Below are 71,591 nucleotides of genomic sequence, written 5' to 3' on the forward strand. Positions count from 1 at the left end.
CCGCTTCAGGCTATGCTGCAAACAGTGTTTCCTGGTTGCTATGGTCACCCGCTTCAGGCTATGCTGCAAACAGTGTTTCCTGGTTGCTATGGTCACCCGCTTCAGGCTATGCTGCAAACAGTGTTTCCTGGTTGCTATGGTCACCCGCTTCAGGCTATGCTGCAAACAGTGTTTCCTGGTTGCTATGGTTTTCTATGTTCTTTTAGCTTTGTTTTAAATCTGTTCTTCTGTTCTTTTATAATGCTCTTTACTGTTTTAATCTCTTATTTTTTCCATGTTCTGATATCTGCTCATTTGTAAAGCAGTTTGAATTACCAACATGCATGAATTGTGCTATGTAAATAAACTTGCCATTAGTCATGTCTAGTTTCCATTCATCATGTCTAGTTTCCAAGTGCTTGTCCCCATCAGATGTTCTGTGATCCAACATCCGTTGCCATAGTAACATAGTTGCCATAGAATGACTTTGCCGGCATCTCAAAACCAGCTCGTATTCCCACAAAACGCCAACATAGCAAATTGCGGCTTTCTCTGTGTGGGAATGGGATGTAGATCAGGACTGTAAATCCAGTGGGGAAAGTCCAGACTACAGTGAACGCACTGAATGAGAGTTTCACAGGGCCAGGATAACTCAACCCTCTTGCCACTCAATGGCCATTGCACTGCTGTGAAGTTACAGCTATTGACAGATGAAGTGACTCATGTTTTTACTTTTTGTTGACAAAGAATATTGTTTTTGTTGTCCTTTAACTCTGACTATCTATGGTAATTCATGTTGTATGAGTAACTGACTATCTATGGTAACTCATGTTGTATGATTAACTGTGACTATCTATGGTAATTCATTGTTGTATGAGTAACTCTGACTATCTATGGTAACTCATGTTGTATGATTTGTATGTGGTTTAGACAAAAGATACTGGCATTGCCAGGCAGTACCTGGGAACAAAGATACGGTTTAAATCTGTGCCTTAATGTGGACGATTTAAGCAATTTAATATTTTCATGTAAAACATTCCAAAATAGACCTAAACACATATGGCTAAAATAAACCTTGAAGTGTTTAAGTGCAAGCGTTGACCTCATGGACACATACATTCATACATGTACATTTGTCTCAGGATTTGCTGTTTTCAAATATCAAATAAATTCTATTTTCAAATATCAAATAAATGCTATTTTCAAATGTCAAATAAATGCTGTTTAATATGTCAAAAAAAGGCCGTTTAATATGTGAAATAAATGCTGTTTCATATGTCAAAAAAATGCCATTTCATATGTCAAATAAATGTCTAATATCAAAAGAATACTCAGTAGTTGTCTTTGTTATCTCCGAAATGTAATGTGCGTCCTGAACATACTCAGTGTTAAGAGTAGAAATATCAGCTGAAGCGGGATCCATACCAATGTAAATGCCACATCCCTTCTATTGTTCACGAATGTATTTCTCTGTGAGCAACTCTAATTATCTGTGCCATCACCCTCTGTTACGCATACGTTAAGGGCTTAGTGATATTTCACCAATATTGGTATTATGCAAAGTACCAATTATACCTCAGTGATATTATACCAAGAACCAAATAAATCCCTTCAGGACGAAACAAGACTGAACTTACTGTTATTATACGAATATAAGAACATTTAGCACAAGGCCAACTGAGGGCAGATGGAAGCAATAGTACAAATTAGATGCAATTACTTTACATTTACATTTAGTCATTTAGCATTTTATCCAAAGCGACTTACATATGTGTGACTTACAATGTATACACATTTTACATTTACACTGATGGCACACTGCACATCAGGAGCATTTAGGGGTTCAGTGTCTTGCTCAAGGACGCTTCGACAGGGAATTGAACTAGCAACCTTCTGTTTACTAAACGACTTCTCTACCTCCTGTACCACTGTCGCCCCAGAGAAAGTGACAGTCAGTGAAAAGGGGGGATTTGACTGACTTACAGCTTCCATGTCAAACTCGTACATAGTGCAAAATGAAGAAATGGTTGTCAATGATGTACAATAAATAAGATAATTTATCACACAAGACAACATGATACATGTTCTTTATTTATGTTGTGTAACTGAAGTGACAAGCATCTTCATCACTGAAAGAGTATGCTGTTCTTGGCTGTCTTCTCTGTTCTTCTTCCTGATGAAACGCCAACTGTTGTTTCCTTGGTTCAAGTTAGCAGTAAGGGAGTAAAGCACTTGGGAAGGCGGCTAAGCAAAAGAATCAGTTTACTCTGACGCGTAGCCAAGAAATCTCGGACGTTACAATCACGGGTCACGAGAAAGCCTTCTTCTTCTTCAATGTTCTTACAGAAATATGTAGGTTATATAGGGTAGAATGAACATATAATGGTATTAAGCATAAGGAAGGGGGGGTGGGGGTATCTGGGGGCCAAGGTAGGAGGTGGGGGCATGAGAAGGTATGAATGCTAGGGGTGGGGGGGTTAGCTTGACCAAGGAATAGGATGCGTCCCTGCTGCCCCATCATCACAGTCACAGGAGGGCGTCCCTGCTGCTGCCCACCATCACGGAGTCACAGGAGGGCGTCCCTGCTGCTGCCCACCATCACGGAGTCACAGGGAGGGCGTCCCTGCTGCTGCCCACCATCACGGAGTCACAGGAGGGCGTCCCTGCTGCTGCCCACCATCACGGAGTCACAGGAGGGCGTCCCTGCTGCTGCCCACCATCACGGAGTCACAGGAGGGCGTCCCTGCTGCTGCCCACCATCACGGAGTCACAGGAGGGCGTCCCTGCTGCTGCCCACCATCACGGAGTCACAGGAGGGCGTCCCTGCTGCTGCCCACCATCACGGAGTCACAGGAGGGCGTGCTGCCCACCATCACGGAGTCACAGGAGGGCGTCCCTGCTGCTGCCCACCATCACAGTCACAGGAGGGCGTCCCTGCTGCTGCCCACCATCACGGAGTCACAGGAGGGCGTGCTGCCCACCATCACGGAGTCACAGGAGGGCGTCCCTGCTGCTGCCCACCATCACAGTCACAGGAGGGCGTCCCTGCTGCTGCCCACCATCACGGAGTCACAGGAGGGCGTCCCTGCTGCTGCCCACCATCACAGAGTCACAGGAGGGCGTCCCTGCTGCTGCCCACCATCACGGAGTCACAGGAGGGCGTCCCTGCTGCTGCCCACCATCACGGAGTCACAGGAGGGCGTCCCTGCTGCTGCCCACCATCACAGTCACAGGAGGGCGTGCCGCACATCTACCAGGAGACAGAACAAATCTTCCAGGACAAACTGGACAAAGAACAAGATAGAGGTGGGGCAGCCTATTCACCAATAGCCATTCCAAATAATGTAAGGGTCTCTAACTAAAGTGACTTAAAGTAACACTATGCAATAATTTGACACTTTTTGAGGTATGGTTTTATAGGCAGATAGTTATGGTACATAATTCATTTTGAGCATATGGTTATGTGAAGGACAGATAAACACCTGTGTCTTTCCCACTAGCCATCCAGGATATGCACTATGTAGTTCTGTGTTCCCGGGCTGGAACACCCTGCAGAAATGGAAGAAAAGCTTTCACACGCATGCATGACATTGCCAGCTATACTGCCAGAGTATGTTTAGGCAAATTTCTATCAGTGTCAACTGGGCTGTTGGTGGTGTTTGCAAGGTTTTTGCATGCCTTTTAAGGTAGTTAGCTTGCTGGTTTTGGAACAGAACTCCTTATTGCTGCTTTGAGTGACTGATTTAAGGGAGTAAACTATAAGATCTGTTCCATGCTTCATGTTGTGTCCAGGAAATAAAAGCGCTCTCTCTCTTACCATTGTGTGCAGCTGGTGCCTTGGGTGCCAGCCAGGCGCTGGAGTTCCGGTGAGTACGGCCTGTATGTTTCATTTGTTTGTTTATTTGTTTATTGTTTATTGTGTTGGGGGTTGCTATAAGAGTCCCCTGTGTAAATAAATATATATATTTTTGTACAAAATCCCCCTCCTCCTGTTCTTCCTCATCTTCCTCATCTTCACCTCCTCCTGTTCTTCATCTTCCTCATCTTCACCTCCTCCTCCTGTTCTTCCTCATCTTCCTCATCTTCACCTCCTCCTGTTCTTCATCTTCCTCATCTTCACCTCCTCCTCCTGTTGTTCCTCATCTTCACCACCAAGTCCAGTGGCCCACATCCCAAAATTATGTGGGGTGACCCCCCAGTCCCTCACAGAGTGTGTGTGTGTGTGTGACCACCCGGTCCCTCACTGTGTGTGTGTGACCCCCCAGTCCCTCACAGAGTGTGTGTGTGTGTGTGTGTGTGTGTGACCGCCCGGTCCCTCACTGTGTGTGTGTGTGTGTGTGTGTGTGTGACCCCCCAGTCCCTCACAGTGTGTGTGTGTGTGTGTGTGTGTATATTCACTGTCCGCCCGGTCCCTCACAGTGTGTGTGTGTGTGTGTGACCGCCCGGTCCCTCACTGTGTGTGTGTGTGTGTGTGTGTGTGTGTGTGTGTGTGTCGTTAGGTGACCGCCCGGTCCCTCACAGAGTGTGTGTGTGTGTGTGTGTGTGTGTGTGTGTGTGTGTTGCTCACAGATAATCCTTTCTTGCACAATAGAAGGGATGTGTAATTTAAATTGGTATGGATCCTGCTTCGGCTGATATTTCTTCTAACTCTGCTCAACACTGAGTATGTTCAGGACGTACATACATTACATTTCGGAGATAACAAAGACAATTGCATGCGTAATCTTTTGAAATTGGACATTTATTTGATATTAGTAACAGCAAATGCAGTGAAAAATGTACGTGTATGAATGTATGTGTCCATGAGGTCAACGTTTGCACATAAACACTTCAAGGTTCAATTCAGCTACATGTGTTTAGGTCTATTTTGGAATGTTATACACGTATTGGGGATATTCAATTTACCACATTAAGGCACAGATTTAAACATTATCTTTGTTCCCAGGAGCTGGCTGGCAATGCCAACACCTTTGTCTAAACCACATACAACTCATACAGCATGAGTTACCATAGATAGTCACAGTTAAGCATACAACATGAGTTACCATAGATAGTCAGAGTTAATCATACAACATGAGGTACTATAGATAGTCACAGTTAAGCATACAACATGAGTTACCATAGATAGTCAGAGTTAATCATACAACATGAGTTACCATAGATAGTCAGAGTTAATCATACAACATGAGTTACCATAGATAGTCACAGTTAATCATACAACATGAGTTACCATAGATAGTCAGAGTTAAAGGACAACAAAAACAATATTCTTAGTCAACAAAAAGTAAAAAAAAAACATGAGCCACTTAATCTGTCAATAACTGCTGTGTTGGCATTGTGTGGGAAAACGAGCCGGTGGGTTCAAAGTGATCACAAACACTTGACGTTAAAGGGCTTCACATAGACATTAAACAATCCTGAGAGAAACAGTGGGACATTAATGGAGCTTAAAAGGCGTCCTCTGACACCAGTGTAGTGAATGAAGGCCCGTGCCCTTCTCCAACACCTTCATTCAGTGGTTCTGATTCCCACTGCAAGCCTGTCAGAAGATAATCGTTTATGGTACGAGGTCACCAGGGGAACGATTAAACCTTTAGCGTCCATTCCCACTCAACACCACAAGACTGCGATTTCCAGATGAAACGGAGACTGAAAGAATGATCAAGTGTATCACCTCACACAGAGAACACAGCATCAGGACATGCACCATAGAGACTGAAAGAATGATCAAGTGTATCACCTCACACAGAGGGCACAGCATCAGGACATGCACCATAGAGACTGAAAGAATGATGAAGTGTATCACCTCACACAGAGGGCACAGCATCAGGACATGCACCATAGAGACTGTTAGTTATCAAGCTTACTAAATCCAGTGGGGAGATTACCTTCATCAGCACCTATCAGACTTCCAGCGTTCACAAGGGACTTATAATACCCATTTAGATCTCAACTTGTGTGTGTGTAGGGATGGGGGGGGACTTATAATGCCCATTTAGATCTCGATTTGTGTGTGTGTGTGTGTGTGTGTGTGTGTGTGTGTGTGTGTGTGTGAGTGTGTGTGTGTTGGGGTGGGGTGAGAGACTTATAATGCCCATTTAGATCTCGACTTCTCACCAGCCCCACATCCCACCCTCCCATCAGCCTTATGAGCTGGGGGAGTGTAGTCTTATGACGACTGCCTTATGAGCTGGGGGAGTGTAGTCTTATGACGACTGCCTTATGAGCTGGGGGAGTGTAGCCTTATGAGCTGGGGGAGTGTGGCCTTATGAGCTGGGGGAGTGTAGTCTTATGAGCTGGGGGAGTGTAGCCTTATGAGCTGGGGAGTGTAGTCTTATGAGCTGGGGGAGTGTGGCCTTATGAGCTGGGGAGTGTAGTCTTATGAGCTGGGTGAGTGTAGCCTTATGAGCTGGGGAGTGTAGTCCAGGCTGGAGGTGGATCATACAAACACTCACAGCAGTACACACCTAAATGGGCAGTCCTTTCCACACCTACACAGACAGTCCTTTCCACCCTGCTGTGGATACAGCAGGCTTCTGCGCTCCTCCACCTCCTTGTCCCCCTCCTCAGCTCCCCCCTCCTCCAGGGGTGTGTGTGTGAGCCCCTCCAGGAGTGTGTGTGTGAACTCCTCCAGCCCGCGGCTCTGCAGCTGAACCCTGTGGTTACAACTCCGCTCCCAGTCCTCTGGAGCAGCGCAGTGATCCGAGTCTTTCCCACATCTCCTCCTACAGACAAACAGACAAACAGACAAATACAACATTCGCTGATTAGCCTACCTCTTGTTACCAGCAGGACACACACAACACTATCCAAAATGGCATTGCATTGAATAAATCAGGCCTATGATGTGCATTGCGCATGCATGCTTTGTCAGTGCTTAACAAGATCTGCGTAATGTCCTGCGACAATCTGCTGGTGATTTCCTTCGCACGAGTGGTACCCTATATTCAAAACCAGAGTACGCTAAGTTAACAAATATTGCCTAAGAAAAGTGATATGCATAAAGGCCCGGTGAGCGTCTCCGCTCCGATGCGAAAACTAAATGCTGCGTGTGTTTTGTGTTACTTACAAATATTTCTAAATTATGCCGGAGCCTGCACTTCCAGCATCCCTGAGGACTATGTGTAAAACATGAAAATTCCTCCCACGGACTGCAGCAAACACGCCAGTGAGCGGGCCTCTTGCATTCTTCACCTTGCACACGCACTTTTTGCCACCCCACCACAAACATAAATCCGGCACCACTGGTTGGAACAAAGGCATTTCGGAACAGAGGGTTTAATTTTGTCAAGATATTTCGGACTATTTTTCGGAATATTAAGCTCTCGGAACACTGGGCAGTCCCCCAGTCAGACTGACGTTTTGCCTGGTCATAGCTCATCATTGCCTGCGAGCTAATGACCACTACAACAGGGACATAGCAATAACGTTTCCTGCACAACTCCTATCCTTCAAACTGCTGAGGCATTATTGAACAGGTTGTTATACTTTCGGAGTCAGGTCGCCACCGAGCGCCTGTTTATTGTGTATGTGTTTTTCAGATGTGGGTAAAGCTGCTGTGTGTGCTGCTGTACCAAATACTTTCATCAGTGTTTTAAAAATGTTTTAGCACTTTGACCGTCTGTTTACGTTACCGCGAGTCAAAGCACTATCCATGTTTCTGATCTACTTTCCCAATACAATAGCCGAAGTAACTAATTCGACCTTAAAATCCAACACATTGTTGATATACAGTATATATTCGCCAATGGTGTGTGTGCGCGCCTCATGCCTCATGACTAGTAGCTAGCTTGCAGCCATCATATCTATCTTACGCCACTGACAAGGGCCCGTCATAATAGCCTGCACCGGGGCCCGTTGTAACTACGTTACGCCACTGTGACGACATCAGCGCCAGTAGAAATGTCTCCATGTAGCCGACACTTCCAAGCGACGGTTAAGTGTCGACCATGACGTAATTTCTGTCGCGACCATTTCAAAAGTGTCGGCGACATAAGTATAAATTGGGCTTTAGAGTGAGCTGACACCAGTAGAGGTACTCACCCTGTAAGTGTTATAGTGAGCTGACACCAGTAGAGGTACTCACCCTGTAAGTGTTAGAGTGAGGTGTGGACGACTCTGAGACTCCTTCAGTGTCTGTAGTCCATCCTGCAGGGACTGGATCCCTTCCTCCAGCAGTAGTCCCTCCCCCCCTTCTCCAGTATCCAGCCTTGAATGGGAAAGATCCCCAGTGAGACTCAGCAACATGACTGATCCCCAGTGAGACTCAGCAACATGACTGATCCCCAGTGAGACTCAGCAACATAACTGATCACCAGTGAGACTCAGCAACATGACTGTAAAAGGTTATGATGTAGCACTAGGACCCAGAGGCTGGGGAGGACCCTGCTGCTATCTGGAGATCTAAAGTACAGAGCTGTTTATTTCACCATATACTCGCGGTATCATCAACACTCTCTCAAGGTGCTTTACAAATCTGGCCTGTGGTCATTTCCCGATCCCAATCTCTCTCAATCTCACTTAAAAAATAAAAAATGTGTTGGCTCACGTGATGTTGACTAGTGTGGGGCAGGCTTGTATGAGAGAGCAGAGGGTGTCTGCCCAGCTCCCAGTCAGGCAGGCGATGACCAGTTGGATCTTCTGGAGGCCAGGGACAGATGACACATGATCCACAAACTCAGGTGTGCTGCAAAGTAACCAAAACACACATCCATCTGATCAGCCACAGGTGAACGTCGGAATGTAAGTATTCTCATAACTGTGTGTTGTATAAGGTCTACACACGCACGCACACACACACACACACACAGACACACACACACACACGCACATGTACGATGTATGGTATGGGGCTCGTCCTCAAGGTGTATCGCACCAGGAATGCTTAGGTAGGATGGTGTGATGTCAGATTTGTGTGTGTGTAATTCTGAGGAGCACGTACCGCTCGTCTAAATCTCTCAGCTCACGGATCTTGTGACAGTCGATGCTGGCGATCTCGGAGCGCGGTACAGTGAGTGAGATGTCTGTGATCTGGGCCTCAGTAAGTGGAGTCAGATGCTTGTTGTATTCCACCACCAGCCTGAAACAACCAAAGAAGCAACATCATATCCACACACGTGCTATGAGCCATTCCTTGGTCTTGGTGTTGTCACTCTACATTCTAAAACATATCAAGGTGAGGATTACAAGGAAAATGAACTGAAAGAAACACCCCCTCAAAGACACTCACATGATGTTATCCTTGTCCTCCTTTTCCACACTGAGAAATGAGTAGATGCTGTCCCCGTCGGTGTGAGTAAGGGGTTCATTTATTCTGAGACTGCAGAGTACAGAAGAGAGTGTATCCACATCAGGTTTGACTGAAATAAGTCCGTTTGAGGATCAATAACGACACCGACCTGAGTACAGTCAAGTCATCTCTCACATTTAGTCTTACAATTCTACTGAATTAAACTACATAGATGCAGCATTTATTGATCACCTTCCAACATGACGATCTTTACCGTGTCAGAAACCCACATATTCAATGACAAAATAAGAAACAGCCTTCCTTCACATTTGTTTACCTGGCAAATACCTCAATCCAAAGGGACTTACAGGCGAGGCGTAATCAGAGCAAGGAGCCGATGGAGGGGAAAGCAGCGAATACTGTAAACAGCTTCAGTTTCACCTGCAAGAAGCACCAGGCAGCTGAGAGGAGATGGCAGGAAGTGCAGTGGAAACAGCCAGAAGAGTCAGACAGCGCAGTGACAGAGCTAGATGGAGAAGAATTTGATTTTGACTGATTGATTTAGAAGATTTTGTTAGGGATTAGAGGGTGTTAGTACACAGGTACAGAAGTACACAGGTATAAACACAAAGGCACAGAAGTAGATACAGAGATACAGATGTACACAGGCACAAACACTCTGGTAAAATGTGTTGGGCCTTCCCTGAAACAGTACCAAGCCTATAGAAGGGGCCTTCCCTGAGATAAGACAGTGAGCAAGGGTGGTTGAGAGATCTGAGAGGATAGCAAGGGTGGTTGAGAGATCTGAGAGGGTGGTTGAGAGATCTGAGAGGATAGCAAGGGTGGTTGAGAGATCTGAGTGGGTAGCAAGGGTGGTTGAGAGATCTGGGAGGGTGGTTGAGAGATCTGAGAGGGTATCAAGGGTGGTTGAGAGATCTGGGAGGGTGGTTGAGAGATCTGAGAGGGTATCAAGGGTGGTTGAGAGATCTGGGAGGGTGGTTGAGAGATCTGAGAGGGTATCAAGGGTGGTTGAGAGATCTGGGAGGGTGGTTGAGAGATCTGAGAGGGTATCAAGGGTGGTTGAGAGATCTGAGTGGGTAGCAAGGGTGGTTGAGAGATCTGAGCTCACCTGCAGTACTCTAGAGGTGAGAGAGAGAGGAGATCACCTGCAGTACTCTAGAGGTGAGAGAGTGGAGATCACCTGCAATACTCTAGAGGTGAGAGAGTGATGAGCTCACCTGCAGTACTCTAGAGGTGAGAGAGTGAGAGTGAGGAGTTCACCTGCAGTACTCTAGAGGTGAGAGAGTGAGAGTGGAGATCACCTGCAGTACTCTAGAGGTGAGAGAGTGATGAGCTCACCTGCAGTACTCTAGAGGTGAGAGAGTGAGAGTGAGGAGTTCACCTGCAGTACTCTAGAGGTGAGAGAGTGATGAGCTCACCTGCAGTACTCTAGAGGTGAGAGAGTGATGAGCTCACCTGCAGTACTCTAGAGGTGAGAGAGTGAGAGTGAGGAGTTCACCTGCAGTACTCTAGAGGTGAGAGAGTGAGAGTGGAGATCACCTGCAGTACTCTAGAGGTGAGAGTGGAGATCACCTGCAATACTCTAGAGGTGAGAGAGTGAGAGTGGAGATCACCTGCAGTACTCTAGAGGAGAGAGAGTGATGAGCTCACCTGCAGTACTCTAGAGGTGAGAGAGTGAGGAGCTCACCTGCAGTACTTTAAAGAACAGGCTGGGGTCTGGATGAGGGAGAGGTCAGCAGCCCAATGCTCAGTCAGGCAGGTCACCTGCAGCATCAGCCTCTGAAGACCCTTCACAGCATGCAGGAACGTCAGATCCACACTACACACACATACATACACACAAACACACACACACACACACACACACAAACAAAAGACAAATATTTACAACAAACCCCCAAACAAACACACATTGAAAGCATTTGTAATTACCAAGTTCCATGTATTCAGACTTTTTAAAGTAACAAACACATTAAGGCTTTTCCTAATAATAAACAAATGTATCAACACAAACCAATCACCAAACGTGTGTTTGACAGAATTGAGCAACTGTGTTGGCAGAATAGAAACCTACCCTTCTGGTACTTCACTGAGTGTGCTGAGGTTCTGGAACACACAGGGCCAATCAGATTCCTCTAAGGGGGTTGCCATGGCAAGTGTGATTTCTGAGAATAGTTCTCCAGCAGGGTGTTTCACAGTTAACCTAGGGCAGAGAGAACCAGGGTGGAAATATAGAGCCGCAAAAGAAGGCAAGTTTTTATATATATATATATATATATATATATATATATATAGCACAATTCATACACATTGGTAATTCAATGTGCTTTTCAAATGAGCAAATAAAACAACAGAAAAATAAGAAATTATAAATAAAAATAAGATAAGGTTCATTATAATAATTCATTTACTAACAATTAAAGGGGGTACATGTTAATACTATGAAAGTGTAACAATTAGTGTATTTACAAACAGCGGCACATGGCCAATGATCAGCACCACCTGTGTCTCCTGAGGGGTCAGGCTCCCCATAAGAGGGAGGGCAGCGGAGGCAAAAGGGCAAAAAAGCAGGTTGTGTGGGGCAGAAGCAGGTTGTGAGTGGCAGAAGCAGGTTATGTTGGGTAGAAGCAGGTTGTTAGGGGCAGAAGCAGTTTGTTAGGGGCAGGAGCAGGTTGTGTGGGGCAGAAGCAGGTTGTGAGGGGTAGGAGCAGGTTGTGACAGTATTCATATGTCCGTAAAACAGTGCGTATTACCGTAAAACGTAAGTTAAAAGCAAAGTCCCAATAAAACGAAGAGTCTCTTTTACTGGCCGGCGGTGGTTTGATGTTTTGATGTTTTAACAAATAAATGCCAGTGTCAATGAGTTCTTAGGACATTTTAACCTCTTAAAGCCCACTAGGTCGCGCACTTGAGGTAGTTCTAAACTACCAGTTACTACTGGTAAACATGAGAGACGATATATATATATATATATATATATATATATATATATATATATGCATATCATATAAACTGTGTGTATGTATATTACTATATTATATTTATAGCTTCTGTGAATACAGGCCTGTGCATAAGTGTGTAGTAACATTGACAGGAGACACAAGAGGAGCTCACTGATAATGATTGAGCTCACTGGGCTCGCTGAGGTCGCTGTTCATCCTCTGACAGATCAGATCTGAACACAGACTCTCCCCCTGTCCTCCAGCATCCTCCGACTGCTTACACCTGTAAGGAAGGGACACATCCAGAGTCAACTCACAACACTGTCAAACCAATAAGCCATCCGCTTTCTCCACAACAACATGGATTAAACCTCGATGGTAGATAGTTTTATAACAAACGTTGCCGTGCACTTAAGGTTTTCAAGAAAAAAAAAGAACTTCAAAGACTTGTTTGTTGTGCTTCTTCTGGTGTAGCATTTACCGTGAGTTTTACTTAGGCCTAGCAGATGCCTGGCGTGTGTAATGTGTAGGCTATTTCATTCCGTTCTTGCATTGTGAATAATTTTATTTCAATATGCTTATTGGCCCTCTTGTGCGCGTTTGTGCGTTTAACAGCGCTTCTTTGTGTGAGCGAGTGCATTTATCTGTTGGTAAGGTTATTACACCTGTAGGGAAGGGACACATCCAGAGTCAACTCACAACTCTGTCAAACCAAGATGGGTATGGTTATTCAAGATGACAAAACTGACACTGTCTATGTCCCACACACACACACACATTCGTCCTCCGCTCTGTACAGTGGGGCAGACACACTCAGGTATGACCACACATTGTCCACACAAACACACGCACAAACACACACACACACACTAGAGGTTGGATACCCGACCCCACGGCCGGGCCGGGTTCCGCCAAATATTTAGAAATTAAACTCGGGCTCAGACACATCAGCGCGATAAGGCATTGAACATTCCATACTTAAAATATCTTAAGTAGTGAAGTAGTAGTGAAGTCAACGTGTCTGCTTCACATGATGCAAAAGTTCGTTTTTGAGAATAAAATAAATCACATTTAGGATAACAGCCTTCGGGAATTTGTTTATGTCCTAGCTGTGACAACGCGATTACAGAGGGCAAACTGGCATCATTGAGGAAGTTAAAAACGATACTAAACGAAGGGAAATCTACTGTATGGAGATATTTCTGCTTAGTAGTCGATGCAATGTTGGATATGTCCAATGCAAGAAGTGTGAAGTTTTAATGAAATATTATTGATGCCATCCGCTTTCTCCACAACAACATGGATTAAACCTCGATGGTAGATAGTTTTATAACAAACGTTGCCGTGCACTTAAGGTTTTCAAGAAAAAAAAAGAACTTCAAAGACTTGTTTGTTGTGCTTCTTCTGGTGTAGCATTTACCGTGAGTTTTACTTAGGCCTAGCAGATGCCTGGCGTGTGTAATGTGTAGGCTATTTCATTCCGTTCTTGCATTGTGAATAATTTTATTTCAATATGCTTATTGGCCCTCTTGTGCGCGTTTGTGCGTTTAACAGCGCTTCTTTGTGTGAGCGAGTGCATTTATCTGTTGATGCCCGAGTTTAATAAAGGCAGGCTATTCATAAAAAACGTACGTAAATGTATGAACAGTTAAGACTTTGGCCATGTCTCATACCGCCTACTTGCACACTTCAAACACTGACTTTCAGTGCTTAGGGCACACACTGACAGAACCATCAGAATTTAGGGCACTGAAAGTACCCGGATTGCGCACTGAAAACGGTCAAAAATGCAGTGTGAAACGATGGACACTTCTTGCCCTAAATGGGCGCCATGTTGGCTACATAGCGGAAGAAGAGGAGCCCTTTTGGCAGCTTTTCAGTTTGGAAAGTTGGCTGACTGACGCCTTGCAAATCACTTCAGCCATTATTGCTGGTTACAATAACTGTGTTATCTGATAGTGCAGTGTCTATTTCTCTGTAACTTTTGAAAAATCTAAGCGAGAAAACGCCAAAATATGTACATTTACATACAAAACACGGCCGTCAGCGGAGTTTGGTCCGCCATCTTTGTTTAAAATTTCCAGTTGGCCGGAGGAAGCTGGCGCATATATTTATGGGTAAAAGGCTCGCACATTTGTGTCCGTCAGTGTTCTATCTGAGACAACACCTATCAGCGACAGAACGCACTACAGATGTAAGTGCTTAGTGTGCACTACGCACTGTATTCCAGTGTACTTCGTAAAGTAGGCGGTATGAGACACGGCTATTGACTCCGTCGGGCTTGGGTCGGGTTCGGACAAAATATTTGAACGGCTGTCGGGCTCGCGCCGGGCTCGGGCACTACTCTGTCGGACGCGGGCCGGGCTCGGACAGAAAAATGCAGCCCGATCCACACTCTAACACACACACACTCACACACACACACACACACACACACACACACACACTCACCCTCCGCTCAGTAGAGTGGGGCAGGCCTGGAAGAACGAGAGGAACTTGGCGGCCACGTCCACAGTCAGGGAGCTGAAGACCAACTCCACCATCTTTACGTCAGGAACACGGATGAGAGAGGACTGCAGAGCAGCAAAGCTTAGAGGGCTATGAAAACACACACGCACACACACACACACCCATGCGTGCACACACACACACACACACACACACACACACACCCATGCGTGCACACACACACACACCCATGCATGCACACACACACACACACACACACACACACACACATACACACACACATATAATATCATATCATGCAGAATAGGTTCCTACCTCTCTCCCAGAGTGTGTATGTACTAACATTGTAAAAAATAAAGCTCACTGCCTTAAATGAACTTCCCCAAACCCTGCTGTATATTTAAATATTGTTTGGGTTCCAGTACTGGGTTCAGTATTGTTCCTGATGGGGCCATAATGGGTGCGGAAGTGATAGAAGACAATCTTGCATCACAAAAAAAATTTCATGGAAAACTGCAAAATACACAAATACATTCCATTCACGGAGGATACAAAAAAAACAGCTTACCCCTTTCACAGACTTCCAAGCAAGGGAAAGTCTTGGGGTGTGTCGCACCAATTATCGCCCCATCAGGAACAATACTGAACCCAGTAGTGGAACCCAAAAAATATTTACATATACAGCAGGGGTGTGTCGCACCAATTATCTTATTAAATATGCAAATTAGCATCATAGAATATGTGTAAGTTGTCGAATGTTTGTCTAGCCAAGTAGGTGCTAACTGGTTTATTACATTGTCTTAGGATGCCAGCATTGTTTTACCCTGGCCTCGTGTGTGATCGCCCTATCATTTCTGTGTTACAGGTATGTTTGACTGAGTGTGTTATGAATACTTATCTGTCATGTACTTTATTCATAAGTCTATGTTTTCATTTTTACGCCTTCCATTTATTGCAATACACCATGCGATCTAAGTGCCTTGCTACTAATGTTGTAGACTGTGGGTTTCAGTAGGCTGTAATGTACTGAACAGTGGGTAGCCTATAGTAGCCTATGTACATTTTATTTGTTATTTGCCCTTGCTTGGAAGTCTGAGAAAGGGGATGCCAGCATTGTTTTACCCAGGCCTCTTGTGTGATCGCCCTATCATTTCTGTATTACAGAATAAATAAATCAAGTCCACGCCTCGTCTGCATATTCATCCAGCCATACAGACATTTTAGTTATAATTATTGTAACAGACTTGTTAGAGTCCTTTACATGTACAGTCTGTAGCAGGTGTGTAGAATAGGCACCTACCTCTCTCCCAGAGTGTGTACGGTCTGTAGCAGGTGTGTAGAATAGGCACCTACCTCTCTCCCAGAGTGTGTACGGTCTGTAGCAGGTGTGTAGAATAGGCACTTACCTCTCTCCCAGAGTGTGTACGGTCTCTAGCAGATCAGTCCAGGTGTTGCTGAAGCGCTCAGATGAAGCTGCCTGACTGATGGAGATCTGTAACATGCGTGGCTCCAGTTGGCCAATCTGTGCCCCGAGCCCTCTGAAACACACACACACACACACACACACACACACACACACACAAACACACACAAACATTTTATAAACACAGACGGGTTTTCTTCAGGCCTGATCAACCTAGAGGAAGGTGTGATGGATTGGCTTCATGGCAAGTGGGTTTGTGTTTATTTTCTTTTATTAAGCATGCTAACCGCCTCAACCACCTGCTAACCACCAGCTAATCACCTGCTAATCACATGCTAACCACCTGCTAACCACTCGCTAATCACCTGCTAACCACCAGCTAACCACCTGCTAACCACCTACTAACCACCAGCTAACCACCTGCTAACCACCTGCTAATAACCCGCTAGCCACTCGCTAATCACCCGCTAACCACTCGCTAATCACCTGCTAACCACCAGCTAACCACCAGCTAACCACCAGCTCACCACCTGATCACCACCTGCTAACCACTCGCTAATCACCTAGTAAGCACCTGTTAATAACCTGCTAATCACCTACTAAGAGGAAGCACCAAATCTTAGCTACTGTGCTACTTTTTCTACTTTCATCATGTGAGTAGACCTTATGTTTAAGGAGCGGGGAGAGTAGCTAACTGGTCTGTAACAACATGTAAATGACAAAGACAAACACAGATCTCCATGTCTTACAGTGTAAGACACACACACACACTCAATCACAAACACAGATCTTCATGTCTTACAGTGTAAGACACACACACACACACTCACTCACAAACACAGATCTCCAGGTCTTACAGTGTAAGAGTGTGTTCACAGCTGAGAGGCTTTATGCTGATAATCTTTCTCTCCAGGTTGAAGTCCAGTCCACCAGTTTTCCCCTCCTGTGGTGTGTCAGTCTGGCGGTCACTGTAAAACACACACACACACACACACACACACACACACACACACAAACACAGTATATTTGTTTACTTACTCAGAAACTAAAGAGCAAAACACACAGTCTGCGTGACTTACTACTGAACTACTAATAATACCCATACTGCATTCTTCCTGCATTTAATAAATATTTGACCCCCTGCCGATTTCGCAAATATGGCCACTTGCAAAGAAATGTGTGACCTATAATTGTAATGGTAGGTCTATTTTAACAGTGAGAGACAGAATATAAACAATAACATCCAGAAAACTGCATTTTATAACAGTTATGAATTGATTTGCATTTGTCGCGGAAAACACGTATTTGAACCCCTACCAAACAGCAAGAATTCTGGCTCCCACAGACCAGTTATGTGCCAAAGAATCATACTTCACACCTTCAACCTCACCACCATGGGCAAGACCAAAGAGTTGTCCAAGGACGTCAGAGATAAGATTGTAGACCTGCACAAGGCTGGAATGGGCTACAAAACCATCGGCAGGCAGCTTGGTGAAAAGCAGACAACTATTGGTGCGATTATTCGCAAATGGAAGCAACACCAAAAAACTGTCAATCGCTCTCGGTCTGGGGCTCCATGCAAGATATCCCCTCGTGCGGTATCGGTGATCATCCGAAAGGTGCAGAATAACCCCAGAACTACACAGGGGGAGCTTGTGAATGATCTCAAGGCAGCTGGGACCACAGTCACCAAAAAAAACCATTGGCAACACACTACGCCGCAATGGTTTAAAGTACTGTAGCACTCGCAAGGTCCCCCTGCTCAAGAAAGCACATGTACATGAATGATTCTAAGGAGGATTGGGAGAACATGATGTGGTCAGATCAAGCTCTTTGGCAAAATCAAGCTCTTGACCAAAATCAAGCTCTTTGGCATCAACTCGACTCGCCGCGCTTGGAGTGGGAAGAATGCTGAATATGACCCCAAGAACACCATCCCCAACTTGCATGGAGGTGGAAACATTATGCTTTGGGGCGGTTTCTCTGCCAAGGGTACAGGACGACTCAACCGCATCGAGGGGACTATGGATGGGGCCACGTACCGTGGAATCTTGGGCGAGAACCTCCTTCCCTCAGCCAGGACAATGAAAACGCAACCTTAAGGATTTGGAGAGGATCTTCAAAGAGGAGTGGACCAAAATCCCTCCTGAGATGTGTGTAAACCTGGTGACCAACTACAAGAAACGTCTGACGTCTGTGCTTGACAACAAGGGTTATTCCACCAAGTACTAAGTCATGTTTTGCTAGGGGTTCAAATACTTATTTTCCGAGACAAATGCAAATCTATTCATAACTGTTATAAAATGCAGTTTTTTGGATGTTTTTGTTGATATTCTGTCTCTCACTGTTAAAATAGACCTACCATTACAATTATAGATCACACATTTCTTTGCAAGTGGCCAAACTTGCGAAATCGGCAGATACTCAAATACTTATTTTCCCCACTGTATGTGCGTGAATGTGCACATACATGTTTACTGCTCACAGTACGTCAGCATGTGTGTGTGTGTGTGTGTTCGTGTGTGTGTGTGTGTGTGTGTGAGTGTGTATGTCTGCATATGTGTGTCTGTGTGTGTCTGTGTGCGTGTGTGTGTGTGTGTGTTGCACACGAGTGTGTTGTTTCCTACCACATATCCTCATTCTCCTTGGTGATGGCTGTCACGGTGGAGTTCTCATAGGGAATCCTCAAGGTGAGATCCACAGTATCCACCCGTCTCTGTTTGGCAAGGGCATTAAGGACCTGCACTAGACCCCCCAGAGAAAGGCTGCTGTTCTTTAAGCTGTGAAAAGTAAATTAAATGCTGTGACTGACCCCTCTGAATCTGTGGTCTTAAATTCTTCTTGAAAAGGGACAACCTGTCTGACAATACAATGTACCGCAGTAAAATACTCTACGACTGACACCATCATCTGAAAGCACACAGTGATCATACAGTTGTCACTAAGGGATCATAAGGGGAGTATAAAGGGTCTTACTGCAGGTCTGTCACGATCTTGTCTTCTCCTAGAGCAATGATCAGGTCCTCACCATCTCTCAGGTCTTCCACCACCAGCCTTCAACACATCAACAACACTGTACTGTTTCTGACTGTTCAGCTGGTCTAGTCAAGTTCATTCAGGTTTAATTTACATTTAGCTAGGTATCAAAATGAAGTATATCAGCAGAAAATATATGAATGAAACCAAAGTTGTCTGTGTGTACAAAGTCCACTTGTCAAGTCTAGCATGCATACTGTGTGAGAGCTGGTGCTTTAAGGATCAGGAAGTATCATTTAAGAATGTCTCCTCTAAGTTGAGTAGTTGAGCAGGTTGTGATGGTTGTTTCTACGCTGCTACTGTGAAAACTGCAGCTGCTGTACATCAATGTTCTTATGACAGTATCCATGACGATGGTCACACTCACCCTAGTTCCTTACACTTGACCAGAGCCTCGGTGAGCACCTTCAGCTTCTCGGCGGTGAGGTTGCAGTGTGTGAGCGTCAGGCGCTTCATGGCCTGGCAGTGCCGTACGCAGTAGGCCAGCACTCTGCAGTCCGTCTTCTTCAAGGGGATGCCGTCCAGGTTGATTCTGTTCCAGTTCTCCATGACCTTCTGGACAAAGCCCTCCTCATGGACCTCATACAGGCACTGGAGAAGGAACAGCTGAATGTTGTGAGTCCTTGGAAGTCCCTCCTCTGCCTTGATCAAGTCACAGATCCACTTTTCCAGCAGGGAGCACATTTTGGGAGAGATTTCTGGAAAGGCAGACAGCTGGTGGGATGACGTGACTTCCTTGTTTGAAAGGCCAAAGAGGAACTGGATGACAGGCAGCAGGTGGCTCATGTGGAGCTTCTGGTCGGTGACATTAAGCCCCTGCTTTCCCTTGAGTAGCATCTCCCCAACTTTCTGCCGAGAAATGTCCGTATCACTTCGGAGGTAGAAGAGAGCAGCAAAGAACTCCTGGAAGCTGAGATGCATGAAGCTGTACTTCGTCTCGACGTTGAGCTTCCTCAGGAAGAACTTGCATAGGAAAGGGACGAGTTTGTGATTCGACACCTTCTGCTTCACATCATATTCATCAAACAGCACTTTTTGTTTTGTGATTCCGTCCGCTGCAAGCTCGCCCAAGTTTTTCAAAAGGTTGATCCATTCGCTCTCGTCTAGATCCGAACCATGATGCTTCATCTGTGTAAACACAAAGTGTGCAAATATGGAGGTGCTGGTGACCAAATCAGTGATCATGTCTCTGCCTTCTTTGAACACGTCTTTGAAGATGTTGCAGACAATCCAACAGGTAACGGGAATGAAACAGGCCGTGAGGAGAGTTTCATTGTCCTTCACATGTTTCAGCGCTTCAATCCCAACATTTTTGTCTTGCTCGAAGAAGGCCTGGAAGTAGTTCTCCACCCCTCTGTCAGAGAACCCTAAGATCTCTGTGAAGCGTTGGGGGCCTTTCAGCATATGGCTGAGAGCCTTTGAAGCAGTGGACCTGGTGGTGACCAGCAAGGAGGACTTGCAAAGCATCCTACCGCTCAAGAGTGCTGCCAGAACCTTGTTAACGTTCCCTTGGTCTCGATGGCTGAATGGAAGCAAGTCCTCCTCTGGCAATCTGAGCTCATCAAAACCATCCACTAGGAAGAGCACCCTCTCTGGTATGTCCTGCAAAACCTTTAAGACTGTGGGTTTATCAATTCCATCACACTGCAGGAGATCTACCAGGCAAAGCTCATCTTGTAAACTGTTGAGCTCCCTCACCTTCAGGTGAAAAACAAAATCAAAGCTGTCCTTGTACATTTCGTCAGATGCCCAGTCGTACATGATCTTCTGTGCAGTGAAAGACTTGCCGTATCCAGAGTGGCCCTGAAGGATGACAGCTTTTGGCACCTCCCCCTTGTTGTCTGGACTGAAGAGCTGTTCCAAGCTGGTGCAAAGGTAGTCCTTGCTGGCCCTGGTGAAGACCTGGTAGAGTTCTTTCCCTTTTTGACGGATCTTCTGCTCCGTCTCTCTCTGCTTGCGGTACTTCTGAACTATCAGAAGGTCAATGTAGCGCTCGGACATGACGACATAATCTGCCCCAGGGCGCGAGTTGTACTCCCTCACTAGTTTAAATGTTTTCTTTATGTGAGCCTTGTACTGGTCGATTGAAGTTTCATCTGCACACAAAAATGGTTTCTTCCTGTTAAATGTTATGATGACAAACAAAGAGACAGACATATTCAAACACGCCAGCTCATCAGTTGTCTATGATCTGCCATAGCTCCTTGCTTTTGGGACGCTACAGACTGAACTCTTGTCCATTTCTTGTTTATAGTTTGTAGTGTTCTGGCCCTGAACCATGTACAGATAGCAAGAAGCAAAGTATCAGGATGTAAAAAGTATGCAGGTATACTAGTGAAAGAGTATGCAGGTATACTTGTGAAAGATGTAAAGAGTACGCAGGTATACTAGTGAAAGAGTACGCAGGTATAGTAGTGAAAGATGTAAAGAGTACACAGGTATACTAGTGAAAGAGTATGCAGGTATACTAGTGAAAGATGTAAAGAGTATGCAGGTATATTAGTGAAAGATGTAAAGAGTACGCAGGTATACTAGTGAAAGAGTATGCAGGTATACTAGTGAAAGATGTAAAGAGTACGCAGGTATACTAGTGAAAGATGTTAAGAGTACACAGATATACTAGTGAAAGATGTAAAGAGTATGCAGGTATAGTAGTGAAAGAGTACGCAGGTATACTAGTGAAAGATGTTAAGAGTACACAGATATACTAGTGAAAGATGTAAAGAGTATGCAGGTATAGTAGTGAAAGAGTACGCAGGTATACTAGTGAAAGATGTTAAGAGTACACAGATATACTAGTGAAAGAGTATGCAGGTATACTAGTGAAAGATGTAAAGAGTACGCAGGTATACTAGTGAAAGATGTTAAGAGTACACAGATATACTAGTGAAAGATGTAAAGAGTATGCAGGTATAGTAGTGAAAGAGTACGCAGGTATACTAGTGAAAGATGTTAAGAGTACACAGATATACTAGTGAAAGATGTAAAGAGTATGCAGGTATACTAGTGAAAGATGTAAAGAGTATGCAGGTATAGTAGTGAAAGAGTACGCAGGTATACTAGTGAAAGATGTAAAGAGTACGCAGGTATACTAGTGAAAGATGTTAAGAGTACACAGATATACTAGTGAAAGATGTAAAGAGTATGCAGGTATAGTAGTGAAAGAGTACGCAGGTATACTAGTGAAAGATGTTAAGAGTACACAGATATACTAGTGAAAGATGTAAAGAGTATGCAGGTACAGTACACTAGTGAAAGGTATCTTGTCATTGTTCCTTCAGTGTGACACAATTATGGTTGGTTGGTTGGTCTACAGTATTTAGGACATATTGCACACTTAACTAAGTCTGCAATATGCACATGGGTTGCACTGCATCTGTGTGTCTATATGGTGTGTGTGTGTGTGTGTGTGTGTGTGTGTGTGTGTGTGTCATGCCAACTACAAGTCATCGGACCTTGAACTCTGTTCACACTGAACGTGTCAAGCATATCACATTTGCAAACTTACATGATTTCTCACTTCGAAGGACATCCATGTCTCTTAGTTGACCATTTGGTTCAGATGAACTTCTATCCACTCTGTCACTGTTTCCTGTATGAAATACAAGTGTCATTACATCAATCAAAACATAAACAGGAAGTGTAATATTGGCATACTAGACACATTAATTACAATCCTGCAACATTTTATCAACTTTTAACTACTTTGTATCATGGATATAAAATATGCAGTTAACACTGAAGCATGGTTAGGCCTAGTTCTCCGATAATACACTTACCCTGTTTTGATTATATTAAGTTTTTAATGTCAGAAACGCCACTTTGTAGGTCGTTCACATCTCTCTGGATATTGTGCACGGTTTCATTTAACATCTCTAGTGCAGGCAACACTGTAGGTTAGACACTTACCCTGAATGATGTTTGTAAGGTAGTCCACGCTATTTTGTAGTTCGATCTGGCCACTTTTTAGGTCGATCTGGCCACATTGTAGGTTGATCTGGCCACTTTGTAGGTTGTTCTGGCCACTTTGTAGGTCGTTCACGCCTCTTTGGATGATATTCATCCCCTCTAGTACTGTAGGTTAGATGAGCAATGAACACATTTAACTGGATTAGACACCTTACACTTCAGCTCCGTGTTTCAGAGCACACAGCCTATATGTACACAGTTCATGCCTCTGTGTTTCAGAGCACACAGCCTATATGTACACAGTTTATGTCTCTGTGTTTAAGAGCACATAGCCTATATGTACACAGTTTATGTCTCTGTGTTTCAGAGCACACAGCCTATATGTACACAGTTTATGCTTCTGTGTTTCAGAGCACACAGCCTATATGTACATATGTACATCGTGTGACACAGCTCTACAAATGTGACCACATGCATGCTACATAAAAACAGTCCACTACAGTCCACTACAGTACACTACAGTCCATTACAGTACCCTACAGTACACTACATGTCCACTAAAGTCCACTACAGTCCACTACAGTACAGCACGTCTCCACAGACAGACTGCATTATGGGGCATGTCTCCACAGACAGACTGCATCATGGGGCATATCTCCACAGACAGACTGCATTATGGGGCATGTCTCCACAGACAGAGTGCATTATGGGGCATGTCTTGAGTGGGGTTTGGGGGTTGGGTTGAGAGGACTCATCTCACCTCTTTGCCACTCCAGCCGGTCGTCTGCTGCGTCACGCTGGTCCTCTTCCTCCCTCCGCTTGGCTTCAAACGCTTCACGTTGCTTCTCCAGCTGCTTCAGCTGCTCCAGCTGCAGGGAGAGAGACAGCTGGCCCGACACTTCACTCAGCCGGTCGTTCAGGTCATCAAACTGACTCTTCACGCCGTTGGCTTTCATCGCCTGCAGCAACCAGTCTTGTTTGCCATGTTCCTCCACTAGCTCCACTGCAGTAGTCAGGATCTCCTTGAGTTTCGTCAGGGCACTTCTTACAAGGGGGTTGTCCAGATTCGTATCCATCACGGCATCCACAAACCCCTCTATGACCTTGACTCTCTCTACCAGCCGACCACAGCGCTTCTGGTTGGCCTTCACCGCCTTGTAGTACCCATACAACGCAAAGGCCAAACTTTTTACTTGAAACATTAGGGAGGGGAAAGAGGAAAAAATATTGTTTTATCGACATTAAAAGTGACATCCATTTTGCTGAATTTTCTATTCTACTCAGTACTGACACAAAAACCAGGCTTGCTCCGATATGGACACCTTCAACTGTCCACCCCAGAATCCTCAAGCACATTGCGAGATGGGCGGCATTCTAATCATATTTATTTACATATATACATATATTATTCATTCTAATCATATTTAATTACATATATACAGTACATATTTTATTCATTCTAATCATATTTATTTTAAAAGCATGTTTAATTACATATTTTATTCATGGTCATTCGTGGTTTGCTTAAGAGGAATCACAATTTTTAGATTTTATAGATTCAATTTATTGTCATTGCACAGAGTATAGGTACAGAGGCAACGAAATGTAAAGATATACTGCATACTGTTGCTGAAGTATAATTTAGAGGTGATCTAGGCTATACTTCCTGGCCCTGATAGACGTCAGAGACCGATCCCGATCGAAGAATGCAAGTGCAAGTGCCGAACCAGGCAGGGAAATGTGTTTTTAATTGTCATGTCTGACTTTCTGAGGATTTGCAATCCTGCACTGCTTCGGAGTAACGCGTGCGTTTTTTTGCGAAAGGGCATCTCGTTTAAAGACATCTCGTTAAAAGGCATCTCGTTTAAAGGCATCTCGTTTAAAGGCATCTTGTTTAAAGGCATCTTGTTTAAAGGCATCTCGTTTAAAGGCATCTCGTTTAAAGGCATCTTGTTTAAAGGCATCTCGTTTAAAGGCATCTTGTTTAAAGGCATCTCGTTAAAAGTTGTGAATGCCCCACTGCCTACCGGGGGCGCTGACCTCACTGCACGTCACTGGAATACAGTAAAATGACCTGTAGGATCCAGTCAGACATATTTATAAAACCAAAATCATAATGCTACATTTGAAATACAGAGAAATAATGTGAGGAACACTTGGTTGTAGATGAATATGTTAAGGACATATTTATAGATGTTTATGGTAAGGGTTAACCTTTAAATATAATTATAACTATGAATATAAAATCTCTGGAAATACACTGATTGCAACAAGTCCAACAGGCGGTCATTGCCATGACTTGTTAGTGTGGTATGAGTGATACTCTGATGACTTGGTAGTGTGGTATGAGTGATACTTTGATGACTTGGATAGAAGTTTATTAGGAGAGCAAAAGCCAAGGGAACAGGGAAATAACTCGGACAAAACAATGCCAATAGCCTTTGTTCAGCCGCAAAAGCAGCAGGTTCTCAAAGCTATTTGAGCCTATGCATGCTCTTCTTGGCCTGAAGATGAGCCCTGCAACACTAAACAGTCTTTCACAAGCTGCTGAAGCATTATTAAGGGGGTTGGTCCAAAGAACCTTCAGTGGATAATTCCTTTTGACGGCTGATGAAGTAAGTTGCGTGTACCTCTCTAGACGAGTGGGGTAACCCTGTGGAGAAAATGAATGTACAGGTACAGATTGAGATTCATATTATTTCTCTCAAACCACAAGCTCAGATTATCTAGGACTTCCGCTGTATTAAATGTCATGCTTGAAGTTCAGACTACAAGTTAGGGAGCAGTTTCACTGGTCTTTGCACAATTAACCTACACATATTGCATATAGCAATAACAGAAGTTCAGATAACCTTAGGCTAAAGTCGAATTTCAAATGTCACAGAGCCCAACAAACGAACTTGCAACGTTGAATCACAGCCTACTACTATCAAGAAAACCATGGCATGTCTTGGCATTTACCTAGCCATAGCAAACATTGCAAATGTACCATTAGCCAGTACGTTACTTGGTCACTACGACAACATTTAGTCAATAATCGACTATCATAACGAAAACTATAGTTTTGCGCAATTAACATACAGATGTTGCATATATAAATAATATAAGCACAGATAACATTTGGCTAAAGTCGAATATCAAATCTCACACAGAGCCCACCAAACGAACTTGCAACGTAGAATCACAGCCTACTGCTAGCAAGCACACCATGGCATGTCTTGGCATGCACCTAGCCATAGCAAACATGGCAAATTTACTAGGTTACTACAATATTGTGTCAATAATCGACTTATAAAAAAAAAAACTTTCAGCTTACCTCAATATGCTTTTTCAAATTCGACGGCGAGTTTTTGAAAGCCATTAGCTCTAGTACTTGGGTGCGCAGAGCTTGCAGCGCATTCGAAATTAGTTGTTTTTGCACCCAACCATCTCGAAAAATGCTTCCAGATACGGCCAGGGATGTACAAGGGTTAGCTGGTCTTCACTCGAGTTCTCTGCCACGGACATCTTAGTAATAGGCTATTATGCTGTCCTTGCTGGAGTGTGACGTGATTTGTAACAGTTGATTTGTGTCATCTGCAGGTGTATCACGTAGAAAACCAATAGGGTGTCGGAATGGTATACCTCTCATCCAACCACAATCAAATTCACCCTATCCGGATGTCGCGATTTATCTGGATAGGTTTTATTTTTGTGTGTGTTTTTGAACGATGACAAGACGGAATGAAAACAAGCCAAAATGAACTAGGAGTAACAAGGCTATTTTTTAAATGTAAGGAGTAGAAAGTACAGATATTTGCGTGAAAATGTAAGGAGTAGAAGTAAAAAGTCGTCTGAAATATAAATACTCCAGTAAAGTATAGATACCCAACATTTCTACTTAAGTAATGTAACGAAGTATTTGTACTTCGTTACTTGACACCTCTGGTATTCAGGTGAGTGTGATCAGTATTCAGGTGAGCGTGATCAGTATTCAGGTCAGTGTGATCTGTATTCAGGTGAGTGTGATCAGTATTCAGGTGAGCGTGATCAGTATTCAGGTGAGTGTGATCAGTATTCAGGTGAGTGTGAATGTAGCAGAGGTGCGTCAGTTGAAGTCGATGGGGTGTGGTAGGAGCTGGGTTCAGTGCTGACGTGACACCATCACACACACACACATATACACACACACACACACACACACACACACACACACACACACACATATACACACACACACACACACACACACACACACACACACACACACACACACACCTAAACACTCTGGCTGGCAAAATAAGGTATATTTTGAAACATGTAAAATATCGACGTTATTGTATATGACAAGTACATTCATTGCCCAAGACAGTTATGTACAGCAAGGTGGAGCTAACTGGATCTACAGGTTTAGGCCATCAGAGTGCCTTCTATACAAACAACTTCCCTGGGAGGCCTTGGTCATTCAGGATTAGGTTTCAGTTCTCCGTTTGCAGCTCAGGTCTCCACCAGTGTGGCCCAACCCTCCTCCTCCTCCTCCTCTCCCTCCTTCTCATCAGGCCAGGACGAGTCTCGACCAGAATTTATTGCAAAAAATAATTCAGAGTAAACGACGAAAATGTCCCAGGAAGCTGTGAAGTAAACTTGACCTTATATGGTGGCGATGGCGTTGAGCCAACTGATGCAATCTCGACAAGGAAGCGGCGCTGTGAACTAAACTTGACCTAGTATGGTGGCGTTGGCCTTGAGCCAACTGATGCAATCTCGACAAAAGGAGTGGCACCAGCGTTTTTACAGAACACAATTTAACTGACAGCATTAATGTGCTGGATTGGCGTTTGAAAACCATGACGACTTTAAATTGCTTTCATTTAGGGGAAAAGCTTAATATTGCATCACACTTTACTTCAATATACACAACGAGGCATTTCTGGATTTGCATTCTGCTTGTACAGCCTTATCATTTCTCTAAGATTCTGATTGTATCCGGCTTAGTAGACTACACTAGAATGGAAGACTTTAACACGTCTTTTTAACAACAACAACAACAACAACAACAAAACACAAATATAATCTTCTCGGACATGTACATACATCAATTATTGAATTGGGGGGCTAATTACCTGTTTTTAGACACTCCATCGTGCAGCCCAACCGTCTCACAACTAGGGGAGTGTGAAACCAAATTTCGTTTATCACAGGCTGGGTTCAGCGCTGACGTGACACCATCCCACACACCAGGGGCGGAGATCCCATTTTGTTGTAGGGGGGGGGACAATGTTGTATGTGAAAACACTACATGAAACAGGAGAGCCGCATCAATTCAGCCGTTTACTGAAACTCATTCCATTGAAAGACACACCGACCTGAAACACATCATCGGTTGTATCAAAATACTGGCATGTTATTAAAATACGGGCATGCCGTGAAACCCTGTCATGGAGACATAACATTTTCGCCCCTCTCCAGGGAAGATCCAACCCACATCCCTGAGTGAGAGATAACACAAATAACAAATCACATCGATAGAAAACCCGTAGTAGGTAACATTCAGAATACATTGTTAATGACTTCGGTCCAGCCCGAACATATCATTACAAGGCTATTTAAACTTAAAGTGCCTTAGAACACCAGACTAAAGTAACTGGAACAGTCTTGATGAGGTTGAAACCCGTTTGATTTTGTAAAACTGTCTGGAACAGACAGAAATAAAGACACACATACATTTCACGTCAAATAATGTGGCAAAAAAGTTGGAAACAGCATGTGAACAAACCACTTTGAGGAATAGGGGGATCCTAATTTTTCAACACTTAAAAAAACACATTGTTTTACATTTATAATTAGCACCGCTTGTGTTGTGGTGCTTTTATTTATGGAGCCCCTTGCAGCCACTATTAGGCAGTGTGCAGATATAAAAGGGATCTTCAGAGCAAATCAGGAACACAACATTTCTCTCTATGCAGACGATGTCCTTCTGTATATATCCGACCCTCTTACATCTATTCCACATATTCTTACCATTCTTACATTTTTTTGCCAGTTTCTCAGGGTACAAACTCAACCTTGACAAAAGAGAGCTCTTACCCATTACTACAATTGCTAATCAGACCTCACTTCTCTCTCTACCTTTCAAAGTGACTTTTAATACGTTTAATTATCTTGGTGTGTGTATTACAAGGTCCCACTCCCAACTTTTGAAGGCCAATTTTACTCCACTTTTGGAGCGTACCCAACAGGGTCTCACCCGCTTGTCCACTATGCCTTTGTCTTTAGCCGGGCGAATCAGTATAATTAAAATTAATATGCTTCCCAAATTCTTATTTTAATTTCAGTGCATCCCATATTTCCTTACAAAAGCATAAAGCTTGATAGTCTTATTTCATCTTTTATTTGGAATAATAAAGCACCTAGGATCAGGAAATTGTTTCTACAAAGGCCTAAAATACATGGCGGAATGGCTCTACCTAAGGCTCTACCTAATTTTCAAATGTACTATTGGGCCGCCAATATCAAAAGCTTATTGCATTGGCGATGGGATACATCCTCCCGGGATCTTCCTGGCTGGTTACAAATTGAATCTAGTTATTGTAGTCCTGTTTCACTTTCATCTATTCTCTTACATTCACCACGGACCTGCCGGAATCCTGTAGTGCGCCACTCTTTAAAAATCTGGTCTCAGTTTCGGAAACGTTATGGGCTAGTCTCTATGTCAGTTTATTCTCCTATTACAGCCAACCAACTATTCCCACCCTCTCTCCAAGATAATACATGTACTTGTTGGCTTAGAAACGGAGTGGTGAATATTAAGATGTTATACAAGGATGCCATTTTCATGTCATTTGATTAGACAGTAATTAGTAACAGTAAGGTTAGACAGTAATTTTCTTTACCAGCACAGCATTTTTTCAGATATTTACAAGTCAGACATTTCATACAGAATCGCTTTACTCAATTTCCCTCACCTCCACCAAAGTCACCACTTGATTCAATCCTTGAAACCCCACCTGAGGTGAAGGGAACCGTATCAATGCTGTACACATGAGCATTTTCAGCCAATTAAATGACAGCATCTTGTCTCGAGGGCGCATTGGAAAACTTGGACATTTATTTTTAGATTCTATACTATGTTCGTCGCCCAGAAGAGTGAAAAATAAATTTCTAAGTTTTCCAATGCGCCCTCGAGCCTGCGAGACAAGATGCTGTCATTTCATTGGCTGAAAATGCTCATGTTCTCAGCACTACTAAAAGCTACTAAATACGGCAGGAAATAATAAAGCCTCATATTAGTATTTCGTTTGGTCTCAGCATAGATATTTTTGACCTTTTTGTGCTTTGTAGATAGGAAAATGCCACCAAAAAAGAAAATTGCCACCCGTTCTACAATGGAAACATGTTTTGAAAGTTGTTAGTGTAGAGCAGTGGTCACCAACCTTTTTAAGCCCAAGATTTGCACTATTGTTGTGTAACATTTCACAGCTACTGTATATAGCCATTCTGCCTTGTATATACTGTATGTTTTAAACTTCTTAGACCGCTGCACTGTTGCACTGTTTGTTTTGTATTGTGTTGTAATGTATATTTTGTGTAAGCACATTGAGAGCCACTTTACCAAGTCAAATTCCTTGTTTGTGCAAACTTACTTACTCTAATTCTGATTCTGATCCCTGACCTCTGCCTTGGTGACAGGCAAGATCTACCTATTGAGGACTGTTTTTTCCCTGCACAGCTGTACACATGTCTGAACAAAATCAGCCGTATCTCTTGTTAATCTACTGATGCAGTCTGGCTTGGCACTTGGAAGGTGCTGGCAGTTAAAAAAAAAGAAGTTGAGAGAAAAAGACTGTCCAGACTGTACTTACAACTTCTGAACTCCACTTAGGCTGTGTTCACACTTGACTTCTTTTTTTTCCAACTGCCAGCGCCTTCCATCTTGATAAGCAAGAATTTGGCATAGATGTTGCTTTTCTCAAGAAGATGCTGCAACCTCTTAAAAGCATTTCCTTCGTCTCTCTCTCCCAAGTCTGTCTTGCCTGTTAGAGGGAGAAATATTTTTTTTAATTTTCATTCCTGTCCTGACAAGTGCCAAGCCAGACTGCATCAGTAGATTACCAACAAGAGATACGGCTGATTTTGTTCAGCCATGTGTACAGCTGGGCAGGGAAAAACCAGTCCACTCAAGCCTGCGTGTGTGTCCTTAGAAGACCTCGCTGGCCTGCTGTGTATTCCTGCATACCTGCTCCATCATAGCCTTCTCTTTCCTCTCGCCCTTCTCCATCGCCAGCTTCTGCTCCTTTGTGACAACAACTTCTGTACTCTCCGCCTTCACAGAGGCTGTCGTGAATACATAAACCATAGATTAAGTAAAGTTACAATTTATTGTGAGTATATTTTACAGTTAAGGGTATGTGTTTCTGCAAAAAATGAGCGTACTTGTGAAGATAAAATCAAAAGTTCCGCACCTGTTAGCAGGTAGGCTTTTTCCTTCTGCCTACCTGCACAGCGGAATAATAATTCTAAGGGATGAACAGACTTTCAGACGTTTGTCTCTTCAGCCATCAATCTCGTGGCATTGTTTATTGCAGAACTGTGGACAACATGCTGCTCTCCGCTAGTCAGGTACAGAGAGAGAGAGAGAGGTAACATCCCCCTTATAAGGTAGTGGTGTCATCAGTCACAAGTGACTCCATGCCATATTTGGCACAACAGCGCTTCCTCCTGAACAAATACAGTTACATGCATTCATACACTTATCCACTCTCAACAGCACCATTTAGCTGAAGCAACTTTTACTGTTGACTGTAAAGTACATTCCTAACTGTAAGCCACAACAAACTTAGGTAAGACAGAGCCAACTCCCCTTCAGGCACGGTCTCTTCCATTGCAGTACCTTCTGGTTCCTCGGATTCGTTAGTTTTGGGGCAATTAAGTGACACGCTTCACGTCTCTTGTTTAAAGCTTTAATGAAGTGGCACAAAAGACAGAAATGTGAAAACATGACAAATTTGAGAAAATGACGACCCTTACTATTACACTATCTCGACTATTGACAAACTGTGGAGAGGAGGAAGAAGTATTGTCATGATTTAACCTACTGCATGTTAAAGTTATCCTTTAGTTATCTTATGTGTGTCTTATGTGATGTCAATCAACGTTTAGCTCGCCAGCTAAACAAACTCTCGCTATCGTTCTCTTGGTCGAATAAAATGTTAAGTTATTATTTAACCTGAGTTAGTTTATGTGACGTAGGGTGAGCATAGACATATATAGGCCTTTATATGTCTATGAGGGTGAGGGCATTTACCGGAGATATAACGTTAACAACATGGCCAACATGTGTGGTTTGCATGGGTGACTTCCATGACCCACAAACTATCTTCTCCTGAAGAGATGTTGAACCACTTCATCGTGAGTTGTGGTTCAGTTAATGCGGTCAACTCTTTTACTCGGTTTTCGGAACAAATTTGGCATTCATGAAAGTTCTCTCATCTGGGATTCGTTCTGAAATTTCAGAACGAGTTTCCTTAAATGCAATTCTTCAAAAAAACACTAGATGCCCCACGGGGCCGCTCCATGTTAGAAGGGGCATTTAGTGGGAAGGGCTGAATTTGTGAGAAATCGTTGGTGATTACCTTTCACATCGACTCTTAAATAATTATAACAATAATAAATACGAGAATACGATACGGACAAATAAAGGCCAGGCCCAGAATACAAGCCGGGGGTAAAAAAAGGTACCGGTAGCCTATTTTACTGTAGCCTACCAGCATCAGTCCATCAGCACAAAGCAGACATCACAATTTAATTGAATGCATTTCATAAATACATGTTTTCCTCATGTTTAATGCTGTTGGCTAATTTCATGGCTGTTTGCAATAAAAAAAGAAATGTTTCAGCCTACAAGGCGAATTTGTTATTATACAGTTACTTGCCTAAACGATAGAGGACATTCCTCCAAAATACCTCTTTTTAATGATTTTGTTGCCGTTTCGTGATGTTTCGTGATGTTCTTCAGGCTAATAGAACTTTAACGTTCCAGGTGTTGCGTAGCAACCCATTACTTGCTGACTTCAAGTTACAATGACTTTCCGCTACGTTAGATGACGGACTTCTTGCGGAATGATATGAAAGATGTGAATTAGAAGCACAAAACCCGTTGCCAATGACAGCGGTCATTAACTTTTCGCAGTGGTGAATATCAAGAAATTACAGACCTGCTAACGTTGGGGTGCCCCATTCAAATCAACGGAACTTTTTGGAACATTCTGAAGAGCCGTATAATAAGTAAGAAATAAAGGCCTGCCCCTAATACAAGCCTGCCCCAAATACAGGCCGGTGCGCTGTGCAGCCTAAGTAAATAAAAGCCCCGGCCACTATTTGAGGATTTACGGTAAGCACTAAACTCAATCGCGTGGATATAGCCACAATGGAATAGAATGGACACATCTACATTCTGCAACAGTATCTGCACCGGTGAGGTTAGGTCTCTTGACCGGTGCTCGCTTTCCGCTTTGACATGATTTGAATCAGTCTGAAGTTGCTTTCGCGTTGCCTGTGGAGTCTGTCTATTGTGCACACGTCTCTTCAGTTGCATGCCCTTATAAGGAGCTGGCGGGGCGTTTCTGTAAGGAAATTCAGGTGCACGAGAATGCGCGTTCAATTTAGGAATCCTCACTCGGGGGAGCACAGCTGAGAACACTTTGGCTGTGTAAGAACCCATTTTCAGGCGTTCATGAATCAGGCGGATATCTTTTCTGACGTTGGTCTTCCTAAGTCCCTAAGAAAACATTTCAGAAGACACTTCACACTTCAAATGTTCGAGAATGAGGCCCAATGTGTTTCTGAATTTATTTTAATTTTATTTTGGAGAGCGACAGGTAAAGTGTCTGAGATCGTCTGGTGTAGAGCATGTAACTTTTGCTTATATTAAATCTATCCCTAGCGTCTGCAATCTTTCGACCAGTGTGTTAGCAGCAGCTGGTCTTGTTGAAGCCAGAAAGATAAAGCTAACCTGCCCACATAATGGGACCATGCTAGTTTAGCCTAGTACCAGCAGGCTAGCAATTCAAAAGTGATATTAACTGGTGATAAGTAGGCCTATATGATCCCTTGGATAGATACAAGGCTATCTCTGTTCCCTGTAATCTCCCGACCAATGTCAGCAGTTAACTAAGCATGGTTAGTGCCTGTAGTAAATTGATGAATTACTGTGCAGGAAAAACAGCAGCCTGAAGCTACGGATGTAGAGCAGGGAGATGATGAATCAGCATCAGGGGTCCAGGTGAGACCTTGAATTGTCCATTTTGGTAAAGATTGCATTACATTGCTGTTTTTAAGGGATTTTTAGACAATGTTACCCATGAATGTTATCATTCCCACTGGCTATTTTGAGAATAAATGTTATACTTGTAGGTAGTAAAAAGGTGCTATAAATTGGGATGCCCAAATGTATGCATCATATAATTCATTAATACATTATTTCATTGCTCAGAAATCCAGTACAGATGATGAAGGCCTAGTACAGCTCCATAAAACTTGAACCTATTACCTACATATTAAAAATGTATTTCAGAATAAACAAATGCATTGCATGTACTTCTCATTAGGACACTTTGTTCATTAAGGCATTCTTTTGAAATGCATTCAGGAAACTCAGAAATCCAGGCTAAGTTTTCTTTGTCAGTGTGGGCGACAGTGAGCAGAGTCCTGGACATGGGGAGTTAATTTATTTTCGGTGCAGAATACTGTTTTGTATTTAAACTAAGGTTTTATTATTCGTATTATGTTTAACCTTCCTATTACCTTCAAATGTACTAACATCTTTTATCCTTGGGCTCAATTTGACCCCAGCAATTTAAACCTCCAGAAAATTATTATCATTCAAATTTTTACCGAAGTTTATGTGTCAGGTACTTAATGTTTGTTTGTTGACTACCTAAATAGCCCTTTAAATAAAACAACCCCCCCACCCACTCCCCTTATACATCCAGAATACCTGTCACGCGACTATGGAGAAATATGCAAATATCACCATAAAATCTCACTGATTGACCTAAAATTGGAAAGAGATATCCTTTTGGTGTTTTCATGGCTTCATATTATTTCTAAGTACATATTGTTGTTATCTATAACATTTGGAATGAAAAACAATTTCTGTAATCAAGAATAGTAACAATGTGTGTAAAAAGTTTATATTTCTTATATAGTTTATACAATTAAAACAGCCTGGGGTCAAATTGACCCCCCAAAAAACCTATGCATACAGCATGTGTACAGGACATTGAAAACATATCATGTTAATTTTGTGTTTACCTAGTTGTCCCCAATAAATTAGGAAAAGTCATTAAATATGAAGCACAAAAAAATGATGTCAATCATTTATTTAGAGACGTTAAACATTGAATGGGGTCAAATTGACCCCAAAGATAATAGGAGGGTTAAATCAGTTCCAAGTTCCACAAGTTAGCACACAAATTGATGTTAAAGGGCTTGACATAGACATTAAACAATCCTGAGAGAAACAGTGGGACATTAATGGAGCTTAAAAGGCGTCCTCTGACACCAGTGTAGTGAATGAAGGCCTGTGCCCTTCTCCAACACCTTCATTCAGTGGTTTTGATTCCCACTGCAAGCCTGTCAGAAGATAATCGTTTATGGTAAGAGGTCGCCAAGGGAACAATTAAACCTTTAGCGTCCATTCCCACTCAACACCTTAACACTCAATAAATGTTTTTCATTGCAAGTGGTGAGATGAGGTATGTATGTGTGTGTGTGTGTGTGTGGGAAGAGGGGGTATATAACATTTTTGCCTCACACTAGCACTGGCACCACAACAACAAGATATGAAGTTTTACCTGACAGTTATATAATGTTGAAAAAAACTTTAGTTAAGTTTGTTCTATAAAATAACATACTATTTTACATAAAATGGTGCGGTAAATGTGGGTTTCTCAGTGATAAGGATTGGGGTGTTTTGGTTATCGCATTTTACTGACTATGTTAGCGGCCTCAAGCCTAGGGGATCTTGGGCCAGCACAAACAGGTTCTTTACACTTGAAAGGTTTAGAACGAACACAGGTGTCAAGGAGTTCAACTTTATTAAAGATCAATAACAGACAGACTGCAATAAAAGACAGGCTACCACCATCATTTCATGTTCACTGACAAATGCATAATTATTCAAGACAAGCTACCACCATCAGTTACCCAATACCATGTGCAATCACACTCACCAAACACAAACATCCTTCACCAAACACAAACATCCTTCAACAAAGTAACACCTCATTAACCAGTCTGCTTGTTTTTTGCTTATTTGCAGCAGTTCAAACCCACAAGGAAAAGTTATGTTACGTTGAAAAGTGAAAAAACAAAACACAGGTGTCAAGGCATGGAATTCAAACAAAAAGCTCCCAAATTCCTTCTCTTATCCCTCCCTGCCTTGCAGAGTGCATCCAATGAAACCTCACTGCTCCCTAGTGGACTGGAGTGAACCAGGCATGATCGGGTGCATTCGTGTATAGGGTATGTGTGTATGGGCGTGCGGCACTAATGATAGCCCGCTACACACACAGATAGAAATGGCACATTCAGGGACACAGATGTTTGCTTAACCCTACTTCTATTTATACGAGTAGACTAATAAGGGCATTAATGTGTGCGAATCATGAGCCTTTAGGTCTGACTGGACTCTGTCTCTGAGGGAATGGCTATAGTATCGTCTTTACTGGGGGACTTTCCATCCTGTAATGTTATGGCTTCCAGATGTGAAAGAGGTTTTAAACGGAAACTGAAAAAAGTATATAATAATAATAATAATAATAATAATAAAATGTATTTGTATAGCACCTTTCATGCAAAACAATGTAGCTAAAAGTGCTTAACAGCAAAGAAATTACATGCACAAAGAAATGACATGCAAAGTGATCCACATTAAAATAGACATCAAATAAACATAAAAACTAGAATAGAGTGCATAAAGATTTAAGATAAAATAAAATAGATTTAAGATAGAATAAAATAAAATGCATAACATAAGATAGAAAATAAAACTCAACACAAGTTAGTACACAAAGTGATCACAAACACTTGATGTTAAAGGGCTTCACATAGACATCAAACAATCCTGAGAGAAACAGTGGGACATTAATGGAGCTTAAAAGGCGTCCTCTGACACCAGTGTAGTGAATGAAGGCCCGTGCCCTTCTCCAACACCTTCATTCAGTGGTTCTGATTCCCACTGCAAGCCTGTCAGAAGATAATCGTTTATGGTACGAGGTCGCCAGGGGAACGATTAAACCTTTGGCGTCCATTCCCACTCAACACCACAACACTCAATAAATTATTTTCATTGCAAGTGGTGAGATGAGGTATGAATGTGTGTGTATGTGTGTGTGGGGAGAGGAGGTATCTAGCATTTTTGCTTTAACACTAGCACTGACACCACAACAACATATGACATTTTACCTGACAGTTATATAAATGTTGGGGTGGGGGTGGGGGGGAGACTTATAATGCCTATTTAGATCTTGATTTGAGTGTTCGTTGGGGGAGATTTATAATGCCCATTTAGATCTTGATTTGTGTGTTTTTTGGGGGGGATTTATAATGCCCATTTAGATCTTGACTTCTCACCCTCCCATCAGCCCAGGGGGGTCTACAGTAATGAGAGAGAGTGGCAGTAGTGCCCGCAGAGATTAGAGGGCAGAGACCTGTGGAGGGCAGTAGTGCCCGCAGAGATTAGAGGGCAGAGACCTGTGGAGGGCAGTAGTGCCCGCAGAGATTAGAGGGCATAGACCTGTGGAGGGCAGTAGTGCCCGCAGAGATTAGAGGGCAGAGATCTGTGGAGGGCAGTAGTGCCCGCAGAGATTAGAGGGCAGAGACCTGTGGAGGGCAGTAGTGCCCCGCTGGGGGAAGCGAGTGGTTGTTCAGGAAGGTCTGTGGTCAACCACGGAGGATGAATAATCAGTAGTTATTTTGCATCATAGACATGAGCTGGGGGAGTGTAGCCTTATGAGCTGGGGAGTGTAGCCTTATGAGCTGGGGGAGTGTAGCCTTATGAGCTGGGGGAGTGTAGCCTTATGAGCTGGGGGAGTGTAGTCTTATGAGCTGGGGGAGTGTAGTCTTATTAGTCTTATGAGCTGGGGGAGTGTAGTCTTATGAGCTGGGGAGTGTAGCCTTATGAGCTGGGGGAGTGTAGCCTTATGAGCTGGGGAGTGTAGTCTTATGAGCTGGGGGAGTGTAGCCTTATGAGCTGGGGAGTGTAGTCTTATGAGATGGGGGAGTGTAGCCTTATGAGCTGGGGGAGCGTAGCCCAGGCTGGAGGTGGATCATACAAACACTCACAGCAGTACACACCTACATCTACAGTTCTCCTCCTCCTCCTCCTCCTCCTCCTCAGCTTCCCCCTCTCTTTCAGCTCCCTCCTCCTCCAGGGGTGTGTGTGCGTGCTGTAGATTCAGCAGGCTTATACGCTCCTCCTCCTCCTCAGCTCCCGCCTCTCTTTCAGCTCCCTCCTCCTCCAGGGGTGTGTGTGCGTGCGGTGGATTAAGCAGGCTTATACGCTCCTCCTCCTCCTCCTCCTCCTCCTCAGCTCCCCCCTCTCTTTCAGCTCCCCCCTCCTCCAGGGGTGTGTGTGCGTGCGGTGGATTAAGCAGGCTTATACGCTCCTCCTCCTCCTCCTCCTCAGCTCCCCCCTCTCTTTCAGCTCCCCCCTCCTCCAGGGGTGTGTGTGCGTGCGGTGGATTAAGCAGGCTTATACGCTCCTCCTCCTCCTCCTCCTCCTCCTCCTCAGCTCCCCCCTCTCTTTCAGCTCCCTCCTCCTCCAGGGGTGTGTGTGCGTGCTGTAGATTCAGCAGGCTTATACGCTCCTCCTCCTCCTCAGCTCCCGCCTCTCTTTCAGCTCCCTCCTCCTCCAGGGGTGTGTGTGCGTGCGGTGGATTAAGCAGGCTTATACGCTCCTCCTCCTCCTCCTCCTCCTCCTCAGCTCCCCCCTCTCTTTCAGCTCCCCCCTCCTCCAGGGGTGTGTGTGCGTGCGGTGGATTAAGCAGGCTTATACGCTCCTCCTCCTCCTCCTCCTCCTCCTCAGCTCCCCCCTCTCTTTCAGCTCCCCCCTCCTCCAGGGGTGTGTGTGCGTGCGGTGGATTAAGCAGGCTTATACGCTCCTCCTCCTCCTCAGCTCCCCCCTCTCTTTCAGCTCCCCCCTCCTCCAGGGGTGTGTGTGTGAGCCCCTCCAGGAGTGTGTGGGTGAGCTCCTCCAGCCCGTGGCTCTGCAGATGATTCCAGTGGTTACAGCTCCGCCCCCAGTCCTCTGGAGCAGCGCAGTGATCCGAGTCTTTCCCACATCTCCTCCTACAGACAGTAATTAAGTAAGTAAGACTTTATTTATGTAGCACATTTCATACAAGAGTTGCAGTTCAAAGTGCTTTACATAAATTAAATAAAAACAAGCAGCAAGAGCAATGCATGGAGTAAAATAATGACAGAGGAACAAAACACACACACACACACACACACACACAGACACATCAAAGCACTATACAACACACACATCAATGCACACTATACAACTATCACTATACAACACACACTTGCTTGTAGTTGTCCATCGAGGTCGATGATGACGTCTACCGTATTTTCCGGACTATAAGCCGCTACTTTTTTCCCACGCTTTGAACCTCGCGGCTTAAAGAACGATGCGGCTAATTTATGGATTATGATACCTGTGACTGTATACGGTGGCTTTGTGTTTACGGTGGCTTTGTGGAGCTAGGATGCTAGCATGGATGCAGCCGCATGGATGCTTAGCTCCACGCGATTTCTCAGTATCTCTCAATAACTTAACTAATGTCAAAATAACCACAGTCTACCAGCGTAGACAGAACACAACTCAAAACACTTTAGAAAATAAAATAAAAGTTTACAACAATACAAATCCAGTCTTCAAGTTCTTTAGCTCACTGGTTTCAAACTAGCGTCTGTCTTCAATCTAACGTTCTAGCTTCTGATTGACTCTTGCGACTGTGCGCTCTTAAAGCAACAGTGCACTTATCTAACTGGCAAAACTAACTATTGTATTAGTTTTGATATTCATTTTAGCCTGTGTAAAGTTAATTTGTTTCAATGTTGCGGTAGGCACCTGCGGCTTATAGACATGTGCGGCTTATTTATGTTAAAAATAATTATTTTTAAAAAATTCAGTGCGTGAGGCTTATATTCAGGTGCGCTCAATAGTCCGGAAATTACGGTACTTCTGACTTTCAACGGTGAGTTCTCTTTCAAGCACTCGTTTCGGTGTCTCACTATGGGATACGCCCCAGCCCGTATTCCTCAGAAGCCTTATATCATTACGCCAGCCCCATTGGCTGGCACCTGTGACGCGTGTGGCCTGGGCAGACCCCACCTTCCTATATCTAGGAATACACAGCGTCACAAAACAAGCAAACAGCAAGGAGGGTAATGCGGTGAGACACCTCACTCATGCTATCAGAGAACCAGGGTTCTGCAAATAACCTAAAGTTTTCTGGTGGCTGTATAGTCCTATCCTGGATCCACAGGTCTTGTCGCAGGTGGGACATGTGAATGTAATAGTGGTGGTACTGGCAACCTTGGTTGTGTTTCTTTTATGCCTTCTTTCCTGCCTTTCCTGTCTCCTGGCTGTCCTGTCCTCCTCCATTGACGCTTTGGTCCCGTCTTGGCACATCTGATGCCAGGTGTTACGGTCAGCATTGTTAGAGTTAAATTACTCTGTCGTGTTGTTTTGGAGAGGAACCACCATACGAAGCAATTTGTTGTAACAAGGTTGAGTTTTACTGGTAGGTACTGACACAATACAACTTGCCCAACAGACAGTCAAGTACAGTCAAGCAAGCCGGAGAATGCGCATTCTGCCTGCGCACTCTGCCTGGTACAGAGGATGCTCGAACCTTTAAGGCCTAATTCTGTGATGTCACACTGGCCCCCTGCGCCGCCCATCTAACGATCTTAAGATTGTGAAATACTGTCTCGTCCACTCTGCACATAGTTATAACACATGATTCTTGTGGTATTTCCCATTTACAGAACTTCTGCTTTTAATCTGCTGACACATGTATGTCTGGAAACTTTCCCTTATTTGTGCCCCAGACTTGACCACTTAAGATTTATCCTTTTGCTGCCCTTTGTCACAGCCCTCTGTCCCAGTTTTAACTTGCTCTCTCGTCTGGCTTTACATTTTCCACGTGAATTTAACTTGCTGTCTCTGACTGATTTTTTCATTTGATATACTTCATTTGATACATTTGATAATTCAAATTTATCTTACAGCAGCCAAGCCCTCCAGGTCCCCAGGTCTGATTTTACACTTCTTTAGCGCTGTTTGTAGTTGGTCTTTGTAGCGCTTCTTCTGCCCTCCAGCAGAGCGTTGGCCTTGGGCGAGCTGGCCATACAGCACTCTGTGAGGCAGCCGATTGAGGGGCATCCTTATAACGTTCCCCAGCCAACGTAGCTGGTAGTGGGTGATGGTGGCCTCAATGCTCTTACAGCCTGCTCTCCTGAGGATCTCGCCAAGTGATTCCTAGCATGCGCTGGAGACAGCAGATGTGAAAATGCTCCAGGGACTTCACATGGCGGCTGTAAGTGACCCAGGCTTCACAACTGTAGAGGAGGGTGGTGATGCGAACAGCTTGATACACAGAGATTTTTGTATGGAGATATAAGTTTTTATTTTGAAAGACCCGGCGCCTGAGGCAGCTGATGCTTGTTGGATTCTGTTCTGGACCTCATTGTCAATGTTGTTGTCCTCAGAGAGGATACTCCCCAGGTATTTGAATGATGGTACTACGGACAGATGCTTATCAGTGATGCTGAAGATGGGTGGTGTGGATGGGATGTTGGTGCTCCACTGACAGACTACCTCTGTTTTGGAGATGTTGATGGTCAGCCCCATCCTGCTGTAAGCCTTCACAGCTGCATCCAGGACAGCCTGGAGGTCTTGTGGAGTGTGAGCCTCAAAACTGGCAACATGGAACATAAGAACTCTCCTGGACTCCTATGGCAGGACCGAAAGACCTCGCAGAAGAACAGCACTGATTGCGGCATAGCTGAGGCGTTACAACGCAGCACTTAGCGAGACCAGGCTCCTTGATGAAGGGTCGCTAATAGAGGAAGGGTCCGGTTACACCTTCTTTTGGAAAGGCTACCCCCCAGGTGGACAACATCTGCACGGTGTGGAACTGGCCATCAATAACCCACTGCTACCAAGACTCACTGAAACACCTGTGGGCATCAGTGAAAGACTGATGACCCTCCGTACCCCCATGCCGAAGAACCGCTTTGCTACACTTCTTAGTGTTTATGCGCCAACCCTGCCATCCGACACTGATGTTAAAGACTCATTCTATCAGTCACTGGATGAGGCTCTCCACCGGATCCCCAAGACCGACAAGATCCTCCTCCTTGGGGACTTCAATGCTCATGTGGGGCAGAGTGACAGTATATGGAAAGGAGTGCTTGGCACTTGGTACATGGTATTGGTCAGGCCAACTCAAATGGCATGAGATTACTTACTCTCTGCTCTGAGCACAACCTGACCATAACCAACACCATCTTCTAGCAAAAGACCAAATACAAAACATCATGGATGCACCCACGCTCTAAACATTGGCACCTGATTGACTATGTCATCGTGAGACGTTGTGACATCAAAGACATTCTCATGAGAGGTGCAGAATGCTGGACAGACCACCGGATGATCATGGCCAAAGTCCAAATGAGCGTACGCCCCCCATGCGGAAACGTGGGTCCAGTGGGAGACGCTTAGACTGTGCCCGCCTGGAAGATACCAGCATTAGTTTTGAATGCTCCCTGGCTCCCTGAGAAACCTGAAATGCTAGAACTCATCTTGAGTGGAGAGAATGCCACAGACCAGCAGTGGCAGTGCAGAGGACCCTGCGGACCATGCCAAACAAGTGGTGGACAGAGAAGGCACAGGAAATCCAGTCTTTCGCTGATAGAAATGATATGCATACATTTTACAATGCAGTCAAATCTATCTACGGTCCAACAAACCACTGCATCACTCCCCTGAAAACTGCAGATGGGCTCAGAGTCCTAAAAGACCAGAGCAGTGTACTGGAGAGGCTGAACATTTTAATACCCGGTGGGGACGATGACCGCCAAGTTCGAGGCGGAGCAGAAAAGCCGTGAGGCTTTCCAGGCATGGATGCCCCGCTCCAGCGGCTCAGAGCGCCAGTCCTCCTCGGGGCAGACAACCCCCACGACCTGGGTGAAGCGCAGCGGGTTGCGCTCCCCAGCACCCCCAACCAAGATCCAGGCGCGCCGGGGCTGGCAGAGACACCCCTTCCGCCCCTCCGCCCAGCCTGAATGAAGGGGTGGTTCGGTCAGTAGTGCCGCAGGGGCAGTCCCATTTTCTACAACAGGAGATAGACTCCCTGCTCCAAAAAGGAGCAATACAAAATGTGCCTCTCGAGGAGGTAAACAAGGGCTTCTACAGCCGATACTTCCTAGTTCCGAAAAAGGATGGGGGTTTTCGGCCAATCCGAGATCTACGTATACTGAACAAGACGCTCGTGAAAAGGAAGTTCAGAATGCTTACTTCCCGCCAGCTAGTTCAGTCCATAAAGCCAAGAGACTGGTTTGTAACGATAGATCTAAAGGACGTACTTCCATATCCCAATCTATCCCAGACATCAAAGATTTCTGCAGTTTGCATTCAGAGGGAAGGCGTACCAGTGCTGCGCGCTCCCGTTCGGCCTAGCGCTGGCACCGAGGGTTTCCACAAAGTGCGTAGAAGCGGCCATCGCCCCGTTACAGGGCTCAGTCTATTCAATTACCTGGACGACTGGCTAATTTGCAGTCGTTCAGAGGAGGCAGCAAAGCAAGATTGCCACCTAGTTGTGTCACATTTACATCGCCTAGGCTTTGTGGTGAACAGAGGCAAAAGCGCTTTGAGCCCCAGCCAAATCGCACATTTTCTGGGCATGACACTAGACTCCACCTCAATGACGGTCGGTTTGTCTCGAGGGCCATCAGCTCGTGCGTAAATCAGTTCAGGCTAAGGCAAAGAGTCTCGTCTCTTCTCTGCCAAAGACTGTTGGGCATGATGGCATCTGCTGCGATCGCCCTGCCAGTGGGAATGTTGCACATGCGCCCTTTTCAAATGTGGTTTCTCTCTTCCCCCGTCCCTCTCCTCCAGCATGTGCTGAGCAAAATAAATGGAGGAGGGCAGAGAAATACTGTTAGTGGCTCCCCATTGGCCTAATCGGCCATGGTGTGCGGATCTGTACAGAATGTCGGTGCAGCCGTCCTGGGAGCTGCCTCTTTTGGAGAGACCTCCTATCACAGGTGTAGGTACACCTGGAATGGTCCATTGTGTTTGACTTTAATCAGTAACTTGCGTCTGATTTCAGCCGGAACCTACGTCAGACTTTACCTGTCATAAAAATGTAACCGGATGCATTTCTTAACCACGCCCACCTGAGCGTGGATAATAGCCAGTCCTCCTCGGGGCAGATGTGACTCTCTCTCTTCGCCGGCCTTCCAGCCAGGCACACACGTCTTGATCTCTCCTCACCTCCAGAAACGCTTGAGTACACCGTCAACCGTTGAAGAATAACTCTCTTTGTTCTCACTTCTTACGGCCGACACATGCCTAAGATCTCTCAGTCAACGAACTGCTCAGTGAGACGAAGTAAGTTTAGCGAAAGCAGCTAACATTAGACCTGCTAGCTAAATTGCAAAGGAAAGCAGCTAACAATAGACCTGCTAGCTAACTCTACACAACGGGAACAGAAGGCAAACTGCAACGTTCTGAGCGATCAAATCCTCCGACCTAAACTGCAGTGAAACAAAGACATCACAGCAAGGACAACTTTCTTCAACTACGACAGCATCATCTCTTCTCTGCCTCATCTACGTCAGATAGGCACACCTTTTCCCAAAGGACTGGTAAACTCTGACATTAACGACCTTTTTCCTGTGACTAAGACGTGACGAAAACGGATCTTTATAAATAAAAACTATGACTAAATCTTTTTTAACTTTCGTTGACGAGACGAGATGAGACGAAAATGTTGGTGGTTGACTAAGTCACAATTGTTTTTTTTCTTCTAAACTTGTATGCACATCATTGGTTGAATGTTGCCCGGTCCTGTATCTATCCCTCCTCCACTCCCTGAGATGGCCAGACATGCAAGTGACGCCCTATGGCTTAACGTTTTGATGGCTGAAGTTCAAGCACTCGGTACTGGAAGACAAATAAGAATAGATATCTGGACAGTCTTAAATTATAACTTGACAGAAAATAAAACACAATGCACCGCAATAACCGGAGAGAAACCGTGTGGCTTCAAAATAGATGGGAAGAACACAACAAGAGGCACCTGAAAGCGTACAAGACAACCCTGCCATTTATGCCAAGGTAAATTAGCTAGTAACTGTCAATGATAATTAGCTAATGTTAACTAGTTATTCGAATATATTAGCCAACGTTAAGTTAACTTCAAAGGGGCAGTCGAGTGTATAGGTTGTGTCAGCTTGGATAACTAGCTAGTCATTTTCGATTGAAACCTCCCGTTTGGCTTGGCAAATGAGTTCCAAAACTTTTAGCTAGCTAACGTTGGCTAACTATGAGGTAGCATAGCTAAGTTATACTAGCTATCGATAACTAGCTAGTAAACACATTGCAGAATGGACTATAGGACAGGCCACGCATGACATTAATCAAGAAAAAATAAATGAATATGTGATTGGTTTACATATCCTTGTCTATTTATGCAATCGTTATTAGCACTACTTTCAACTCTCAAACTATCCGTCTAGCTAAATACTGTATGTTGGTTATCAGATTGCACAGCAATTCATATGGAGGATATGTGGTTGATTTAACTAAGGCCAGGTAGGCATAGTAGTTGTATTGTGTTATCAGATCATTTGAATCTTCAAAATCTAGACTTGATATTCTCTTATATTTTAATGATAATACTGTTAATTAAGTATTGCCTTAAAATTATTATTTACATTGAATTCATTGGAATTCAGCTGTAGGCATAGGAGATCTGTATCTTAGAGACTAATTGCATCCACAGTTTACGTACTGCAAGCTTGACTATTATGCAGTTGTAGACACAACACAAGGGGTCCCCTGGCCTGAGAAGGGATGGAAAGGAGTTTAATGTGACTATAAGATGGACTTAATTTTTAGTTTAATGTGACTAAAACTAGACTAAAATGTAATGAGACTTCGTCGACTAAAACTAGACTAAAATGTTCTGAGTTTTCGTCGACGAAAACTAGACTAAAACTAAGCAGGATAAAAATGACTAAAAGTGACTAAAACTAATATGCATTTTCGTCTAAAGACTAAGACTAAGACTAAATCTAAAATAGCTGCCAAAATTAACACTGACGTGCACACACATGCACGCAGAACTACGGTGATCAAACAAAGGAACACACACACACTTTCTTTCTGGCGCGCTCCTAACGGCGCAACCCCAAGCCCACCGGCTCACACACACACACACACATCCCCACATTCCTTCAATTCATTGGTTAGTTACATTTAGCTAGATTACATATTGTGTGTTATTTTCTTATCATTGTGTAAATAAATTCTTTGATTTATATACGCTGGTTTATTTAATGTTACACAAGAATGGACGTTGCCAACCTCTTCTATTCAGAATTCTAATGACCTTCAACCATACTATTAGTAAGGTAACTTTGGTTGTAGTTATTAATTTAATTATCAATCAGAGTTCCAAATTGCGTGACGCTAGAGGATGGCTGCCTGGGGATTTACCATTGATACCTGCGGCCATCTCAGCCTGCCATGCAGGTATCAATGGTAAATCCCCAGGCAGCCATCCTCTAGCGTCACGCTTTATGGCTGGTGTGAGGCGCCTCAGGGTGCCTGATAGGCATCTTATTCCCTCATGGGATCTACTAGTAGTGTTACGTGCACTCACGAAGCCTCCGTTTGAGCCCCTAGAGCAGGGGTACTCAATTAGAAACCCAAAAGGTCCACTCGCCAAATTTCCATTCAGGTCAGGGTCCGGAACAGTGACGGTCAAAATCCAAAAACTAGGGCTGTGAAATGATTAAAATTTTTTATCAAATTAATCACAGGTTTCTGTGGATTAATCATGATTAATCACATATTACCGATTTTCTCGGTATATTTTTGTGAGAACAAAAAGATTTATGACAAAAGACGGATATATACATTTAACATTTTTTCTTTTTTTATTCTGTTTTTAAAAACAATGGTACTGCAACTCAGCAGTTCTTTAGCAGTTCTCTTTGCGATTCCATATGGAACATTAATATAATCTTCATCCTAAACAGAATTTGGGCTTCTTAGCCATTGTATGGTTGAATAAAAAAAATTTATTTTCTTTTTAAATCAAACAGAAATTATTTGGGCTTCTTAGCCATTGTTTTTATAGGATGGTTGAACATTTTTTCTCTTTTTTGTCAAACAACCATTAACCACACCATGACACAATCTAATGCCTCTAAATGCCCTTTTACAGTAGTCTAGCCGCGTCTATCATATTACGTGCACTGTCTGTCCCTATAGTGGTCGTTTTGTCTTTAATTGCCCAGTTGCTTGCAACAGTTTGGAACTGTTGTGCACATGCCTCTGCAAAGTGGCGCTCCTCTGTTTTCATGCACATTAGTGTAAACGACTTTAACTTCCATTCGTCGGTGATTAGATATGCAGTTACACCCAGGTAGTTATCGTTACTCACAGAAGTCCAGTGATCCCCTGTCAGCGCCTGATGTTTCGTAGCAGCCATCATTTTCATTTTTTTCTTTTCAGCTTCAAACAGCTCGTGGATTTTTGTCATTATTGTGCGTTTTTGCGGTGTTTTGATGCTCGAGTCCCCCGTTGCCACTCGCAAAACTACGGTGAACCCCTCCTCAACAATATTAATCAATCTACAGCTTTTTGCAATCCATTTGGCAACTGTGCTAGTCAACTTGTCACAGGCAGACTTAATGAGGGGCCTACGTTGTTCAGTGAGGGTGGTTTGGCGCATTCCACTTTAACTCCCCTCACCGACCAACGCATGCATCGCGTTGAGGTGGTACTTAAGGCTGGTATTGCTACGGTGAAACGATAACGTCTTCCCGCAGAGTGTGCATATCACTTTGGTTTTATTGAATGTTCCATCTTTGTTTTTTTTAAACACAAACTTCCCATTACAGCGGCGACTATTGCAGATTGGGCGGAAATGTGCGTATATTGGAAGCTCATTTTGCGCATGCGTTAAATGCGTTAAAAAATTTTACTAATTAATCCTGTAATTTATTCATAACGCGTTAACGCGTTATTTTTCACAGCTCTACCAAAAACATAACTCCAACAAAAAAGTTCAAACTATGCACAAAAGGAAATGTGGTCTGGCCTTATGTGTGTGTGACATCTTTTTGTGCGTTAAACTTAGGCATTAAAGGTGTGAGGGCCAGGCGGAGGCACTGATGTAAGTGTTCATTAGTGAGTGTGCTCCTGTATTTGTTTTGCACCATATTCATGGTTGAAAAGGCAGACTCACAACAGTATGTTGAGGTATTCACGCTCTTGTTGTGTGGCTGATCTAACTATTACACTGCATGTTGCTTGGTATGATGATTGCAGTTGGTTTATTTTTCTGGCCCTTACCTCAGAGTTCTGGGGGTAATTTTGTTCGAAGTGTGCATGCTTTGTTTCATAGTGACCACTTTTGACAAGGGCAACCGTCTTGTTGCAGATTAAACACATCGGTGTTGTGTTCCCCACAGGCAGCACAAATGCTTAGGCTACTTGTCAGTCCACTCTCTTAAATTCGCGATTTTTGGAATCAACTTTTCGTTTTTTGTCGGGTTTAGAGCACGCCATGATTTTCGTTTGCTGAGAAACAGATAGGCTACCGTTCACAAATAGATATGCCCGCGTTGTTGCCATTGACACACACAACCTGCGTGACCAACAGAGCTCGCGGCCAACATTGAGTGAGTGAGTTGTCATAGTGATGTTGTTATTACAGCTCCTGATTGGACCTCTGGATTGGACACAGAAGATAGAAACCACATAGAATAGGAACAAAATATATAGCGCAAAATCACGCAACAATGAAAACTCGCTTGGATCATGATTAAATTAAAATTTTGATTTAGGCTTCGGTCCAAATTTGATTGCGTCTGGGTCCGGATCCGGACCGCGGTCCGCCTATTGAGTACCCCTGGTGTAGACCAACCAACCAACCATAATTGTGTCACACTGAAGGAACAATGACAAGATACCTTTCACTAGTATACCTGCGTACTCTTGATATTTTTCACTAGTATACCTGCGTACTCTTTCACTAGTATACCTGCGTACTCTTTCACTAGTATACCTGCGTACTCTTTACATCTTTCACTAGTATACCTGCGTACTCTTTCACTAGTATACCTGCGTACTCTTTCACTAGTATACCTGCGTACTCTTTACATCTTTCACTAGTATACCTGCGTACTCTTTCACTAGTATACCTGCGTACTCTTTCACTAGTATACCTGTGTACTCTTTACATCTTTCACTGGTATACCTGCGTACTCTTTCAGTAGTATACCTGCGTACTCTACATCTTTCACAAGTATACCTGCATAATCTGTCACTAGTATACCTGCATACTTTTTACATCCTGATGCCCTAGAGAGAGTGGACATGAAATTTGTCTCATTAAAAACCGCGCTGTTACTGGCACTAGTGTCAGCAAAGCGCATTGGTGACATGCAAGCCCTGTCCGTCAGCCCATCGTGCCTTCAGTTCTCGGTGGCTGGGGACAAAGTGGTTATGCGACCGAAGGTGGTGGCAACCCCATTCCGTAACCAGGTGATTGAGTTGACAGTATTTTCACCTCCGCCTTTTGCGTCCGCAGAGGAGGAGCGTTTGAACAAACTCTGCCCGGTGCGTGCTCTCCAGTGTTATGTGGAACGCACGGGGGCGTTCAGACAATCGGATCAGCTGTTTGTGTGCTTTGGCGCACAAGCGAGGGGCAGACCTGTATCAAAACCGAGCCTCTCCCGGTGGATAGTAGAGGCTATTGGGTTGTCGTATACTAGTTTGTCCTTAGAACCTCCAGAGAGACTGCGTGCGCATTCTACTCTAACCCTGGGCCTTATTAAAAAGAGTGTCAGTGGAAGAAATTTGTAAAGCTGCAAGCTGGAGTTCTCGCCACACCTTCATTAAGTTCTATATGTTAGATGTGGCTGAACCTAGTTTCCTTCAAGGTGTTCTACAGGCAGACGATCTGTGATCCCCAGGGCCTAGGAATGACTAAATGATGTATGTGTTCATCAGCTTCTATACGTTAGACGCAAGTGAACATAATCTTTTGGGCAGTTCTGCAGGCAGGTGATCGGTGATCCCTATGGCCTATGAAATGAATGCCTGTGATTTGCACCACCAACTACTGTATGAACCTCCTAGGAGGGCAAGACAATGAGGGGTTGGTGTGTGTTTTTTGGCTGTCACTGTTATTCACGCGTGATGGATACGATCTCATATGTTATATCGCAGTCCCACTGCGATAGGGAACATCTGGAGTTACGACCGTAAGCAAGGGACCAGATATAACAAGCATGGCGTTTACAGTGTCTTGTTCTTGGGTTTGTGTTCAAAGCTCAGTATTCAAGAGGATGTTGCTTGTCCATCACAGGTATTTATGCGCTCCAGAGGGGGCGGGCTCTGGAGAGTGATTGGACACATCTCAGCCTTCTGGCGTGAGTGAATAGTGCTTCGATTGGTTCCGTGACTACGTCACATCCCATTTGTTATATCTGGTCCCTTGCTAAGGGAACTTACAGTCGTAACCCCAGATGTTTTTTTTCAAATCCATGAATAGCACTGACAGATTAGTTTAATATCAATCATAGAGCAACAGGCAGATCCATCTTCAACCTGTGAAACATCTGTTTGAACTCTTTTTTCTTGCAAAGAGAACAACAGTGCTGACTCTAGCAGCCACAGAGAGACACACCAGTTGAGGTACTCACCCTGTAAGTGTTAGAGTGAGGTGTCACACCAGTAGAGTTACTCACCCTGTAAGCGTTAGAGTGAGGTGTGGACGACTCAGTGACTTCTTCAGTGTCTGTAGTCCATCCTGCAGGGACTGGATCCCTCCCTCCAGCAGTAGTCCCATCCCCCCTTCTCCAGTATCCAGCCTTGAATGGGAAAGATCCCAGTGAGACTCAGCAACATGACTGAAAGATCCCCAGTGAGACTCAGCAACATAACTGAAAGATCCCCAGTGAGACTCAGCAACATGACTGATCCCCAGTGAGACTCAGCAACATGACTGATCCCCAGTGAGACTCAGCAACATGACTGATCCCCAGTAAGACTCAGCAACATGACTGTAAAAGGTTATGATGTAGCACTAGGACCCAGAGGCTGGGGAGGACCCACTGCTATCTGGAGATCTAAAATACAGAGCTATTTATTCCACTATATACTCGCAGTATCATTAACACTCTCTCAAGGTGCTTTACAAATCTGGCCTGTGGTCATGTCCTGATCCCATTCTCCTCTTCCTGTCACAGTCTTCACTACCCTATCTACATAAGACAAAAGCCCCAAAAATAAAAACTTAAAAATACAAAAGTGTTGGCTCACGTGATGATGACTAGTGTGGGGCAGGCTTGTATTAGAGAGCAGAGGGTATCTGCCCAGCTCCCAGTCAGGCAGCGGATGACCAGTTTGATATTCTGGAGGCCAGGGACAGATGACACATGATCCACAAACTCAGGTGTGCTGCAAAGTGAGCAAAACACACATCCATCTAATCAGCCACAGGTGAACGTCGGAATGTAAGTATTTTCATAACTGTGTGTTGTATAAGGTCTACACACGCACGCACACACACATGCACATGTACGATGTATGGTATGGGGCTCGTCCTCAAGGTGTGTTGCACCAGGAATGCTTAGGTAGGATGGTTTGATGTCAGATTTGTGTGTGTAATTCTGAGGAGCACGTACCGCTCGTCTAAATCTCTCAGCTCACGGATCTTGTGACAGTCGATGCTGGCGATCTCGGAGCGCGGTACAGTGAGTGAGATGTCTGTGATCTGGGCCTCAGTAAGTGGAGTCAGATGCTTGTTGTATTCCACCACCAGCCTGAAACAACCAAAGAAGCAACATCATATCCACACACGTGCTATAAGCCATTCCTTGGTCTTGGTGTTGTCACTCTACATTCTAAAACATATCAAGGTGAGGATTACAATGAAAATGAACTGAAAGAAACACCAACTCAAAGACACTCACATGATGTTGTCTTTACCCACACTGCGAAATGAGTATCTGATGTCCCCGCCGGTGTTAGTAAGGGGTTCATTTATTCTGAGATTGCAGAGTACAGAAGAGAGTTTATCCACATCAGGTTTGACTGTAATAAGTCTGTTTGAGGATTAATAACGGCATCGACCTGAGTACAGTCAAGTCATCTCTCACATTTAGTCTTACAATTCTACTGTATTAAACTACAGAGATGCAGCATGTATTTATCACCTTCCAACATTACGATCTTTACCGTGTCAGAAAACCCACAGATTCATTGACAAAATAAAAAACAGCTTTCCTTGACATTTCTTGGTCCCAATCTCTCTCTCCCACCCTCTTCATTTCACAGTCTTCACTACCCTATCTACATAAGACAAAAGCCCCAAAAATAAAAACTTAAAAATAAAAAAGTGTTGGCTCACGTGATGATGACTAGTGTGGGGCAGTCATGTATGAGAGAGCAGAGGGTATCTGCCCAGCTCCCAGTCAGGCAGCCGATGACCAGTTTGATCTTCTGGAGGCCAGGGACAGATGACACATGATCCACAAACTCAGGTGTGCTGCAAAGTAAGCAAAACACACATCCATCTGATCAGCCACAGGTCCACGTCGGAATGTAAGCATTTTCATAATGGTGTGTTTTTTAAGGTGTACACACACACACGCACACACACACATGTGTACGATGTATGGTATCCTCAAGGCGCATGGTACCAGGAATGCTTAAGTGGGATGGTGTGATGTCAGATTTGTGTGTGTGTAATTCTGAGGAGCACGTACCACTCGTCTAAATCTCTCAGCTCACGGATCTTGTGACAGTCGATGCTGCCGATCTCAGAGTGCGGTACAGTGAGTGAGATGTTTGTGAGTTGATGTCTGGCCTTGGTAAGTGGAGTCAGATGCTTGTTGTATTCCACCACCAGCCTGAAACAACAAAAGATGCAACATCATATCCACACACGTGCTCTGAGCCATTCCTTGGTCTTGGTGCTGTCACTCTACATTCTAAAACATATCAAGGACGTCAGCTCTAGAGAGGATTACAAGGAAGAATAACTGAAAGAAACACCCCCTCAAAGACACTCACATGATGTTATCCTTGTCCTCCTTTTCCACACTGAGAAATGAGTAGATGCTGTCCCCGTCGGTGTGAGTAAGGGGTTCATTTATTCTGAGACTGCAGAGTACAGAAGAGAGTGAATCCAGGAATGTAATCAGGTTTGACTGAAATAAGTCAGTTTGAGGATTAATAATGACACTGACCTGAATACAGTCATGACTTATCTCACATTTAGTCTTACAATTCTACTGCATTAAACTACAGAGATGCAGCATTTATTTATCACCTTCCAACATGACGATCTTTACCGTGTCAGAAAATCCACATATTCAATGACAAAATAAGAAACAGCCTTCTTTCACATTTGTTTACCTGGCAAATACCTCAATCCAAAGGGACTTACAGGTGAGGCGTAATCAGAGCAGGGAGCCGATGGAGGGGAAAGCAGTGAATACTGTAAACAGCTTCAGTTTCACCTGCAAGAAGCACCGGGCAGCTGAGAGGAGACGGCAGGAAGTGCAGTGGAAACAGCCAGAAGAGTCAGACAGCGCAGTGACAGAGCTAGATGGAGAAGAATTTGATTTTGACTGATTGATTTAGAAGATTTTGTTAGGGATTAGAGGGTGTTAGTACACAGGTACAGAAGCAGATACACAGGTACAGAAGACACAGGCACAAACACTCTGGTAAAATGTGTAGGGCCTTCCATGAAACAGTACCAAGCCTATAGAAGGGGCCTTCCCTGAGATAAGACAGTGAGCAAGGGTGGTTGAGAGATCTGAGAGGGTGGTTGAGAGATCTGAGAGGGTAGCAAGGGTGGTTGAGAGATCTGAGAGGGTAGCAAGGGTGGTTGAGAGATCTGAGAGGGTAGCAAGGGTGGTTGAGTGATCTGAGAGGGTAGCAAGGGTGATTGAGAGATCTGAGAGGGTAGCAAGGGTGGTTGAGAGATCTGAGAGGGTAGCAAGGGTGGTTGAGAGATCTGAGAGGGTAGCAAGGGTGGTTGAGAGATCTCACCTGCAGTACTCTAGAGGTGAGAGAGTGATGAGCTCACCTGCAGTACTTTAAAGAACAGGCTGGGGTCTGGAAGAGGGAAAGGACGTCAGAAGCCCAATGCTCAGTCAGGCAGGTCACCTGCAGCATCAGCCTCTGAAGACCCCTCACAGCATGCAGGAAAGTCAGATCCACACTACACACACACACACACACACACACACACACACACACACACACACACACACACACACAAACAAAAGACAAATATTGACTTCAGCTATGAACAACAAACCCCCAAACAAACACACATTGAAAGCATTTGTAATTACCAAGTTCCATGTATTCAGACTTTTTAAAGTAACAAACACATACACACGCATGCATGCACACACACACACATGCACACACACACATGTATATGACGCAGAAGCAACATGAAGGCTTTTCCTAATATTAAACAAATGTATCAACACAAACCAACCACCAAACCTGTGTTTGACAGAATTGAGCAACTGTGTTGGCAGAATAGAAACCTACCCTCCAGGTACTTCACTGAGTGTGCTGAGCTTCTGGAACACACAGGGCCAATCAGATTCCTCTAAGGGGGTTGCCATGGCAAGTGTGATTTCTGAGAGTAGTTCTCCAGCAGGGTGTTTCACAGTTAACCTAGGGCAGAGAAAACCAGGGTGGAAATATAGAGCCGCAAAAGAAGGTAAGTTTATATATATATATATATATAGCACAATTCATACACATTGGTAATTCAAAGTGCTTTTCAAATGAGCAAATGAAACAACAATAAAATAAGAAATTATAGATAAAAATAAGATAAGGTTCATCATAACAATTAATACTCCAGACGACTCAACTGCCACGGTCTAAGAGCAGCAGAGAGGCCACTAGGGGGAGCCTCCACGGCCTGAGAGTAGCAGAGAGGCCACTAGGGGGAGCCTCCACAGCCTTAGAGTAACAGAGAGGCCACTAGGAGGAGCCTCCACAGCCTTAGAGTAGCAGAGAGGCCACTAGGGGGAGCCTCCACAGCCTTAGAGTAGCAGAGGCCACTAGGGGGAGCCTCCACAGCCTGAGAGTAACAGAGAGGCCACTAGGGGGAGCCTCTACAGCCTGAGAGTAGCAGAGAGGCCACTAGGGGGAGCCTCCACAGCCTTAGAGTAGCAGAGGCCACTAGGGGGAGCCTCCACAGCCTGAGAGTAACAGAGAGGCCACTAGGGGGAGCTTCCACAGCCTTGGAGTAACAGGTAGCAGCAGAGTCCACTTAGTTTTACTTTGCCTTTTGATTTTCATTTAGCTTATAAACAAAGTTACCCAGAGACTGACCGGAAAGACCACAGACCCCCCAACTAGGGTTGCAAAATTCCGGGAATATTCAAAGTTGAAAACTTTCCATGGGAAGATATGGGAATTAACGGGAATAAAGGAAAATGTTGCGGTTATTTATACTAACTGTATTTACCTTGTCATACAGTACATGGCAGATATTCATTCATTCTCAAACATTTTCTTAAGTGTCTTTTTAAATATCTTCTTATGAGCTTCGAAAGACCAACCTAAGATAAGATCTCCGCCAGATTCATGAACACCTGGAAATGTGTTCTTAAACTGCGAAAGGGTTCTTAGCTGTGCACTGATTCTTAAATTGAGTTCTCGAGGAAATTTAATGGAACGTTTCTGCCCCTTTGCAACCCTACCCCAAACTCTGCCATGTTTCATCAGTGACAGTATGCATATGACCGTAAAACAGTATGCATACGACAATAAAACAGTATGCATATGACCGTAAAACGTAAGTTAAAAGCCGAGTCCCAATAAAAAGAAGAGTCTCTTTTACTGGCCGGCAGTAGTTTCGATGTTTTAAACAAATAAATGCCAGTCTCAATGAGACACCGGGTACACACACACAAACACACACACACACACACACACACACACACACACACACACACACATGTTTGTGTGTGTAGGCCAGTTGGGTTCAATGACTGAAGCAAGAACACACACCCATACATATAACTATATATATATATGTATATCATATAAACTGTGTGTATGTATATTACTATATTATATTTATAGCTTCTGTGAATACAGGCCTGTGCATAAGTGTGTAGTAACATTGAAAGGAGACACAAGAGGAGCTCACTGATAATGATTGAGCTCACTGGGCTCGCTGAGGTCGCTGGTCATCCTCTGACAGACCAGATCTGAACACAGACTCTCCCCCTGTCCTCCAGCATCCTCCCACTGCTTACACCTGTAGGGAAGGAACACATTCAGAGTCAACTCACAACTCTGGCAAACCAAGACGGGAATGGTTATTTAAGATGACAAAACTGACACTATCTATGTCCCACACACACACTCACACACACACACACACACAGTAAGTGACCGCCGCAGCCAACCCACGAGTTGGGATGTGGGCTTGGTGATGGAGGTAAAAAAAGAATTTGCCGGAGCAGTGGTTTCCATTTTAAATGATGCATAACATTTATATTCAATAACATGTCAATTTCATCACACAAACACCCATTTAACCCAACAGCAAATTACCCCACAATGCAGTAATTACATAAGTGAAATGTGGACAAACACCCCTGTAATAAAATGCCCCACACCCTCCCCAAGTGGTACGATGTAAAATTACAATCCCAGCGCGAAGCACTTTAACCGGTTTGGGGACGCTATAGAAATGAAAATGGAAAATGGATGATGAAAAAGTGGGTACCCAGTATAATTCAGTATAAGTTAGAAACAGCAGAGGTGTAGAAAAATGATACATTGTATGAATAATTTATATCGCGGTAACACCTGACACCAGTACACCCTCACACCGTGTAGCAAACAAAACACAAAACACCAAACAACACTTTCACCAACGTTCAACGTCCATATCACGATCAGAAGGGAGACGCTGTGTATGTGTGGCTGCGTGCGTGTGTGAGAATGAATGACGTCTGTCGTCTCTTGTTCTCCTGCACTCGAGGTATAGCAGGCAAACAGTTCATAATGTCTATTGTAGTGAGAAGGGAAATGTTCACCTTCTCTCACACACACGCACACACACACACACACACACACACACACACACACACACAAACACACACTCACCCTCCGCTCAGTAGAGTGGGGCAGGCCTGGAAGAGGGAGAGGAACTCGGCGGCCACGCCCACAGTCAGGGAGCTGAAGACCAACTCCACCATCTTTACGTCAGGAACATGGATGAGAGAGGACTGCAGAGCAGCACAGCTTAGAGGGCTATGAAAACACACACACACACACACACACACACACACACACACACACACACACACACATGCGTGCACACACACACACACAAACACACACACACACATATAATATCATATCATGTATATTAGGCACCTACCTCTCTCCCAGAGTGTGTACGGTCTGTAGCAGGTGTGTAGAATAGGCACCTACCTCTCTCCCAGAGTGTGTACGGTCTGTAGCAGGTGTGTAGAATAGGCACCTACCTCTCTCCCAGAGTGTGTACGGTCTGTAGCAGGTGTGTAGAATAGGCACCTACCTCTCTCCCAGAGTGTGTACGGTCTGTAGCAGGTGTGTAGAATAGGCACCTACCTCTCTCCCAGAGTGTGTACGGTCTCTAGCAGGTGTGTAGAATAGGCACCTACCTCTCTCCCAGAGTGTGTATGGTCTGTAGCAGGTGTGTAGAATAGGCACCTACCTCTCTCCCAGAGTGTGTATGGTCTGTAGCAGGTGTGTAGAATAGGCACCTACCTCTCTCCCAGAGTGTGTACGGTCTCTAGCAGGTCAGTCCAGGTGTTGCTGAAGCGCTCAGATGAAGCTGCCTGACTGATGGAGATCTGTAACATGCATGGCTCCAGTTGGCTAATCTGTGCCCCGAGCCCTCTGAAACACACACACACACACACACACACACACACACACACACACACACACACACACACACACACACACACGACGGAGAGAGGTAAGTACAAACTTTTTATACACACAGGCAGGTTTCTTCAGGCATGATCAACCTAGAGGAAGGTGTGTTGGATTGGCTTCATGGCAAGTGGGTTTGTGATCGTTTTCTCTTGTTTTAGGCATGCTAATCACATGCTAACCACATGCTAATCACCTGCTAATCACCTGCTAACCACCTGCTAACCACCTGCTAACCACCTGTTGGTGAAGTGACTCACACACGCCATTGCATTTAGGCAGCATTCAGACGTACGCGTTGCGCCAACGGATGGCGGAGGGGGAGTCTGGCGCGTGGGGTTCTGTTGATACCAGAGACGTTATAGTGAGATTGACAGGTCAGCAAAACAATCACGCCACTAGCAAGCTGCAAAACAATCACGCACTAGCATGCTAACATTAGGTAGGGTGCTCACACACCTCACAAATCCTATCAGACGTATAGTGTCTATTTCTCTGTAACTTTTAAAAAATCTAAGCAAAAAAAAGTCAAACAAACAACTTTTAGGTACAAATACGACCATCTACGGAGTTTGGTCGCCATCTTTTTTTTTTGAGCTTGCGGCGTTTTAGACGTGAGCATATACGGGATCTGATTGGCTAGCGCCTGTGCTGTCAGTTATGCATGAAAGGAAATTTGATTGGCTGACGCATGCATTGCCTCACGAAAAGTTGAACATTCTTCAACTCTTGCCGCAAGCAAAGCATGAAACGCAACGCACGGGAACCCAACGGAGCCACAATTCAGTTCGGCAAAGGATGACGTCACCCCATTCAAAGTGAATGGGGATCCGTCAACCCTGACGGATCAACGCATTCCAACGCGTACGTGTGAAAGGTCTCTTACACACACCACACAGAGACACCAGGACTAGGAAGCACCAACCGGTTATTGTTGAAAATATAAATATACATAAACAAACAAAACGGAACAAAACTGAAAGGAACAAAACCTTATAAATAACAACAGGGGCTGTCTGTGCGTGGCAAGGCTGACGGGCGCTGGAGGAGGCCACACTTCTGGACCTTATGTTTAAGGAGCAGGGAGAGTAGCTAACTGGTCTGTAACAACATGTAAATGAATAGACAAACACAAATCTCCATGTGTTACAGTGTTAGACACACACACACACACACACACACACACACAGATCTCCATTCTCCATGTCTTACAGTGTAAGAGTGTGTTTGCATCTGAGAGGCTCTGTGCTGATAATCTTTCTCTCCAGGTTGAAGTCCAGTCCATCAGTTTCCCCCTCCTGTGGTGTGTCAGTGTGGCGGTCACTGCAAAACACACACACACACACACACACACACACACAGTACATTTGTTTACTTACTCAGAAACCAAGGAGCAAAACAAACAGTCTGCCTGACTTGTGAACTACTCTTTAACTTTACTTGTGGTGTCGTACACTTTTGAAACAAGGAATAATACCAGTACAGCATTCTTCTTGCATTTGCAGTCATGTGTAAGTGTGTGTCATGTGTGAGTGTGAGTGTGAGTGTGAGTGCGTGCGTGTGTACATACATGTGTACTGCTCACAGTACGTCAGCATGTGTGTGCATGTGTGAGTGTGTGTGCAGAGTGTGTTGTTTAGAGTGTGTTGTTTCCTACCACATATCCTCATTCTCCGTGGTGATGGCTGTCACAGTGGAGTTCTCATAGGGAATCCTCAAGGTGAGATCAACAGCATCCACCCGTCTCTGTTTGGCAAGGGCATTAAGGACCTGCCGTAGATCCTCCAGAGAAAGGCTGCTGTTCTTTAAGCTGTGAAAAGGAAATTAAATGCCGTGACTAACCCCTCTGAATCTGTGGTCTTAAATTCTTCTTGAAAAGGGACAACCTGATGTCTGACAATGTACCACAGTACAATACTCTATTACACGACTGACTCCATCATCTGAAAGCACACAGTGATCATAGAGTTGTCACTAAGGGATCATAAGGGGAGTATAAAGGGTCTTACTGCAGGTCTGTCACGATCGTGTCCTTTCCTAGAGCAGTGATCAGATCCTTCACATCTCTCAGGTCTTCCACCACCAGCCTTCAACACATCAACAACACTGTACTGTTTCTGACTGTTCAGTTGGTCTAGTCATGTTCATTCAGGTTTAATTTACAAGAACAATTTACATTTGGCTAGCTATCAAAATAAAGTATATCAGCAGAAAATATATGAATGAAACCAAAGTTAACTGTGTGTATGAAGTCCATTTGTCAAGTAGCATGCATACAGTTTGAGAGCTGGTGCTTAAAATGGTCAGAAAGTATCATTTAAGGCTGTCTCCACTAAGTTGAGTAGTTGAGCAGGTTGTAAATCAGCTGTAAATCAGCGTTCTTATGAAAGTATCCATGACAATAGTTACACTCACCCTAGTTCCTTACACTTGCACTTGTCCAGAGCCTTGGTGAGCACCTTCAGCTTCTCGCCGCTGAGGTTGCAGTGTGTGAGCGTCAGGCGCTCCATGGCCTGGCAGTGCTGTACGCAGTAGGCTAGCACACTGCAGTCCGTCTTCTTCAAGGGGATGCCGTCCAGGTTGATTCTGTTCCACTTTTTCATGACCCGCTTGACAAAGCCCTCCTCATGGACCTCATACAGGCACTGGAGAAGGAACAGCTGAATGTTGTGAGTCCTTGGAAGTCCCTCCTCTGCCTTGATCAAGTCACAGATCCACTTTTCCAGCAGGGAGCACATTTTGGGAGAGATTTCTGGAAAGGCAGACAGCTGGTGGGATGACGTGACTTCCTTGTTTGAAAGGCCAAAGAGGAACTGGATGACAGGCAGCAGGTGGCTCATGTGGTGCTTCTGGTCGGTGACATTAAGCCCCTGCTTTCCCTTGAGTAGCATCTCCCCAACTTTCTGCCGAGCAATGTCCGTATCACTTAAGAGGTAGAAGAGAGCAGCGAAGAACTCCTGGAAGCTGAGATGCATGAAGCTGTACTTCGTCTCGACGTTGAGCTTCCTCAGGAAGAACTCGCAAAGGAAAGGGCCGCTTTTGGGTTTCGACACGATCTGGTACACATCATCTTCATCAAACAGCACTTTTTGTTTTGTGATTCCGTCCACTGCAAGCTCGCCCAAGTTTTTCAAAAGGTTGATCCATTCGCTCTTGTCTAGATCCGAACCATGATGCTTCAACTGCATAAACACAAAGTGTGCAAATATGGAGGTGCTGGTGTCCAAATCAGTGATCATGTCTCTGTCTTCTTTGAACACGTCTTTGAAGATGTTGCAGACAATCCAACAGGTAACGGGAATGAAACAGGCTGTGAGGAGAGTTTCATTGTCCTTCACATGTTTCAGCACTTCAATCCCAACATTTTTGTCTTGCTCGAAGAAGGCCTGGAAGTAGTTCTCCACCCCTCTGTCAGAGAACCCTAAGATCTCTGTGAAGCGTTGGGGGCCTTTCAGCATATGGCTGAGAGCCTTTAAAGCAGTGGACCTGGTGGTGACCAGCAAGGAGGACTTGCAAAGCATCCTACCGCTCAAGAGTGCTGCCAGAACCTTGTTAACGTTCCCTTGGTCTCGATGGCTGAATTGGAGCGAGTCCACATGTGACAATCTGAGCTCATCAAAACCATCCACTAGGAAGAGCACCCTCTCTGGTATTTCCTCCAATACCTTTAAGACTGTGGGTTCATCAATTCCATCACACAGCAGGAGATCTACCAGGCAAAGTTCATCTTTTACACCGTTGAGCTCCTTCACCTTCAGGTGAAAAACAAAATCAAAGCTGTCCGTGTACATTTTGTCAGATGCCCAGTCGTACATGATCTTCTTTGCAGTGAAAGACTTGCCGTATCCAGAGTGGCCCTGAAGGATGACAGCTTTTGGCACCTTCCCCTCACTGTGTGGACTGAAGAGCTGTTCCAAGCTGGTGCAAAGGTAGTCCTTGCTGGCCCTAGTGAAGACCTGGTAGAGTTCTTTCCCTTTTTTACGGAGCTCGTGCTCCCTGTCTCTCAGCTCGCGGTGCTTCTGAACTATCACAAGGTCAATGTAGCGCTTAGACATGGCGACATAATCTGCCCCAGGGAGCGAGTTGTAGTCCGGAATTTCCTCAAATTCAGTCTGGATGTAAGTCTTGTACTTGGAGATTGAAGTTTCATCTGCACACAAAAATGGTTTCTTGCTGTTAAATGTTATAAGGACAACATAGAGACATATTCAAAGACGCCAGCTCATCAGTTGTCTACGATCTGCCATAGCTCGTTGCTTTTGGGACGCTACAGACTGAACTCTTGTCCATTTCTTGTTTATAGTTTGTAGTGTTCTGGCCCTGAACCATGTACAGATAGCAAGAAGCAAAGTATCAGGATGTAAAAAGTATGCAGGTATACTAGTGAAAGAGTATGCAGGTATACTTGTGAAAGATGTAAAGAGTACGCAGGTATACTACTGAAAGAGTACGCAGGTATACTAGTGAAAGATGTAAAGAGTACACAGGTATACTAGTGAAAGATGTAAAGAGTACGCGGGTATACTAGTGAAAGATGTAAAGAGTACACAGGTATACTAGTGAAAGAGTACGCAGGTATACTAGTGAAAGATGTAAAGAGTACACAGGTATACTAGTGAAAGAGTACGCAGGTAAACTAGTGAAAGATCTTGTCATTGTTCCTTCAGTGTGACACAATTATGGTTGGTTGGTTGGTCTACACAGTATTTAGGACATATTGCACACTTAACTAAGTCTGCAATATGCACATGGGTTGCACTGCATCTGTGTGTCTATATGGTGTGTGTGTGTGTGTGTGTGTGTCATGCCAACTACAAGTCATCGGGCCTTGAACTCTGTTCACACTGAACATGTCAAGCATATAACATTTGCAAACTTACATGATTTCTCACTTCGAAGGACATCCATGTCTCTTAGTTGACAATTTGGTTCAGATGAACTTCTATCCACTCTGTCACTGTTTCCTGTATGAAATACAAGTGTCATTACATCAATCAAAACATAAACAAGAAGTGTAATATTGGCATACTAGACACATTAATTACAATCCTGCAACATTTTATCAACTTTTAACAACTTTTTATCATGGATATAAAATATGCAGTTAACACTGAAGCATGGTTAGGCCTAGTTCTCCGATAATACACTAACCCTGTTTTGATTATATTAAGTTCTTAATGTCAGAAACGCCACTTTGTAGGTCGTTCACGTCTCTCTGGATATTGTGCACGGTTTCATTTAACATCTCTAGTGCAGGCAACACTGTAGGTTAGACCAACAATGAACACATTTCACTGGATTAGACACTTACCCTGAATGATGTTTGTAAGGTAGTCCACGCTATTTTGTAGTTCGATCTGGCCACTTTTTAGGTCGATCTGGCCACATTGTAGGTCGATCTGGCCACTTTGTAGGTTGTTCTGGCCACTTTGTAGGTCGTTCACGCCTCTTTGGATGATATTCATCTCCTCTAGTACTGTAGGTTAGATGAGCAATGAACACATTTAACTGGATTAGACACCTTACACTTCAGCTCTGTGTTTCAGAGCACACAGCCTATATGTACACAGTTCAGCTCTGTGTTTCAGAGCACACACAGCCTATATGTACACAGTTTATGTCTCTGTGTTTCAGAGCACACACAGCCTATATGTACACAGTTTATGTCTCTGTGTTTCAGAGCACACACAGCCTATATGTACACAGTTTAGGATGGAGATAATTTCCAAGCACTGTTAATGACTTGTGACTTGTGAGTGCCTTGTATTAATATATTCCTTGTATGAACCATGTGCTTATGAAATGGCTTTTCTGCGAGTGTGTAACTTAGAATATTAGGTGCCACTACAGTCTGCATAAGTACAAGAGCATGTTTAGACCAGAGGTGATAAGAAGGTTCGAACTGTGCTTCTTCCGACCTTGTGCAAAACTTCCATCCTTGCCTCGGACATCAGAAATGTGGTTATCCCTGCTGAACGCTAAACTTCTGTCTATATAAACCTTGTGCGATATGTTTATGATTGCTTCACTTTCAGCCTTGTGCTGGGAGTGAGCCCGATTGCAATTGTTGTTTGTCTAATAAATATACTTTTATGCAGCTCCGGAGTCCTGAGGTAACTAGGGTGAATTTTCACCTATCAGTTTATGTCTCTGTGTCTCAGAGCACACATAGCCTATATGTACACAATTTATGTCTCTGTGTTTCAGAGCACATAGCCTATATGTACACAGTTTATGTCTCTGTGTTTCAGAGCACACACAGCCTATATGTACACAGTTCATGTCTCTGTGTTTCAGAGCACATAGCCTATATGTACACAGTTTATGTCTCTGTGTTTCAGAGCACACACAGCCTATATGTACACAGTTCATGTCTCTGTGTTTCAGAGCACACAGCCTATATGTACACAGATTATGTCTCTGTGTTTCAGAACACACAGCCTATATGTACACAGTTTATGTATCTGTGTTTCAGAGCACACAGCCTATATGTACACAGTGTATGTCTCTGTGTTTCAGAGCACACAGCCTATATGTACACAGTTTATATATCTGTGTTTCAGAACACACACAGCCTATATGTACACAGTTTATGTCTCTGTGTTTCAGAGCACACAGCCTATATGTACACAGATTATGTCTCACAACTTGTTCCAGTTCGTCTGCATTCTCGAGGAGAACTAGCTTTGTGTGACACAGCTCTACAAATGTGACCACAAGCATGCTGCATACAAACAGTATACTACAGTACACTACAGTAAACTACAGTAGACTACAATTCACTACAGTCCATTACAGTCCACTACAGTCCACTACAGGACACTACAGTACCCTACAATCCACTACAGTCCACTATAATGTTGCACGGTTTATCGATAGGGATGCACGATAATATCGGCACGACATCGGTATCTGCAGATAAAAGCTTAAAAACGTAATTATCGGCATCTGCAGATATGAAAAATTCTGCCGATGTACCTGGCCGATAAGGTGACATTCAAATTATGCGCACGCGAAGCAAATGTTTTGGTTACTATGAGCGCCAACAACGTAATTCAACACGTCGGCTGTGTGGCAGTACTTCACAGTATCAGAGGATGTTGACATGCTATTTGTCAGGTAACTTTTCAGGAGATGGAAGAGGAGACGACAGCTTGGCCGTAACGTAGGTTGCATGCATAGATGCAGACCACCCGCGTGCAATGCTTTGCAACATTACCTGTTGCACGCTAATAGAAGTTAATAAGTTGCTAGTTAGCTAGACAACACTAGCTAGTTAGCTTGCATGCTACGTGACACCAGCGAAGTTGATGATCTCATTTGACGGGATGTGAAACGTTATGTCACGAGCCCACGCTATCTGTACATGGCTTACTTTTGCATATATGGAATTTATATAGCTAACTTGGCAATAAGGTTACATAGATTAGTCTAGAAATCCTAGAAGGGATGTTATTAAACTGTAAGTCAGTTAACCAACGTTAGCTTGCCAAGTTGCATTTCCAGAGTGTAGTTGTTCAAGTTCAAGGAGGTACTGTTCAAGTATGAAAATTGTGACGTGAAAATATAAATAAATCTGCCATATTTGAAATCATTTCAATAGTTTTCATGAGTGAATGTCTATTTCTAAAATGATACAAATCAAGTTATTAATGTCCCGTATCTACAGCAATACCCTATCATAATAACAGATTAATTCTAGTACAGGAGAGACTTCAATAATTAAAAAGCAGAGGTGTATATATCGGTATCGGCATCGGCAATCGGCCAAAATGAGCTTGTAAATATCGGCATATCGGATATCGGCTAAAATTCAATATCGTGCATCCCTATTTATCGATTCTAGAAAGGTACCACGGTACCCTCACGGTAAAAAACATATGATTTTGCATATTTTTAGTATCGATACTTCATTACAATAGTGCGCAATTAGAGTGCACTCACTGTTCCGCTCCCTGTCAGGCTGCCTGCACGCATTGACTGCATGGACGGGGCTGCTAGCTCTCACACACGCAGCAGGCAGCCCTCACTAACAGACAGCAGGGGAGACATGGCCTCAAGTTCAGGAGTTCTTGCCGACCATCCTCGGCTTGTTGATAAAAAGATGCCAGAAGTGAAATCTGGAATTATTTCAGATACATCGCAGATAGTGAAGGAAAGCCTACCGGCACACAGAGACCCGTCTGCAAATTTGTTTTTAAAGCGACTCAGACAAAGGGAGGCAACACGTCTAATATGGTAAAGCACCTCTCAGACAGACACCCCAAACTTTCCAAAGAGTTCAAATAACGACAGGTTAGCAAATGTGATTGCAAACATGAACACCCCCAAGCTCACCCATATACTGCCTAACATGAGTAGCCGTAGCCTAGTTTAGCGACAAGCAATTTTCCCCATCACAGAATTTTGACGATGCGTAGGACAATGATCATAATGCAGTGTGGTTAACGTAATAAAACCAAATTTTTCACACTAGTAATGTTAACTGCCATAATCTGAAAATTATGCATTTAAACTTCCATCAGTACGGGTCGTGTTTATCGTTGCAGAAGACCCTTTTTAAGGATAGGTTAGCCGAAGGCATATCGCATGGCCCTATTGCATGTAGCCTCGTTTAAGATGTTGATCTAGCTTTCAATTTGGCTGCAAGAACGTAGCCCAATTAATTGTCAAAATTAAACTGCAGAGAGAAAACGCTATGCATTCAAAATAATTTACAATTTCACTTATGTGGTCAGAATGCACAAAAAAGTGCACCAAATGAAACACAATTAATGCAATAGGCTACATGCTGGTGGAGCCTGAGGGTGGATCTTGAGCTGGTAAAAAAGGGAACCATACAGATGTTTTATTTATTACTATTATAGATAAATATGCCAGTATCGTATCGTATTTGTGGTATTGTATCGTATTTGTGGTATTGTATGGTAAGTATCGGGTATCATGATATTTATGGCAGGTATTGTATCAAAGTCATAATTTTGGTATCGTGACAACACTAGTCCACTACAGTCCACTACAGCAGTGGTTCTCAAACTAGGGGTCGGGACCCCAAGTGGGGTCGCCAAACGTTTTTTGGGGGTCGCGAAATGATCTTGCTGCCCTGTGCATCAACATATTAGACTTTGACATGCTGTATAGGCTATCAGAAATGGTGTTTTGTACATCAGGGTGGATAATGAAAACTAATGTTGTCTCAGCAAGCAGTCTCATCATTCAAGATGAAACTGAATTTAGACCTATAATATCCTGTCAAAATGTGTGGGGGTCGGGAGACTTGGCAAAGGGATTTTATGGGGTCACCGGACAAAAGGTTTGATAACCACTGCACTACAGCACCCAACAGTCACTACATTACCCTACAGAACACTACATGTACACTACAGTCCACTACATATACACTACAGTCCACTACAGTACACTGTAAAAAAACTGCCATCGTTTTTACGGGAAAAAACTGGCAGCTGAGTTGCCAGAACAATCAAAAAATACATCCACCTGTAAACCTCTTTACAGAGTAGCATGTAAATTTAACATTTTAAACCTGTATATTCAACATTGTATTTGAGCAATATTTACATCACTGTTATGTTGTATTGGACAAGTTTTTTTCAGTAAATGTAACATTTTAAACCTGTATATTCAACATTGACCTTTAGCTATATTTACATCACTGCTATGCTACACTGTAAAAAAAATCCTGTTGTTTTTACTGGAAAACACTGGCAGCTGTGGTTGCCAGAACAAACCTGTAAAAAATACATCCAGAACCAGTAAATTTAACATTTATGCTGATTTTGCGTGACCATTATGCTATAAAAACTATTATTGCAGTAAAATATACATCTAGTTGTTGTCTATTGTACATAAAATTCCATTCAATTTCACTGAGAAATACCAAGCAAACAACATTATTGAACTGCTTAAGTCTCATTATAACACTGTTATTCAACTGATTTTTTATGTAGATTCCCCTTAAAAATTCTTTATAATATAATGTATTTGAACGTATTAATAACAGTTTAGACCAGGGTCGCACCAGTTGCGGTCGCACTTGTGCCTGTGGTTCTTGGGGGCCCGTAGCTGGGGCCAATAGACATATTTATGTCTCCCCTTAAACTTCGTCTGACCGAAGTCTCCGACTCCAATTTCCACCACTCAAACACGGTTGTGTTCAGTGAAGAACTGGTATTTCATCTTGGAGTGGGTCTAATGCTATCGAATCCCTTGAAAAGGTAAACTTATCTCCATCATGGTAGGTATTATTTGTGGGAAAAATAGTAGCAATCTATAACAAAATGATATGCTTATCTTACATACACTATAGAAACTATTAAAAAAAGATTCAATGAAATGAATAAGTTCTCTTTTTCTTTGGTATTTCTGTCATATTCAGATTTGCAATGACTGCTGGGTAATATGTATGTTGTTGTCCAACGTCAAGAGTGTATTTGCTATATGCTATATATACACTTGAAACGGCAAACTTATCTCCATCATGGTAGGTAGGATAGTAGTTGTGCACCAAACGTTATTCCTATGTCCCTGTTGCAGTGGTCAGACAGACATTTTGCCTGGTCATTTAGCTCATCATTGCCTGCGAGCTAATGACCACTACAACAGGGACATAGCAATAACGTTTGGTGCACTATAACTCCTATCATTCAGGGCCTGCCTTAGAGCAGAGATTGCTCATCAGTCCGCAGTCTCTCAATTTGCCAAGTTGCTGATTATGGATTATCACTCTGTGTGCACTGCCCTGCTATTGTTTCTGAGAGTGGCAACAGCCAAACTTTTCTGTTTGAAAGGCATCGTTTTGGCTTGCAGGTGTGCTGTGCCTCTGGCTGTGCACAGTCAACTTGTCGGTCTTGGCGTTCAGATTTTGCGCCTAAACTAGCTATATCGTATCGTCACATGATTAAATAGAGACTTTTTCATTGGACAACAGCATACTTATTACCCAGCAATCATTGCAAATCTGAATATGACAAAAATACCAAAGAAAATATGAACTTATTAATTTCATTGAATCGTTCTTTAATAGTTTCTATAGTGTATGTAAGATAAGCATATCATTTTGTTATAGATTGTTACTATTTTTCCCACAAATAATACCTACCATGATAGAGACAACCTTTTCAAGTGGCTAAATAGCATTACACACTCTCCAATATGTATTACCAGTTCTTCTCTGAACACATCTGTAGTTGAGCTGTAGAAATTGGAGTCATAGACTTCAGTCAGATGCAGGTTAAGGGGATGGCATCAATTTAGACATAAATATATCTATTGGCACCGGCTACGGGCCCCCAAGAACCACGGGCCCAGGTGCGACCGCGCCTGCTGCACCCTCTATAGTTGAGGCCCTGGCCCAAACTGTTATAAATACATTATATTATAAAGAACTTTTAAGGGGAATCTACATGAAAAATCAGTTGAATAACAGTGTTATAATGAGACTTATCCAGTTAAATAATGTTGTTTGCTTGGTATTTCTCAGTGAAATTGAATGGAATTTGATGTACAATAGACAACAACTGGATGTACATTTTACTGAAATAATTGGTTTTATAGCATAATGGTCATGCAAAATCAGCATAAATCCAATGTTAAATGTACTGGTTTACAATGTAATATTATACATTATAAAGTGTAAAAGATACATATTGTTATGTGAAGATGATTACGGTTTGGCCGTATTTTTTACAGAATTATTCTGGCAACCACAGCTGCCAGTTTTTTCCAGTAAAAACAACAGGATTTTTTTTACAATGTAGCATAGCAGTGATGTAAATATAGCTAAAGTTCAATGTTGAATATACATGTTTAAAATGTAAAATGTACATGCTGCTCTGTAAAGAGGTTTACAGGTGGATGTATTTTTTACAGGATTATTCTGGCAACTCAGCTGCCAGTTTTTTCCCGTAAAAACAACAGCATTTTTTTTACAGTGTATGTCATTTCTACAAAGAAATATGCATAATCTTACTTTAAAATTAACAGTTGTATTTCGTTTAGTATTTTAACACCACCATGTTGTAATTTAAACTGCATTGCATTGCTTCTTGTATTACAGTTTTGCTTTGTGTAAATTACAGCCATATGTCATTTCTACAAAGAAATATGCATAATCTTACTTTAAAATTAACAGTTATATTTCGTTTAGTATTTCACCCAAAAATGTTGTGAAATAAGCAATACTCTATTGTATTTCTATTTACAGTTTTTTTATGTCATGATTTTACGGCATTTCAGTGTTAATTTTATGCACATTTTTTACAGTGTACCCTACAGTCCACTACAGTAAACTACAGTCCACTACATGTCCACTACAGACTACTACAGTCCACAGCATTCTCTTAAAGTCCACAATTACTTGCTTGTCTCCACAGACAGACTGCATTATGGGGCATGTCTCCAAAGACAGACTGCATCATGGGGCATGTCTCCACAGACAGACTGCATTATGGGGCATGTCTCCACAGACAGACTGCATTATGGGGCGTGTCTTGAGTGGGTTTTGGGGGTTGGGTTGGGAGGACTCATCTCACCTTTTTGCCACCCCAGTTGATCGTCTTCTGCGTCACGTTGGTCCTCTTCCTTCCTCCGCTGGGCTTCAAACGCTTCACGGAGCTTCTTCAGCTGCTCCAGCTGCAGGCAGAGAGACAGCTGACCCGACACTTCACTCAGCTGGTTGTTCAGGTCAACAAACTTATCTTTCAGGTTGTTGGCCTTCATCGCCTGAAACAACCAGTGTGTGTCGGCATGTTTTCGCACCAGCTCCTCTGCAGAAGTCAGGGTCTTCTCGAGATCCTTCAGGGCATCTTGTACAAGGGGGTTGTCCAGATCCTCAGCTGTCACGGCCTTCACAACAGTCTCTATGCGCTTGACTCTCTCTACCAGCCGACCACAGCGCTTCTTGTTGGCCTTCACCTCCTTGCAGCGCTCATACAAAGCTGAGGCCAAACTCAGGACTTTTAAAATTACGTCAGTGACTGGGAGGGGAAGCAGAGAAAAAAAGATTGTTTTATCGACATTAAAAGTGACATCCATTTTGCTGCGTTTTCTATTCCACTCAGTAGTGACAGCACTTAAAACCAGGCTGGCTCCGATCTGGACACCTTCAACTGTCCACCCCAGAATCCTCAAGTACATTGTGAGAGGGTACAGCATTCCAATCATATTTATTTTAAAAGCATGTTTAATTACATAATGTATGTATTGTCATTTGTGGTTTGCTTAAGAGGAATCACAATTTTTAGATATTATACAAATATATATAATTGTTTGGTGATA

At 43.7% G+C, this 71,591-nt stretch overlaps 4 protein-coding genes across 9 annotated transcripts; all 4 read right to left on the reverse strand.

The window, feature by feature from the left end:
• Window positions 1–4,702: 4,702 nt before the first annotated feature.
• Window positions 4,703–9,788, reverse strand: LOC116219469. 4 transcript variants are annotated; one of them, XM_042703772.1, is made up of 6 exons: window positions 9,577–9,788; window positions 9,209–9,298; window positions 8,921–9,058; window positions 8,528–8,665; window positions 8,066–8,188; window positions 4,703–6,704 (listed from the first exon to the last, which is right to left on the reverse strand). In XM_042703772.1, coding segments are annotated over exons 2-6 (675 nt in total). In that variant the 5' UTR covers window positions 9,211–9,298; window positions 9,577–9,788; the 3' UTR covers window positions 4,703–6,430. The 4 variants fall into 4 exon arrangements, with proteins under 4 accessions (XP_042559706.1, XP_042559705.1, XP_042559704.1 ...); XM_042703771.1 differs by having other exon boundaries at window positions 9,546–9,788; XM_042703770.1 differs by having other exon boundaries at window positions 9,209–9,788.
• A 6,129-nt stretch (window positions 9,789–15,917) lies between these two features.
• On the reverse strand, window positions 15,918–21,926 carry LOC116219548 (NACHT, LRR and PYD domains-containing protein 1 homolog). The gene is made up of 5 exons (XM_031562976.2): window positions 19,467–21,926; window positions 19,040–19,117; window positions 18,691–18,843; window positions 16,921–17,031; window positions 15,918–16,178 (listed from the first exon to the last, which is right to left on the reverse strand). The coding sequence occupies exons 1-5, from the start codon at window positions 21,254–21,256 to the stop codon at window positions 16,043–16,045; spliced, it is 2,268 nt and encodes a 755-aa protein (XP_031418836.2). The 5' UTR covers window positions 21,257–21,926; the 3' UTR covers window positions 15,918–16,042.
• A 941-nt stretch (window positions 21,927–22,867) lies between these two features.
• On the reverse strand, window positions 22,868–24,252 carry LOC122128850. The gene is made up of 2 exons (XM_042703735.1): window positions 23,769–24,252; window positions 22,868–23,173 (listed from the first exon to the last, which is right to left on the reverse strand). Exons 1-2 carry the CDS (start codon window positions 24,208–24,210, stop codon window positions 22,962–22,964), a joined length of 654 nt encoding a protein of 217 aa, XP_042559669.1. The 5' UTR covers window positions 24,211–24,252; the 3' UTR covers window positions 22,868–22,961.
• A 27,899-nt stretch (window positions 24,253–52,151) lies between these two features.
• Window positions 52,152–63,253, reverse strand: LOC116219470 (NACHT, LRR and PYD domains-containing protein 1 homolog). 3 transcript variants are annotated; one of them, XM_042703733.1, is made up of 14 exons: window positions 63,176–63,253; window positions 60,711–62,445; window positions 60,305–60,382; window positions 59,953–60,105; window positions 59,508–59,618; window positions 58,125–58,256; window positions 57,477–57,623; window positions 56,509–56,619; window positions 54,888–55,016; window positions 54,409–54,543; window positions 53,385–53,474; window positions 53,078–53,221; window positions 52,720–52,857; window positions 52,152–52,357 (listed from the first exon to the last, which is right to left on the reverse strand). In XM_042703733.1, exons 1-14 carry the CDS (start codon window positions 63,201–63,203, stop codon window positions 52,279–52,281), a joined length of 3,210 nt encoding a protein of 1,069 aa, XP_042559667.1. In that variant the 5' UTR covers window positions 63,204–63,253; the 3' UTR covers window positions 52,152–52,278. The 3 variants fall into 3 exon arrangements, 2 of the variants coding, with proteins under 2 accessions (XP_042559667.1, XP_042559668.1); XR_006151655.1 differs by lacking the exons at window positions 52,152–52,357; window positions 52,720–52,857; window positions 53,078–53,221 and adding an exon at window positions 53,730–53,918 and having other exon boundaries at window positions 53,390–53,474; window positions 54,372–54,543; XM_042703734.1 differs by lacking the exons at window positions 52,152–52,357; window positions 52,720–52,857; window positions 53,078–53,221 and having other exon boundaries at window positions 53,385–53,918; window positions 54,372–54,543.
• Between the last annotated feature and the right edge of the window lie 8,338 nt (window positions 63,254–71,591).

This window comes from Clupea harengus, chromosome 25 (genome assembly GCF_900700415.2).
Source record: "Clupea harengus chromosome 25, Ch_v2.0.2, whole genome shotgun sequence".
In the NCBI taxonomy this organism is placed as follows: Eukaryota; Metazoa; Chordata; class Actinopteri; order Clupeiformes; family Clupeidae; genus Clupea; species Clupea harengus.

Excerpts from the sequence above, each read along its gene's own strand:
- LOC116219469 (XM_042703772.1), bottom strand. Across the intron at positions 8,189-8,527 it reads CCCACACTAGTCAACATCAC|GCTGGATACTGGAGAAGGGG; the intron begins GTGAGCCAACAC and ends TTCCCATTCAAG. Across the intron at positions 6,705-8,065 it reads CTCACTCTAACACTTACAGG|GAGGAGATGTGGGAAAGACT; the intron begins GTGAGTACCTCT and ends GTTTGTCTGTAG.
- LOC116219548 (XM_031562976.2), bottom strand. The coding sequence starts at position 21,256 with ATGTCTGTCTCTTTGTTTGTCATCATAACATTTAACAGGAAGAAACCA. Across the intron at positions 19,118-19,466 it reads GTCAAGTGTAAGGAACTAGG|GCTGGTGGTGGAAGACCTGA; the intron begins GTGAGTGTGACC and ends GATGTGTTGAAG. Across the intron at positions 18,844-19,039 it reads AAGATCGTGACAGACCTGCA|CTTAAAGAACAGCAGCCTTT; the intron begins GTAAGACCCTTT and ends TACTTTTCACAG.
- LOC122128850 (XM_042703735.1), bottom strand. The coding sequence starts at position 24,210 with ATGTTTCAAGTAAAAAGTTTGGCCTTTGCGTTGTATGGGTACTACAAG. Across the intron at positions 23,174-23,768 it reads CCGGCTGGAGTGGCAAAGAG|TACTAGAGGGGATGAATATC; the intron begins GTGAGATGAGTC and ends TCTAACCTACAG.
- LOC116219470 (XM_042703733.1), bottom strand. The coding sequence starts at position 63,203 with ATGGATGTCCTTCGAAGTGAGAAATCAT. Across the intron at positions 62,446-63,175 it reads CCTTCGAAGTGAGAAATCAT|ATGAAACTTCAATCTCCAAG; the intron begins GTAAGTTTGCAA and ends TTTTGTGTGCAG. Across the intron at positions 60,106-60,304 it reads ACGATCGTGACAGACCTGCA|CTTAAAGAACAGCAGCCTTT; the intron begins GTAAGACCCTTT and ends TCCTTTTCACAG.